Below are 61,784 nucleotides of genomic sequence, written 5' to 3' on the forward strand. Positions count from 1 at the left end.
GTAGCCCGCCGGCTCCTCTGTCCATGGAATTCTCCAGGCAAAATTACTGGAGTGGGTAGCCATTTCCTTTTCCAGGGGATCTTCCCGTCCCAGGGATTGAGCCCAGGTCTCCTACATTGCAGGTGGATTCTTTACCAACTGAGTCACAGGCTTGCTCACCCTCAAAAGACACATCCATCACCTGGAGAAAGGGGAGGAGGCAGGTAGAGAAATGAGGGGCAGGCTTGGGCCTGGAGGAAACCAGACAGCAAGGCTACTTCCCAGCAGCCTTCTTTATCATTCTTGGCCTCACCATGCAGGGTGAAGGTGGCAGGGGTAAGGCAGGAAAGACCCGAGATCAAGTGGGTTCTGGGCTTGTGACAGGCCACTGCCCCATTTTTTCTTTTTCTTTTTTCATTTTTATTTGGCCAGGCTGCAGCTATATGTGGAATCTTAGTTCCCAGACCACAGATTGAATCTGTGGCCCTTGCAGTGGAAGCACAGAGTCCTAAACACTGGATGTCCAGGGAAGCCCCTGCCTCATTTTGTTCGTCTGTCAAATGAGGGAGTTGGTTGATACGGTTAATAAGCTCTTTTCTAGCTGTTCGCATCAAAACATTCACGGGAGTCTGAACCAGTGGGGTGCTCAGGGGTATGAGAAGAGCATGCAGGGGTGGGGGACCTCTTTGGAGATGAGCCCTGGGTTGGGGTTTGGTTCCCTCTTTACCAGCTGGAGATGGAGCAGGAACTGGCGTGTAGGACCAGCTAGGAGCCCCCACTGTGACCAGACCTCTCAGGTGTGTAGCCAGGCATCAGAAATGCCTCCTCCCACAGCTAGATGACCAGAGGCCCTGACAAGTTCTGCTTATTTACAGATACACATCCACACCCCTTCAGTGCACAGGCTTCTGAAAATGTACAGGTAAGTCACATTTTTTGTAAATCAAATTCTATTCAATGCGGTTTGGTTGCTTACTGTTTAAAGCAACCCTGTTGCAAATCCTCTTGTGAAGTAAATAGCTCTCCCTCCATAAATATCAATGTTCGTATTCAGGCTTTCAAAGTGTGGGAGCCCCATCTGTTCGTGTGTGTGTGTGCGTGTGTGTGTGTGTGTGTGTGTGTGTGTCCCCATGTGTGTCTTCGTGTATGTGTGCATCAGCATTCACTCTGGCGCATAAAAGAATCCATGAATACAAATTGTTTCCTTTTCTTCCTGGCTTTGTTGTGATATGTTGCTGGAAAAAGACATACTGTTCTTAGCAAAGGGTAGCCCCCGAGCAGCTCAGATCTCTATCTGAGCATTAGGCCTATCCTCCCTGGTGTCCGACTACGGCTCCCTAGGGGCATATCCCGAGGGAGCCCACCTCCGGGCGAGGCAGAGAGGGAAATTAATCATTTGGGAAAAATGAAAAACTCGCCTCCTCCTGGCAGGGGACAGGAAAGGAGAGGCAGATGTGGGCGAAGGAGGTGACTGGGAATCCTCCTGGAATTTGTTCACTAGATCGCATTCTACAATCAATTATTCATTCGAGGGCATCCAGGGAGCCCACCTACCATTTGCTTCCTGTTCACAGGACCAGGACAGTAGCCCTAATGGTTGTGTATTTCTATGCCCAGAAGAGCGGCCTGCCTTCCCCTGGTAAATTCATGCCCCCTCCCTGGGCATTACCCCTTGTCTCACCACCCCCATGCTGATGAACTCCATGTGGGGAAGGGTCCCCCTCACCACCCCCCAGCCTTCCACACACTAGGCAGGAGCCAGCTGAGGAGATGCTGGAAAGACTCATCGTTTATTTATGGTCCCTGGCCTCATCCCTGAAATAATTAGGGTTGGATATTTTCATATCATGCAGTTAATTGCCATCTGCACTGCTTAACAAGTCAGGGCACTGGGCAGTGATCTGGGGGCCCAGGAGAACGTGGATGGATGGAGTCACGGAGTTGGCTGCCACAGCTTGGGGACAGGGAGGGGAGAGAGGGAGCAGGCTGTGGCTTGTGGGAGGTGCCAGGGCTCAGGTTCCTAGAAAGGGGTTAAGAACCTGCTTCTCCTCTGGGAGAAGGAGAGGGAGATGACACCCTGGCAGAAAGCTAGGTTGTCATCACAACAGCACCCCAGGATGCCCCAAGAACTGTCTTAAGAACATGCAGGTTTCAGGTCAGAAGCCCTGTGTTCCAGCCCTTCAGGTTCCCCGGAAGTGGGGTCTTCACTGGGATCCCTGAGTGTGTGTGATTTGCTGAGAGAGTGCTCTCAGGAGACGCTGTGAGGGAGTAAGGGGAACAGGAGGAGCAGAATCTGGGCCAAGAAGTCACTTCAGGTGAGACTAAGCCAAGGCCTGACCACGGGAGCTCTGGACCTGAATGGCATGCAGAGCTGTCCCACCTTAAGACGAGACGCTGGCTTTCCATCCCTGCCCAGTGTCATCACCAAGGGCAGTTCCCATGGGAGGGGCATGTGGCGGAGGCCTTAACCTCCTGGCCGTTATCTCCCAGGGAAGAGGCTCCTAACGTCTACGGACAATCCTCTGGACAAGGGCACAGTGTGAGTCATTAGCAGCCAACACCGCAGCAGCATGGGGCGGGTGCCTGGCAGGTGGAGATCTGGGTAGGGCACCAGAGACATTGGATCCTTCTTCTACGCTGAGACTTGAACCAGCCACTCTGAGGCCCAGGTCCCTCCCACGTGGAAGAGGAGTAAACAGTCTTCCACCGCTGTCTTGTAGAGCAGAAGGGTAGCTAATTGATACAGCGCGTGGAAGGCATCCTTTAGCTGTGATGTGCTCTATAAATGCCTATTGGTATTACTGCATAACCCCATGTGGTCTAGGGAAGAGGACTCAAGTTTAGCTTTGTGTGTGGCTGGAGTGCACAGAGCAACACTTGGCTAAATTCATAGGCTTCTCTCATCCCCCTCTCCCCTGGCCTGGGCTCCCTCTGTCAAGCAAACCTCCTTTGGGGAAGGTATTATCCTTGGGGATAATTTACAGAGTGGAGAGGGTTAACTTCTGGTTCTCATTCATAGATTCATAGATGCGTGTAAGGACCATTTTCAGACCTTCTTAGACCAGAGCAAGACAGCAGCATGAGGGCTGAGCAGACAGGCTCAAGGTTCCCCCGAGGTGACTGCAGGGTGACCTCTTCCCATCCCCATTCATTTGGAGGCAGACTGACATGGAGGCTAGAGAGGGCTAAGCACTCGGGGGATGACAGCGGCCCTCTGTCACCCAGAGAGAATGATGAGTTCAGGGAAACACTCCCCCCCCCCGCCCTGCTGAACCCCCTTCTTCCCTTTTCCTTGTCCTGGGTCACAGGAAAAAGGGGGCCACCCACCAAAGGAGGCTCCTGTGGGACGAGTGAGACTGCCTCAGTCAGGACGCAGCCCAGAAGAAGAGGCAGTCACTGGGGGAGGCAGGGAAGGGGGGCTGGGGGGACAGCCCGCCATTGTGACAGGTCCTGGGGGGACAGGGAGCTCCTGGGAGTCCAGTCAGGCCTGTGAGGGGTGGGGGAGACTGGTCAGCAGAGCCCTCTGATGAGCCTGGGGCTGAGTGTGGCCTGCAGACAGCAAGCATGAACAGCATCAGGGTCAGAAAGGCTGACCTGCTGTCTGTCAGGCCTTCAGGGGAGAGAGAACAGTAACATTCTGGCGTCCTTCCCAGCCCAGGAGGGGGACTGTGTGCCTCGGCCCCTCCATCACCTCCCGCCCCCGTGCTGGGCCCTGGGCCCTGGGGTGTCCTGTCTTTGTGCCCCTTTGTGGGGTCAGGTGTCTCCCAGCAACAGCCCCACCTGGCCTCCTAGGTGCACCCCATCTCTCAGGGGTGGGGAGGACCGAGAAACCCAGAAAATGCCTGGGCTTGGGGAAAATGCATCTTGGTTGCCATTAGTGGGAATGGGGGATTCTTCTGGGGGAAACAGCCTGACTCTGCCTTAACCAGGGCATAAGCATAGTGTGTGTGTGTGTGTGTGTGTGTGTGCATGCGCGCATGTGTGTGAATGCACGTGTGTGTACTGGGGCCTAGCACACACTGTCCCCCTTCTGGGAATAGATGCCTGCATGGAGCAGACAGGTGCAGACTCGGCAAGGACGAGTGACTTAAGTCTCTGGCTTTGCTGCTGCTCCCCCCGCACAAGGCTGGGCTCTGTGCACTGAGGTGGGGAGGAGAGGTGGGTCCGGCTGAGCCCCTGCCTCAGACTAGCACATGAAATTTTCTCAGAGGAATAATGTGGGGGGGTCAGGCCTAGGGGATGGGAGAAGGGAAGCAGTGCATAATCAGAGTTGCTGGGGAAGGCAGCCTGGAGGAGGTGGGATTTGAAAAAAGCACAGAACTTGAGAGAGAAGGAAAGAGAACAAACAGAGGGCAGCTGTGCCAGCTGAGTGCGGGGGCAGGAAGGAGAGGGGGAGCCCGGCTGGAGGATAATCTGCCCAGAATCGCCGTTAATCATCAGCGCTAACGCTAACCGCACACCTGCTGTGTTCCAGACACCATTCTCAGAGCTTTACATATTAGCTCATTTAATCTTCACAATGATCCTGTGAAGTAGAGAGATTTTTCCCATCTTCGGGAGGAAGAAACTGAGGCTCAGAGAGGCTAAGTAATGGGGACAAGGACACTTGGGGCTTCCCAGATGGCTCAGTGGTAGAGTCCACCTGCCAATGCAGGAGACACGGGTTCAATCCCTGGGTTGGAAAGATCCCCTGGGATGGGAAATGGCAACTCACTCCAATATTCTTGCCTATAAAATCCCATAGACAGAGGAGCCTGGAGGGCTACACAGTCCACTGGGTCACAAAGAGTCGGATACAACCGAGTATGTGCGCACACACAATGACACTCAGCCAGTGAGTGGCAGCATCAGGATTTAAACTCACGCAGCCTCGGTCTGGAGCCTCTCCTCCTAATTAATTAGTTTTTCTATACAATCTGGCACACACTTAGTGCTCACAATGTGCCAGGCACCATCTTGAGCCTTCTAGTCATGTTGTTGTTAAGCCCATCTTACAGATGAGAAAACTAAGAGCCAGAAAGTTTCACATGCAGTCACTTGGGGTCACAGAGATCAGTGGAGTCTGCACTGAGCCCTAGGCCGTCTGAGTCCTTAGTGAACCCACCATCCCTGCACAAGGAGCTGGTGGGGAGGTGGTGTGGGTGAAAGCCTTGGACATGGTGCTCAAGTGTGCAGGCTTGTGCCCCCCACCCCCCACCAGCACACCAGGAGGATGCACACAGCTGGGGCATTTGTCGAGGGGCCGCTTGTTAGGACTGGGTGGGAGATACAGCCTAATAACCTACGCTTACTATGGGCATGGGGAGCCCTTTCTGGAAGCTCCACTCACTTGGTGGGTGGCACAAATTTTCTGGCTGGGCAAGCGAGCCCCTTCTGTCCCCTCACTCACGTCCCACTCACTGGGAGCCTTCCGAGGCTGGAGCAGGGGTCAGAACCTGCCTCCTCCATGGCTCCTGTGGCCTAGTTTCCAGACAGACACCAGGTAGCGGGGCCCGGCAGGCAGGTTAAAAATATCCCTGAGTGACAGTGAGGCCTTCAGTCTGACACTGATGTGGATTAAGCTGGAGGTGCGGCCTCAAGGTCATGGGCATTGCTATGGCATCCACTGATCTGGGAGGGTCTCGTTGAGACCGGAGCCAAGGAGGCAACGGCGGGGAAGCAGAGACCTGAGCGCCCAGCTTTGGCCCTGCTCACACTCTCCTCTGGAGAAGGCAATGGCACCCCACTCCAGTACTCTTGCCTGGAAAATCCCATGGACAGAGGAGCCTGGTTGGCTGCAGTCCATGGGGTCGCTAAGAGTCGGATACGACTGAGCGACTTCACTTTCACTTTTCACTTTCATGCATTGGAGAAGGAAATGGCAACCCACTCCAGTGTTCTTGCCTGGAGAATCCCAGGGACGGGGGAGCCTGGTGGGCTGCCATCTATGGGGTCGCACAGAGTTGGACACGACTGAAGTGACTTAGCATAGCATAGACTCTCCTCCTGTGTGGACCGCATCCTTCACTCCTGTTCTTACCTGCTTTGAGTTTTTTTCTAAGTCTCTCCCACTGCCTACTTCCTCTGCCCTCCCTCCAGCCTGCCCTCAGCAGGTTCTCTTAGCCTAGTCTGGGCCAGGGGCCCTCAAACCACAAAGCCTTGGTTAAGGGATCAGGTTGTCAGGTGAGGGGAAGGGCTATCAGGTAAGGGATGGGTTATCAAGTAAGGGGTTGGTGGGGGGATGGATTGTAGTGGGGGATGAGTTGTTGAGGGGATGTATTGTCAGATGAGAGGTGGGTTATCAGGTGGGGGATGGGTTGGTAGGGAGGTGTATTGTCAGGAGACGGGGATGGGTTATCAGCCAGAGGCAGTTCTGGCTGTCTGCCCACCTTCATCTCCAGCTGCACTCCTTCCCCAGCACCTTTCATCCCCCAACCCTTTTTGAGTGTAGTTGGCCAGTGACTCTGTGTTGACCCAGCAAAGCTGTGCCCAGCTTCCTGGGGGCTTTGCGTGTGTGTATGTCTGTGGCCAAGTCCACTCAGCTCATAAAAACAGTATTTAGAAATCTCAGGTCTCACCACCAGTCAGGACATAAAGGATGAATTTACTGAGAATGAGGCTCAGAGAAGCCACATGATGTGTGCACAGCTAAAGCCCAGGCATTCTGAACTCTGACTCCCAGCCTGGTGCCCTCTGGGACAGCCTGCCTTTGGATTTGGTTCCATATCAAAGGAGCCCCAAGGGACCTAGGTTGGGGTTAAGGGGACCTGGGTGTTGGAGGGGGGGAGTTGATGGGGCTGGTGTCTGTGATAAGCACGTGATGTCTTGGAGAAGAAGCTGCAGGTGTTAGGAAAACCAGCATCAGAGGCCCTCAGAGTGGCCAGGAGGGACTGCCAGCTGGACTCACTGACCCAGCTGATGTGGATGCTGGAGCAAAGAAAGATGGTGGCAATTCCAGCTAGAGCCTTTCAAAAACAACCCAGTACTACCCTCATTCAGAGGCCAAGGGCCCTTCCCTCCTCCAGAGGGTTGAAAGGAATAGGAAAGCAAATCCAGACCACAGCTCACCGTGAGTCTGAGGACTGAGCTGATCAGGCTGTGGAGACAGTCCCAGTACATCCCGGGGAGGAGATAGTGCCCAGTGAGCAGCCCCCTTCAAGAAGGCCGGATGGAGAAGTGCGTGCACTGTCAGGAACGTTTCCTGGGAACTTGCCCAGGCTGTGCTGGCCCCGCAGGGCTCACCTCCACCATCTCGGGGCCTCCAGGGAGCTCAGAAGCAGGTCGGTCCAGAAGGAGGAGGCACTGCAGGGCTTTGGGTGGCTCAGAGGTGAGGGCCCAGGCCCCTGCCTGGCATGCCTGTGCCCAGAGAGGGAAGTGCCTGCGAGACCCACACCTGAGCATGCCACTTCCCTGTGCCCAGCTGCTGCCTCCCCAGGGCCAGGCAGGCGAGGGATTCATGTGGCCGTGAAGGGCTCTGCTCCTCTTCTGGCCTGGCTTGGTAAGTGCTGGCGGGGCTTTTCCTTCCTTCCTTCCAGTTGAAGCTGGTTGCTGCCATGCACTCTGATATCATCGGCTGACATTTAGGCCCCACCTTTCTAAAGGCGGAAAGGACAAGGTAGGCGCCAGCTTGGGCTGTGGGGCAGTGGCCACTGAGGACACGGGCCTTTCCAGCAGCATGTGGGGCATTGGCCACTCTAGGGCTTCCTTAGAGAGAACGGGGAAGAGGCTTTCTTCGCCGGTTGTGGAGACTTAGAGCTGCCCTGGTTTGGTCTGAAGGCAGAAGGGGGACATGCTCCTCCCCGATTCATGCTCTATCCTCAACTCAGCCTGAATTCCACCAGTGCAGCCGCCTTTATCTCATGGGTGGCAAATCAAGAGACTCATAGCCAGGTGCTTGGTTTGGTCAACCAGCATTTCATGATTTTGAATTTGAGTGCTGTGCTCTCTCTTTCTCTCTGGTTCCTATCACTCCCTGTTGTCTTACTTAACTGCTGTAACCGTGTACTTTACCTGCCTGCTACCTTGTGAATAATGCCATCTCCAAACTTCTTGTAAATGCAGGTGGTCCTGGCAAAGGTAGAACCTATTAATTCCTTGTGAGAATTCATTTTTCACAGTCATCTTCCAATAACCAGTTGACTAGGACTCTTGGGGGTCGGCAGTGAGCTGGGGTCATGTTGGAGCCTGGGACACTGGCCTGGACTAGAGCAGGCAGCAGAAGGGACAGGTGGGAGGTTCTTGAGCAAGTCTTCATGGGATGACTTCCAGCCACCATTTTTTAAGCACCCACCACGAGCCAGGGAAGGTGCTGAGTGCTTCAGAGACATCATTTAAGCCAATTGTCCCCACATCACAAATGGGAAAACTGAGATTCAGAAAGGAGGAGTCACAGTGGACGGGAGGCCATTGGGGGTCTTGCTAGCTCTACTCAGCACTGTGTGACATGTATCTTCATGTGGCAGCCTCCCTTTCACTGATGCATCAAAGCTGGGTTCATGGAATGTGTCCCCCTCCCTAGGATACAGGCCAGATACAGTCCAGGGCCCTGGCCAATTCCCAGGCTGATGGGAGAGGCAGATGAACAAGTGGGCGTCTTCTAACTCTCAGAGGTGGGTGCTACAGGACTCCTGTACCACCGCCACCAACAAGACCACCAGCAGCCTTTCGCAGGGGCTAGGGGCATCCGCCTGTCCTGGGGCTTCGCAGGTGTTAACCACCTCAACAGCACGACCAAGCAGGTACTGTCACCATCTCTTTTTTAGATAGTCAACTAACTGGGTCTCAGAGAGCTTCAGTAATTTACCCCATGCCACACAGCACGTACAGGCCAGGTTTCTTCCATGACATCACCTAACAGAGGTAGGAGCAGAAGCACTGGAGACTGGACAGCCACCCAGAGTCCACTGGCTGCTCCCAACAGGCCCACTTGCGCAAGACACTTAACAGAGACCTGGGGCAGGTAAGTGAGCGGCCCAAGGTCACTCAGCGCGCAGAGAGTGGAGCTGGGTTTTCACCCCTGGTGTTCTGTCTCTGAGATTTTGTTCATCCCATTGTCTGCACTGGCTGGGAAGAACTCCTTGGTGATAGGGAGGAGATGATGAGAAATGCCTCCTTAGAAATTCTCCGCTCCCAGGCGGAGGCTGCCGTAATTCAGTTTATGAAGTGCTGGGCCTGCTGACCTTGGTCTGTTGCAGGGGGTTCCACCAGCAGACTCTGCCCCCCATTTGAGGCATGCAGCCTGCCTCTGACTGAGCCGTCTGAGCCTCTCAGTCCCCAGGAGCGATTCTGTCTCATGGGTGAGAGCCTCCTACATCTGTACCTGTCGGGCGACAAATCCAGATGCACACTTCTGTCTGGTTAGAGATGCATCGGGCCCGATGAGGCCTGGGAACCTGCCTGCTGCTCCCGGATCCCTAAAGCTGAAACCACAAAGATAAAAGGAAGTGGGGAGTAATTCATGCCAGGAAGATGTCTGCTGACGCGTTGCGAAGGGTCTAGGGTGGACACGTGAAAGGGTGGGCAGATGACAGCTCCTACCACCTGCGTGAAGGCTGGTGGGTGAATGTCTGCCTGGGGCAAGGCAAGGGGTCCCGTGCCCACCAGTCCCCGGTCCCTATCCAGCACAAGTGTCTTCCACCTCTGGAGCATCCAGCGGGGAGTGTTCTTGTCTTTTATGGGCCTGCTCCAAGCTGGGCGGGGAGGGAACACAGGCAGCCGATGGGCAGAAGTAGCCTGACAGCAGGTCGACAGTGTGATGTGTGCACAGCCAGGCTGCCCTGCTCCGTGCCTGCTGGGCCGGTTCTCTGGGTACCTTTTTTTTTTTTCTTTTTATCAGCAAACACACCCAGTTAAGGGGCACCCCTGCCGCTCCCATCCATCTGCCCTTCTCCAGCTCGACTGGATAGCTCCCAGGCACGTGACCTACAGGTGGGAAGACACCAGGGGTACACCTCACCTGCTTCCCAGCAGGACTCTGCTGGATTCAGCCGCCTCATCCTTGCTGGTTCCTCCAGCTCTGTCTAATCACAGGTGCTTTAGCAGGACCTTCCCATGGCTTCCATGGCAACTGATGATGGGTTGTGTCCATCCTATCTTCGGGGCTGTACCTTGCTGAGTGCTGGAAGCATGTCTGCTGTACCCCTTTGGCTTTCCCCAAATGGAGTGCTGGAATAAACGTGGGGGATTAATTCAGTGAGTGGTCCCTCTGCTTAAGGCTCCTCCCCCTCTACTCCTGCACTTAGCCACCCCTCAGAGCCTCTAGGGGACTTCCCTGGTCATCCGCAGATCTTGTCCTGTTTGAAAATTTCCCCATCTGGGAGTCTTGCTCTTGCAGTGAGAAACCAGGCTTTCCTCCCAGCCCCCATGACAGCTGAGGCACAGGGGTAGACCAGGACTCTACCAAAGGGACTCCCTGGCAGGAGGCTTGGGCTTGAGACAGGTGTGCAGGCGCAGGTGCCAGGCAAGTGTCTGTTTCCTGGTCAGAGCCATGGTGGAGGTGTCTGGCTTCCGGGGGCCAGTGGTGGAGGTCCAGGACCCTGCACCCCAGCACTGGGAGCTGTGAACGTGTGCCTGACCGAACAGCCATGGGGTCTTGGTGGGAGAAGAGCCAACGTGTGGGCATCATTTCTGACGTCAGTCTGGCTCCCACAAAGTCCTGATGTCTTGTTCTGATTAAACTACCCAGAGTTGATTTGCAAACACCCCGACTGACACGGCACTCCCTGGAGTAGGTCTGGAGTCTTGTTGATTGTGTGTGTGTTTTGTGTGTGTGGGTGTGGGTCGGGGGGTGGGTGTCCACATGGGCATGCACAGCAGTCAGTGACATACAACAACTGCCCTTAGGCTTACAAATTACATTTTATTTCCTCATTTATGGCTGCTCTGGGTCTTCGTTGCTGTCCGCAGGCTTTTCTCTAGTTGCAGTGAGCGGGGGCCCCTCTCTAGTTGTGGTGAGCAGGTTTCTCATTGTGGTGGCTTTTCTTGTTGTGGAGCACGGGCTCCAGGGTGCACTGGCTTAGTGGCCCCTCAGCCTGTGGAATCTTCCTGGACCAGGGATCGAACCCGAGTCCCCTGTATTGGCAGGTGGATTTTCAACCACTGGACCACCAGGGAAGTCCTAAGCTTACAAACTAAGAAATGGTGCTGGTGATGGGAAGGGGGCACAGTCTGAGCATCAGGAGGAGGGTGACTGTGACCAAGACTCAGCGGGACTCTGCAGGGCATCCTGGAGGACTGCCCCTCCGGAACCCCCAGAAATGCACAGCAGGAGGGGTGAGCTGGAAGGAGATGCCTCAGCGTCCGCACCCACGGCAGCAGACGGGGCCTCGGGCTGCCCCCTTGAGCAGGACGCAGGCCCCGCAGAAGACTCCTTTCCAGCCCCCAGGTCTGGATCCTCTGGCAGTTGTAGCGGCCCCTGCCACCGGCAGAGCTGCTGCCCCAAGTGCTCAGCCAGGCCTCTGTCCTCATCCGTGAGCCGAGCGGGCATGTGGGGCCCAGGACTTTCAGGGAACTTGGCTGCCGTTGCCCTCAGCGTGCTCAACTCTGTGTGCCCTTGGCGGCTTCTCAACGAAGTGCCGTCATTGCCCATGCTGGGCTTTCATTGCCCATCCTGCTCTGAAATGCAGCCTGGGGAGGCCCCGCCCTGCTTCTCCCCTCCCCACCTGTCTGCCTGGGCCCTCTTACCTGCCTCCCTTGCAGGTTGCTCACATCAGCCCCCTTACTCCCTCCCTTTTCTTCCCTCTCCCTCTCCCCCTTCCCCCACCGCCGCTACTAAGAGTAAGTGGGCCACCTACTTTCTCTCCACCCTGGCCCCCAGCCCCTCCTCCCCTTTCCCGCCAGCCATTCTTTCCCAGGACCCCTGCTGGCCTCACTTCCCACCCGCCTCCCCTGTCTTCTAGCTCAGAAACTCCAGGCAGACAGGCACAGCAGGTGGTATTGGCATCCCCTCTCCCTGCAGGAGATGCGTCACAGTTCTCAGGGGACAAATCAAATTCTCCCACGTGCTGGAAAAGCCAACTGTCAAACGGACAGTTCAAGGGAAGGAGGAGAGGGCAACAGTGGACTTGCGGGGAGTCAACTCCAGGAAACCCACTCTCTCCTCCAGGACAGGGAGCAGGGGTTTCAGTGTGGAGGCCGGAGGATGAGGGCTGACATGGGCTGGGGGGAGAGGTGCCCACTCTTGGCTCAGCATGTGTCCGCTGCCCTCTTTCTCTTCCTGTCTTTCTGTTCTCTGCTCCCATCTCTGTCTCTGAGTCTCTCTTGGTCTCTTGCATCTCTGGCTCTGTGCAGTGTAGAGGGTGAGTTGGAGTAACTCCTCAGCATTAACCACTGCTTCTGTGTGGGAAGACGTTATCTTAATTGAGTCTCAGCTTGTTCACAGCCACTCTGCTGCTATAAATAATGGATGTCCAAATGGACTGTAAACCAGAAGGACTCAACAATGCCGCATGATGTGATCGCCACCAGGCTCTGCCTTCTGCAAGGAGCTCAACCTCCCTCTGTTATGACCATACATTATTAAATGTATGGTCCAAGCCTGCAAACATCCAGAGATTCCCAGCGAGGAGTTGTGTTACTCTGTGGACCAAGGTGAAACTGTGGAGAAGGATTGGAAAATTGCCCCCCATCCGATTGTTCCAAGGTGAGGGCAATGAGTGTCCTGCAGAGAGAGATGGGTGGCTTGGGTCTTCGGACCATCCTGTTTATGACAGCACCCCTGGGACACTGACACGACCCCCGATCTGTCTCCTGTGGGCACGGGCAGATGGTCTTTTTGTCTGTGACTTTAATCCTGGGGTATGAATCCTGTGACCGTCTGCTCACCAGCTCCCTGATGACTGCATCCTTCTCTGTGTAAGAGCAAGCTGCTGTTCAGAGAGTCCAAAGCTATTTGACACACTTGCCGCACTTGTGCTGTTTGCAGAACCTCCCTCTGTTTGTAGAGCCCTCCAACAATTGCAGGATGAGGGCTATTTGCAGACCGATGCTGTTGGCTTACTTCTGCCCCCGGGATTCACAGTCAGTGCCTCCGCTCCCACACAGAGGATCTCCCTCATCCCCAGATCTAAGTTCCCACTGTACGACCCCCTCTCTGAAAGTTCTGCCTGCCCCTGCAGTCTTCAACTCTGACCCATGGACCACTCACGTCAAAGGTATCCCCCACCCATCCTTCCCCTAGGTCACAGCTATGCTCAGAAACTCCTCTGATAATGGTCTTCGAAACAAACCTCAGCCCTTGAGATTTCTAGGGTGGAGGAGTTGAGGGTGCCCTGGGAGAGGCCACTGAGTTGTTCAGCAGTGCCTGGTGGGTGCTTATTCGCAGTGCTCGGGGGCTGGCTTTTAAAGCTCAGGGCAAACACAAGGTATTAATGAATCTCAGTGTCTGCTTTCTTCTAACACATTCTTGTTGGTTTTGTTTTGGATGCCTGTGGGGTGGATGATGGGAAGCAAGCTGTGGTTGTTTAGTGGTTTTTAACTTTAATAGCTTTGGTAATGTAGCTAAAGCCTGTTCAACTTCTGTTGCTATTGGTACCCAAACGCTTCAGGCAAATCAAGCCCTGGTCTTCTGGTTATCTACCAGATGGACCAGACTGGAAGCACACTGGTCACTGGGATATTTGAGGTCCTCGGAGGCTCAGAGGATGGCCCCTCTGTGCCCAGAGTTGGAGAGATCGCTTTGTTCAGTTCTGGCTGAGCTGAGCCTCCTGATGGGGTAACCTTCACTTGGTTCCTCTCAGTGCCCGTGGGCTCACTGGTCTCACACAGACAGATCCTGAGATGCCACCATGCTGATGAATGATGCCACTAGTAACAGTGCCCACACAAGCCTGTGCAGGGGCAGCGTTATCACACACCACCGCGCCGGATGCTCAGTGAAGGAGCGAACCTTGAACTTCAGAGACCTGTGGTGACTTCTCCAAAGGGCAGACCTCAAGTCTGCGGACTCCACACTCAGTGCTGGGGGCTCTGTTTATCCTGCTTCCAAGGAGGACTGCAGCTCCCGCAGGACTCTCCGTGAATGCCCCGAGGTTATTTTTAGACCGTTGATGAGGATGTGTGTGCAGTTCCCCCGGGGCGAGGGTCTATCGCCTTCAGGAGGGGTTCCAGGGGTGCAGGAGTGTTAGGACCACATCTTGTCTCCCACGGCCAGCCCCCTGAACCAGGCCTTCCCTGGGGCTCATTCATTCACTTGGCAAGTATTTATCGAGCACCATGAAGTTCAGGCACTGTTTTTGGCACTAGGGAAACAGGTGAGCAGGGTAGACAAGATCGCTGCCCTCAGGGAGGCTTTGTTCTAGTTGAGGAAGAGACAGGCAAGTGAGTCAAAATAAAAGAGGACTGCTTGGTTGTGAGAAGTGACGTGAGGGAATAAAGAGGATGACGGGACACTGAGAGACAGGTGGGAGGTGGGGAAGGGCCCCCTGTGCAGGTGACATGAGAGAGAACCTCCCTCCTCTGTCAGACTAGGAGCTCCCTGAGGGCAGGCACTGCATCTCCCCTGTCAGACTTGGAGACCCAGTGGGGAAGGAACCATAAGCCCTCCACTGGGTCTAGTATGAGCCATGGAGGGAAGGCATATTCAGCCCCTCTGTTGCCTTGAAATATTGATGAGTCTGAAAAGTCCTTTAATTTGGGGAGGTGGTGGGGGGGGGGGGTCCTTCACTCAGTTTTTTAACAAATACCTTTCCACTCCTGGCCTCTGCAGCCTCAAAACCCTGATCTTTCCTGCCCTTCCCGAAAGGGTTCCATTCCTTTTCAGTCCTGCAGTTTCTTCCCCATGTCACAGTCTAAGAATAAAGACTGTGGGTGAAAACAGGACAGATTTCCATGCCCTCTGCCCTCCCGCCTCCTCTGCCCCTTGGTTCTGCACCCCCTCCGCCCACCCACGAGCACCCGGCTTTAGAAAGCTCCAGCCACCTGGCCCATTTCCCCCTTCACAGCTGAGCATGTAACCAAAATTGGCTGTTGTAATGGCAAACTAAACGGTGCCCTAATACCCAGATCCATCTTCCCGTAAAATAACTCATTATTCAGGCTCCAATTGCAGGGGATGGAATTAAGACAAGAACAGTTAAAGGAGGAACTGAAGAGCCAGGTAGCATTCAGGAAATGCGGGGGAAGGGCCGGCGAGGAAGATGTTGGAGGGGGGCGGCTGGGCCTGCAGGGAGGGCTTTGTGGAAAGGAGCATCAAGTCATTCCCCTCTTCTCCTTGAGAGGAAGGAGGGTGCCACCTTTGCAGTAAAAAAAAAAAAAAAAAAAAGAGGACTACTTTCCGGTGGTCCAGTGGTTAAGACCTTGCACTTCCACTGTCGGGAGCCCGAGTTCAATCCCTGTTCCGGGATGATCCCACAGGCTGCAGAGCAACTATGCCCAGCCGCCACAACTACGGAGCTCACTCACCTACAGCCCACACGCCACAACTAGAGAAAGCCTGCACCCAGCAATCAAGACCCAGTGTGGCCAGACAAACACACAAAAGCAGGGCAAGCCAGCACCAGGCTACAGGGTTCTGACAGCAGTCATTCTGTTGTCAGTGCTGAGGCCAGAATAGGTGACTCTGAGCAGAGTGAGCCCCAGAGACAGGGGCCCGGGCCATGACTCCTAGAATGAGGCTGAGGCTCAGAGAAGGGCCTGGGACCTCTGAAGATCACTCCAGGGAGAACAATGAAAACAGCCTTCAGGCATGTGGGTGGAGGAGAGGGACCCTGGCCCACATGAGTGGTGGGGATGGGACGTGGTCTGGGGGTCCACACTAAGGGTCAGCCTTCCTCCCCACTGTGTCTGTTCTTACGTTGTTGGGGCAGGGGCCAGAGCTCAGGAGGGGCTCCAGAGAAAGAGAGGTGGTGGTGTTGGAGCAACTCTTCCCTCCTGACATGATTCATTCATTCATTAAATGCTCCATGTAGTTCTGCTATGTGTCCACCAGTCTGCCTCAGGAGATGTTCTAGGGAGAAGGACACTGGGCGGAGAGTTGGGAAGCCCAGGGTCAATTGCTAGCTCTGGGACTAACTGGCCATGTGATCATGAAACTCGCCAGGTACCATTCTAAGTACTGTTTTATTAACAGTCACCCTCCGCTGTCGGAGAACCATCCAGGAGCATATGATAATTTGAAAAGTGAGCAAATGTCAACCATGTCAGGGTCTCTCTTGCAGGGGGATCTTAATCGGCAATTCATGGACAATAGTAATAGCCACCCCTTACGCTGGGTCCTTACTGACTAACTCAATCTTCAGTATAACCTTATGAGGCAGATACAAACTAACCTCCTTTTCTAGGTGAAGGAGCTGAGGTACAGAGAGGTTAAACAATTGTCCCAAGTTCGTGCTGTCACTAAGTGGTACAGCCAGGATTCAAACCAGAACAGCCTGTTCTCCCAGCCTATGCTTTACGGTCAGCCTCTGCAGACAGACTCGGAAGCTCGGTATGGGAAAATAGAAACTGCCTTCCTCCAGGCAGTTTCCTCCACCTCCAGGCAGGTGGAGGCAACTCACTTCCTACCAGGCAGCTTCAACCCAAGAAGGATCGATTCTTTCCCCTGCATCTGCTTTGTGTGATAATAAGGGGAAGACGGGTATCTTATAAATAAATGCACCTCACAAGAGAAAAAGAACAGAGCTTCGCCCGAGCAGACCCAGCCCATGGCAGAGTCGGAAAGCATGTCAGTTTTTCTCTGATGTTTCCAAGCGTCTCTAAGTGGTAGTGGAGGGGTAGATGGAGTCTGTGACTGTGGACTAATGATTCATACTCCTTGAAACTCAGTCTTCTCATCTGTAAAGTGAGCAGATTGAATTGTATTCACATACTTTTCATTCTGTGTCCCAGACTCTTTTCTCTTCCACTATCTCCCTCCTGTTCTTCAATCCTATCAGACATCACATCCACTGGTATTGTATCAGAAACTGGTTCAGGCACTGGGCCTGGCAGTTAAGCAGGTCCCATCACACATATCAAATGGCTGCATCTTCATTAATGAGGAATCAATTCAACTATCTATATCTGAAAGATACAAAATAATGGTAGCTAAAATAAGACAGACTCTTACTGCTGTTGCAGAAAAAATTCAAAGATGAACCAAGGACACAAGGTGGATCTTCAGTGTCAGGGACCTGGGGTCCTTCCACTTTGGGTCCCTCTCTGGTGTCTCAGACAGTAAAGAGTACACCTGCAATGCAGGAGACCCGGGTTTGATCTGTGGGTCAGGATGATTCTCTGGAGAAGGGAATAGCTCCCACTCCAGTATTCTTGCCTGGAGAATTCCATGGACAGAGGAGCCTGGTGGGCTGCAGTCCATGGGGTCTCGAAGAGTTGGACACGACTGAGTTGACTAACACTAACTATACTTGGCATGTGACTGCTAACTCATGGTCTAAGATGCCAGCAGGAGCCCCAGCCTTTGCATCCATATTCCAACTAGCAAGTAAGAGAAAAGAAATTAAGAAAACTGTGCCTTCTTTTAAGGAAGGCTTCACAGAAGTCCCACATAACACTTCCACTTAGGTTTCATTGGCCAGAATCTAGTCATATGGACATAGCTGACTACAGGAAGGATGGCAATGTAGTTTTATACATAAGCTGAGTTTCAAGCCCTGTGCTCAGCTAAGGGATTTGTTGCTATGAAAGAGGGAAGAAATGGATATTTTGTAGACACTAAGCTGTCTTTGCCATTTTCTCGACTTTAAATGTGTTGATACCCAGGTTGATTGAAATGATCATCAGGAGGTATATCAAGAAGGTGGGTCCTATAAGCATCAAAGGCCAGGATCTCAGAGTTCTAGACTTATCTAGACTGGGGGAAGTTGAAGATGTGGTCAATGGCATGAGTCCGGAACTTCAAGGGTGTGACATGACAGCCACGCTGCCTGCCCAGGACCTTGTAAGTTCCCGTGCCCTGGGCCTGAGGCAGGTCCAAACCTCAGGGACTAAGTTACCCGGCTGTGGGGTTTGGGAGCCAGTAAACGAGGAGCCAGGCTGCTCCTTACACCAGGCACATGGTCTGGGGGAGAGGGAGAGTGAACAAATGGAAAATGTCAGGTGCTTGGACCAAGGAGAGAAACATCTGGACCCCTCATCAGGAGCAGAAGCTGACTCATGGCCTTGGGTTGGGTCCCCAGAGAAGGCAGAGCTGGGCCTTCTTGAGGAATGGGAGGAGGGGCCTCTTGGAAGCTGGCTAATAGCAAGCCCCCCACTCCCGGCAATGGAAATGGTATTCTAAACAGAATAAAGCTTGGGAGGCAAAACAAAGCTATTCTGCTGAATAAATGTTCTGCATTAAAGCAGCCGGAATAGCGATGAATTAAACATCAGGTCTGAATGAAGGGAAAACGCCGTGATTTATAATTGCTTCAGGCAGGAGGCAGCCTGGGAGGGAGGCTGAGGCTCCACCAGGGACCAGGTTTCCCCACAGAGCTGCGGAAGCACAGAGAGGAGATGTGGGCTGCCTTTGGGGTGGGGAGACTGGGGCGGAGTCTTCTAGAAAAGCGGGCGGCCTGGGGAGATGAAAGGAACACATTCAGCCAGCCAGCAGGCCCAGCTGCGGCTTAGCTCTGTATGACCTTGGCTAAGTCACTTGGCGTCTCTGACCTCCTTGGCCCACTTGTCTGATGGAGAAAATGACGCCTGCCTCATCTCACTTGGTCCTTGGGAGGATGAAGGGAGATAATGGATGATGGCGCGTTCTGCGAATGTAGTGTGGGGTCACTACTTCTTGGTCCCAGCGTCGCTGTGAAGGCAGCGATGACACCAGTGCTGAGCCTTCTGGCTTCCCTTAGGTGGTCAGTATATGGGGCGGCAGAAGGCAGAAAGGGACAGAACAAGACGTATTGGCCAGTGCTGGGAAATGCTGCTCAGGAGGTGCCTGTCAGAACAGCTCTGTGGTGTCAGACCAGCTCCTCTTCCTACAGGCAGTGGCATGTAGTGGTTGAGATCTTAGGGGCCAGGCGTGGCATCCCAGCTCCCCCACATGTTCGTGTGTGTGCTCAGGCAAGTTAGGAAGCTTCTCTGCACCTCCGTTCCTTCCACTGTAAGATCAGTACAGTCATGGCACCTCACTGCAGTGTCCTTGTGAGGATTAAATGAGTTAATACAAGTAAAACACTCGCAGTGCTGCCTGGAACATAGACATGTCCCTGTAATTGCTAGCTCTTATTAAGTTTCTAATACTGAGCACATCAGCTAAACATCTAGAAAAGAAGCCACGGGCTGGCTTCACAGGCTCCGGAAGGCTGCCAAAACTGTGCTACTCATACTGTGCTCTGCACAGGGGTCCTCTGGGGATCTTGTTAAAATGCATATTCTGAATCAGCAGGTCTCTGGTGGGGCCCGGGATTCTGCATTTCTAACCAGCTCCCGGGTGATGCTGGGAGCACACATTGAGTAGCGAGAGGCAAAGGGATGCTCCGTAGTTGAATTCCCATGGCACCCACCTTCCCCAGTCCGGTGTAGGGCTATTTCAGGAGGCTGCTGGGTGAGCAGGTCGGCCCTGCTGCATTCTGCCCCAACCACCCACACTCCCTACACCCCAGCCCTCCACCCCTAGCCGGAAGCTGCCTTCCTGAAAGAAGGAATCATCAACCTGCAAGAGGGATGAGTCTTGATTTTCAACTGACAGGAGTTTATCAGCTCACACACACACACACACACACACACACAAAACCACCCAAAAGTCTCAGGCAATCTGTCTTGCTGGGATATTCCTGATCTATTACAAACGACACAGAAATCCATTCCTAAAAATTCCCAGCAGCTGATGATGGTGCCAAGGCTGCTGGGAGAAAAGTGATGAGTGGGCGGGTGTAGCTGTGGGCAAGTCCCCACTGGATGCCTGGATCCTGGGGGGCCGGCAAGCCTGTCCCTTGTGGGCTGTGTACCCAGGGGCAACTAACCTGCCCTGAGCCTGGCTTCCGCAGCACTAAGTGGGGGTCCCCCACCCCACCCACTCTTTTATAGAGCAGCGTGCATGGGTATAAAAAATTGTCCAGGGTTGACTGTCAAGTGAAGAAAGCAAACTGCAGAAACTTAATTCTGTTAAAAACATACAATAACATACATTTGCAAACTCATGGGAAAGTCTACAAGAAAATAGACCCCAGGTAGTAGTTATTTTGGGGAAGGAGAGAAGAGATTAGGAGGGCCTTTTTTACTGTCAATATTATGGGTTTCTATATTGTTTGATTTATAAAAGAGTGTGCATTACTTTTGTAATCTGAAAACTCCATTTAGGGCTTCCCTGTTGGCTCAGCGGTAGAGTCCACCCACCAATGCAGAAGACACGGGTTGGATCTCTGGGTTGGGAAGATCCCACACACGGTGGAGCAGCTAAGCCTGTGCACCCAACTATTGAGTCTGAGCTCTAGATCCTGGGGACACAACTACCGAGGCCTCGTGCCACAGCTACTGAAACCCGCGCCCTAGAGCCCGTGCTCAGCAGCCAGAGAAGCCACTGCAGTAAGAAGACCCTGCACCGCAGCTAGAGAGCAGCCCCCACTTGCCACAACTAGAGAGAACCTCTCACAGCAGTGAAGATCCAGCGTAACTAGTAAATAAAACGGTTTACAGTTTCTGGTCTTACATTTAAATCTTTAATCCATTTTGAGTTTATTTTTGTGGATGGTGTTGGAAAGTGTTCTAGTTTCATTTTTTCACATGTGGCTGACCAGTTTTAAAACTCTTAGAGGAAAACCTAGAACACTCTCTGACATAAATCATAGCAAGATCCTCTATGACCCACCTCCCATAGTAACGGAAACAAAAGCAAAAATAAACAAATGGGACCTAATTAAACGTAAAAGCTTTTGCACAATGAAGGAAACGCTAAGCAAGGTGGAAAGGCAGCGTTCAGAACGGGAGAAAATAACAGGAAATGAAACGACTGACAAAGAGTGAATCTCCAAAATATACAAGCAGCTCATGTAGCTCAATACCAGAAAAACAAACAACCCAATCAAAAAGTGGGCAAAAGAAATAAACAGACGTTTCTCCAAAGAATACATATAAACGGCTAATAAACACATGACAAGATGCTCAACATCACTCATTATTAGAGAAATGCAAATCAAAACCACAATGAGGTATCATCTCACGCCAGTCAGAATTGCCACCATCAAAAAGTCTACAAACAATAAATGCTGGAGAGAGTATGGAGAAAAGGGAACCCTCTTACACTGTTGGTGGGAACACAAACTGGTACAGCCACTATGGAGAACAGTGTAGAGATTCCTTAAAAAACTGGAAATAGAACTGCCATACAACCCAGCAATCCCACTGCTGAGCATACACACTGAAGAAACCAGAAATGAAAGAGACACATGTACCCCAAGGTTCATTGCAATACTGTTTATAATAGCCAGGACATGGGAGCAACCTGGATGTCCATTGGCAGATGAATGGATAAGAAAGCTGTGGTACACATACACAATGGAGTATTACTTGGCTATAAAAAGGAATGCATTTGAGTCAGTTCTAATGAGGTGGATGAAACTGGAGCCTATTATAAGAGTGAAGTAAGTCAGAAAGAGAAACACCAATACTGTATATTAACGGAAATATATGGAATTTAGAAAGATGGTAACGATGATACTATATGCAAGGCAGCAAAAGAGACACAGATGTAAAGAACAGACTTTTGGACTCTGCGGGAGAAGGCAAGGGTGGGATGATTTGAGAGATTAACATTGAAACATGTATATTACCTTATGTAAAATAGATGACCTGTGCAAGTTCGATGCATGAAGCAGGACACTCAAAGCCGGTGAGCTGGGAAAACCCAGAGGAATGGGGTGGGGAGGGAGGTGGGAGGGGGGTTCAGGATGAGGGGAACATGTGCATCTGTGGCTGATTCATGTTGATGTTTGGCAAAAACCACCACAATATTGTAAAGTAATTATCCTTCAATTAAGATGAATAAATTAACTTAAAAAACAAAACAAAACAGTTTTCAGAACCATTTACCATAAAAACCTCCATTAAAAAAAAAATCTGCTTACAGATGACCAGCTTTATAGGCCAGCGTGGAGAGAGAACCTTTGGCGCTGTCCCTTCTCCTGGCCAGCACAGACCATAGACCCTGGGGTCAGAGAGCCTGGATGAGAGTTTTGCCTTGTCCCTCACTAGCTGTCAAACAAGAGCAGGGTCCTCCATCTCAGGGAGCCCTGGCTTCCTCGTCAGCAAACTGAAAATGATAACAACACCTAAACCAGGAGGTCAGAATCCTGAGGACCTGAGGACAGAATGGTGCCCACCCCCCACAGAAGGGAGGAAGAGGAGAAGCAGGGAGGGTCGGTCTACAAAAGAGTCTGGGTACCCCATTGAGCTCTTGGTATAACAATTGGGGTTTCCTCTGACTGACAAGGAAAGGAGCAGAGCCTGCTGCCCAGACTATGGCATAGCTCTGATCACCCCCCATTCCAGTGAAAACGGTCAGCCTCTGAGCCTCTGCTCATGCTGTTCCCACTGCCTGGGATGCCCTTTCCTCCACCTCCTACTTCCTGCTCACCTTTCAAGACTCGGCTCCTTCAGGAATCTTCCCTGAGCCCCCTGCCACAGTTGGGGAGCAGCGGTCCCTCTCGGGTGTTCTTTCAATGGGCACATTTCTCTAACTCCCTAGGCTCACTGCTCTGCATAGGAATTACTTGTTGCCTTGTTTCCCATTTAGGACTGGGAATTGATTGGACAGGTGTGGGTCTCATTCACTTTTTAATCCCTGGCATCTGGCACAGGGCTGGGCACGCATTTTTGTCTATCCTTCAGATTTTATGCCTTTTGATTTAAGCTCCCTAGATTACCCTGAGATTTCCTAGCTGTGCCAATATGAACCCTCCTGTGCTATAAGGAAGGGGGGAAAAGGAGAGGGTGGGATTTCTAGGGTGGTGGTGATGGCGTGGTGCCCTCTAGTGGCCAGGTGCAGTGGTGGCTGCAGCATTCAGGTGGGAGAAAGATGGTAGGGGTCAGGTGGGATTGAGGAGCCCGATAAGACCAATAACTATCCCTAGATGCAAGTCAGCTGATGGGACTGTGCTATATCAGCCTTTTTGGCCTCCATAGACCCAAGTAGGTGCTGTGATTTGGCTTAAAATCACCAGATAATCAAGAGGAAGCCCATAGACTGCCCCCTTGTGGAGAGAAAGAAAGAGGCGGCCACCTGGCTGTGCCTCAGGGCAGCGCCCAGAGCAGGATGGAGCAAAGATCCTACAGGTGAGGTGCATCTCTGGCCCAGGGACTTCGCATCTCCTGCCCAGATCTTGATGTAGGCTAGTGAAGAACAGAAGTCCTTCAGCTAGGGGGACTGGATCCATTTTCTCTTGCAGGAAAATCATATTTGAAAGCCCCCAGCTCTACCCAGCATCCTTCCAGTCCTGACATCCAGGGATACATAGCCTTCCTTAGTTCTCCATGACCCCTTCTCTAAAGCCTGTCCCAGGGCTACGGTTAGAACGTGTCATCTGCTCCAACAGACGTTAAGACGTTTCCTAGGGATATAACCATACAGGATAAAACTGAGGGGGAACGTGTCAAATATCAAATTACTCACACAATGCTTGTCTTCAGGTCGTGTGAGGAGTTTCCAAACCCACAGAGGTCATCTTGTCCAGCCCCTTGCCCCAGACTCACATAAACCAGAGCAGGCAGACACCGGTCAGGGTCTTCTCCTTTCTTGTCATGTGACACCAGCGGCATCATCAGACCTCTTTCATCTTCCGACACCTCTAGGGCCTCACATTTCCCAGGCGCGCTTTGTGTCCGGCCCTTTATGGGACCAGGGAGGGGCCCACTGAGGTGTCCTGAGAAGAGGGACAGCCAAGGGAGGTGCTGACATCACCAGAGGCCCAATCACCTCCTTCAACTTATCACTCCCTTTAAATGGAGATTCACTGCCTGGAGTCTAACGTGGGTCTTTCTTGCTGCTATAGGAACCCAGATCCCCTCGTTCTGTCCCCCTGAGTTAGAGAGGTGCTCATTAGCCTCTGCCTGCCTCCCCCAGCCCCGTTTAACTCCCACCCACCCCCTCGGCTTTTTCTACAAGTTCTATTTTTTTCCCAACTTTTCATCATTTCTCCTATTGGCTCTGGCTCCCCTCCAAAACCTCCAAATCCTTCTTAAATGTGACAGCTAAAATAAGACTCCAAGAGAAGGCCAAGTGCAGTGGGATGATCGCACCATGTCTTGCATGTGCGGCTTCCTCCCTCCTGGGCCCTGTCCCAGTGGTGGAGGCTGCCCCTCCCTGAGGATATTATCAGGTTCATGGTCCCTATGACCCTGGGTCCCCTTAGGTCTTCTCCTCGCCTCCTTCTGGACCAGAGGGGTTTGTGCTTAACTTCTGAAAGCCTTGCCTTGTATTTCATCTGTCCTAAGTTTGTCTAATCCATCAAGCTTCTCCTGAGCTATATTCTGCCTCCCTTGGATTGAGTGTTTTCCTTCTAGTGCTCCGGTAAATGCCAAGTTCTAGTTCCGGCCTTGCTTTTATTTATTTATTTTTTATTCACTCATCGATTTAGTCAACAGCTACTTTCCCCCTTGGTGTCAGCCACTCTGCTAGCTTAGGGATAATGCCATGGTACTAAAGCAGTTCCTGGCCTCCGTGGAGATCACAGTCTCAGCGAGGACCACAGAAATGCAACCAGGGCTGCCCTGGTGGATACAGAAGCACATAAGAGGGGAGCTGATATGGTGGGAGGGCCTATTATAGCATACGGCAACTATATTAAGGTAATGTCAACTATGCCGTGGTTAAAAAAATCAGAAAACCCTTTAAAATCTCAGTATCTTTTTTTAAATTAATTTTGATTGGAGTACAGTTGCTTTACAATGTTGGGTTAGTTTCGACTGTACAGCAAAAGGAATCAGCCATAGATATACACATATCCCCTCCCTTCGGGACTTCCTTCCCAGTGGGGTCACCACAGAGCTTTATGTAAGTAGAGTTCCCTGTACTATACAGCGTGTTCTCAGTAGTCACAAATCTCAGTATCTTAATGCAATAAAGATTTTCCTCACACACACATTCCACTGTAGGTTGTGTGATCCTCTGGACGGGAATCAAGGCTGCTTCTGTCTTGAGGTGTCGTGTTCAATACGCCCCAGCTTCCGGGTAACTGTGGCAGAGAAACAAGAACACAGAACGTCACACCTGCTTCTAAACGCTTTGGATTGGAGGAGACGCGGAAGGCTCCTGCTCACACGCCATTGGCTGGTTCTGGTCACGTGGGCCCTGCTTGGGCGCAAGGGAGGCTGGGAGATGCAGCCTTGACTGGGGCTCAGAGGAGGAAATGGCTTGGTGAGCGGATGGCCTTGACTCTCCTGCAGGGAGTTATGTGGCCAGAGCCCAGAACGAGAAGCTCGGTGAGTCCTCTATCACCACAGTCAACCCTTTCTCCTCCACCATCTGCCTTCAAGGCAGTTCTTGGTCCTAAAGAAGCGGGCCAGGGCCAGAGGCCTGCTATGTCCGGTCCAGGGAAAGGCCCGCGATGGGGAGGTCCCAGCCTTGTGGCAGTAAACAGAGGCCTGGGTCCAACCCCCAACTAGCCGTGGGGTTTTGGCTCAGTGGCCTCGCAGCAGGTGCAGTCTGGCAATCCCGTTGGGTTGGTCTTGGGCCTGTTAGCCTCAGTCCTTGCCCCGGTTTTCCATCTGCCTTCTCCAGACTCCTTGTCAGCGGGGTTTCATATCCCAGGCTGGGAGCACAGGGTAAGGAAAGACGCTGTGGGGTCTGGGCCCCTCTCTCCCTGCCAGGGGTCAGCTCCGGCCTAGCTCTGGCTCTAGCTGTGGTCTCGCTCTCGTTCCAGCTGTCCTGGTGGCTGCAGCTTCCAGGCTCTGCCAACACACACCCTCTCCTTTCTCCCCCGACTCATCCCTCCAGCCTCAGAGCTGACCATGGCTTCTGGATGCTGCTAATTTCTAAGTTGGGCTTCCTAGGTGGCTCGGTGGTAAAGGATATACCTGCCAATGCAGGAGAAATAAGAGATATAGGTTTGACCCCTGAATTGGGAAGATCCCCTGGAGGAGGGCATGGCAACCCACTCCAGTATTCTCGCCTGGAGAATCCCAGTGGACAGAGGAGCCTGGCAGGCTACAGTGCATGGGGTGGCAAAAGAGTTGGCCACTCTTTTAGTTGTTTAGTTGTTTAGTGGGCAACTAAACAACCACAACACTTTCTAAGCTGCTTTCCTACCCTTTTTGACTCTTGACTCCTCCAGTGTCTATGTGACCAAGCCCCAGCATTACATTCCCTCCACTGGGTACTTGAACTGATTTCTGATTTCCTGTTTAGATCCTGCCTGATATGCCAACTACTTGGCAGAACCCTGGTTAGGGTGGTGGGAGGGGGTGGGCAGGAGTGGGTGTCAAGTGAGGTATTAACAGCAGGAAAAATAGAAATCAGGTACAAATGATGGGCCTGTCCCCTCTTTGTCGCCTCCAACGCAGACTTTCCCAGCCTCACTCCTCCAGACTGGTCCTTAGCCATGGAAGGTGGGGGAGGGGGGTAAACAGGCATTAAAACAAGATCCGGCTGACGCCCTCCTGGGCTGGTGCCCAAGCAAAAGAATAAATAGGCAGAGCCAAGCCCTCTGAATTAAAACAGAATTTTCCAGGCACCCCCCCTCCCCCAAAGCCCTGTGCTGGGAAAGCTCGTGGGGGAGACGTTTGGGCACAGGCAGGGCCTTGCCGCATGGCATAAATCACCCCAAGAAGGTGCCCAGCTTCTCAGCCAATGGGCTGGACTAACTCTGCCATCCATCCTGGCCTGGCTCACGGTGGCCCTGGGCTGGCAGGCAGCAGACAGCCCAAGTTCTCTGTATGCAGAAGAACAGCTCTGAGGCAGGGAAATAAATAAAATCAGAAACCATAAATAAACCCACTGGCCTCACCGGAGGTGAACAAGCAGCCCGCTGGGGAGCTGGGCGCTGGTTCCAAGGAGGTGATTAAATTCCAAGCCAACCCAGCACTGCCCCCCCGGAAAGGCAGGGCAAGGACCTGGGGGCTGTGGGAGAGGTTAAGAACACACAGTACTTCTAAAAAACCGAGGGATTTTAGAGTGAGAATTGGAGCTTTAAAATTGCAGTGGGCCTTCCTGGTGGTTCTCAGCCCCAGCCACACAGTGGGATCACCTGGAGGGCATTTGTAGAGAAAAGAGAGAGCAAAGCCAGGCTCCTCCCCTCTCTCACTGCTGAAGACTGTGACTCAGGCTGGATGGGGCCTGAGCTGCTCAGAGGAAGAGCTCCTGTTAAGGCCCTCCAGTCTATCAGCTTCAGGCTCCACTGAGAACTTGGGGGCTCTGAGAGCGGGGCCAAGGGTTCCTCCACTCCAGTCGAGTCATACAGCTCTTTTCCCCACACATGGAAGAAATCAAGTTAATGTAGAGAATGTTCTGTGTTTAAAAGTTGCCCCCTCCCCATAAACGTTGCCACTCCTTCCGGCACCTGCTGCTGCTTGCCTGCCAGTAGCGAGTGAGAGACCACTATGAACAGGAACTCTCAGAAGCCATAGATCGCATCTACTCTGATGACTTTTTTTTTTTTTTTTTGGAGGGAGTAGGGGCGGTAAGCCATTGTGCTTAAGCTTATGTTTTTGTATTGTGTTTCTAGCAGAAATTTAATTAAAGGTAGCTTTTCTATGCAATGTATGCTCTGGATAACAAAATCAAGTAGCAGTTCCCTCAAATCTTCTTTAGAAGAAAGTGGGTTAGATGTGAATAAATATGACTCCATCTTTTGACCATCCTCAAGGTATCCATAACTTAAGTGGTACAGCCCTCCTAGAGGTCAGGACACATCCCAGAATGAGTCCAGCAGGGGGTGAATGTCAGCCCCACTGCTAATTAGACAAGTGACCTTGAATAAGGTAACTGACATCCCTGTGCCTTAGTTTCCCCACATGGGGAACAGGGCTAATAAAAAGTACCCACTTCATGTGGTGGTTCTGAGGACTAAATAAGTCTGTATTTGAAAGTCTTTCAGCAGCACCTGGCGCTTAGTAATGCTATTAGCTAGATACATTTTAAGACTCAGCGGGGGTGTGGGATAGCAGAGTTAGTATCTTTAGAGAGGATGCTTTAGTCAAAGGGTTGGTCCTTTATCCGTTCTTTCTTTCTTTTTTTTTTTAACTTTTTTGAAAACAGTTTTAGGTTCACAGCAAAACTGAAGGGAAGGTTCAGAGATTTATCATGTACTCCCACGTGTGCAGAGCCTCCCCATTATCAAGATCACCCACCAGAGAGGTGCTTTTGTTGCAGCTGATGAACTTAAACTGACACATCGTTATCACCTAGAGTCCATAGTTGGCCTTGGGGCTCACCCTTTGTGTTGCGCATTCTATGGGTTTGGACAAATGTTTGATACAGTGGCACGCATCCATCACTACAGTAGCATACAGAACATTTTCGCGCCCCGAAAAGCCTCTGTGCTCCACCTATTCATACCTCCCTCCCCTCTACCCCTGCAAACCACTGATCTTTTTATTATCTCTATAGTTTTGCCTTTTCCAGAATGTCTTAAAGTGGGAAACATACAGTAGGTAGCTTTTTCAGATTGCCTTCTTTCACTTAATAATATGCATCTAAGTTTCCTCCACATCTCTTCATGGCTTGATAGCTCATACCTTTTTAGCACTGAATAGTATTTCATTGTCTAGATGTACCAGTTTACTTATCCATTTACCTACTGAAGGGCATCTCGGTTGCTACTGAAGGACATCAATTACGAATAAAGCTGCTATAAACATTCATGTGCAGACTTTTATGTGGACATAAGTTTTCAGTTCCTATGAGTAAATACCAAGGAGCATGATTGCTGGATTGCATGATTGGAGTCTGTTTAGTTTTGTAAGAAACTACCAATCTGCTTTTCAAAGAGACTGTACCACTTTGCATCCCCACCAGCAATGAACAGGAGTTTCTGTTTCTCCACATCCTTGCCTAAATTTGGTGTTGTCAGTGTTCCAGATTTTGACCATTCGAATAGATGTGCAGTAGTAGTTTCTTGTTGTTTTAATTTGCATTTTCCTGGCAGTATGAGGTGGAGCATATTTATTTTTTATTGAAGTATAGTTGACTTACAATGTACCAATCTCTGCTGTATAGCAAAGTAACTCAGTAATACATGTATATATGTTCTTTTTTAATATTCTTTTTCCTTATGGGTTATCACAGGCTATTGAATATCCTATGCTATGAATTAGGACCGTGTTGTTTGTCCATTCTAAATGTAACAGTTTGCATCTTCCAACCCCAGACTCCCAATCCATCCGTCTCCTCCCCAACCTTGGCAGCCAGCCGTCTGTTCTCTATTTCTGTGCATCTGTTTCTGGATCATAGATAGGTTCACTTGTGCTGTATTTTAGATTCCACGTGTAAGTGACATATGGTATTTGTCTTTCTGACTTACTCTACTCGATGTGATCATCTCTAACTGCATCCTTGTTGCCGCAAATGGCATTATTTTGTTCTTTTCGTGGCTGAGTAATATTCCACTGCATGTATGTGCCACGTCTTCCTTATCCATTCATCTGTTGATGGACATTTAGGTTGTTTGCATCTCTTGGCTATTGTGAATAGTGCTGCTATGAACTTAGGGGTGTGTGTATCTTTTTGAATTAGAGTTTTGTCTGAGTATATTCCCAGGAAGGGGATTACTGGATCATATGGTAATTCTATTTTTAGTCTTCTGAGGAACCTCCATACTGTTTTCCATAGTGGCTGCCCCAACTTATATTCCCATCAACAGTGTAGGAGGATGAGGTGGAACCTATTTTTATATACGTATTTGCCATCTGAATATCTTTTTTGATGAGGCATCTGTTAAGGTCTTTGGCCCAATTTTTAGTTGGGTTCTTTGCTTATTTTTGAGTTTTTAGAGTTCTTTGTGCATTTTGGAAACCGTTTTATTTTTTATCAGATGTCTTTTATAATTGTTTTCTCCCAGTCTATGACTTGTATTTTCATTCTCTTGACATAATTTTTTAATCACATAGTAACACACAAACCATTCTCCTTTTAAAACTGCGAACAATGTAGCAGCATATAGAAAGAAAAAGTGACAGTGCCTCTTGGGACCCACCCCTCCTCCACCCACTTCTTCCCCCAGAGAGACCCACTGCCCTCCAAGCAGCTTGAGTACTGCTAAGATTTTTCTGGAGATCCACAGGTAATTAAGACAGATCTTGCTCTCTAGGGAATAACAGTCTGGGAAGAGGTCAGACAGGAAAGAAAAGAAAACAGTAGAGAGTGGTGACTGGAAAAAGGCATCTAAGAGGAAGACGCAGAGGTAGTGTTTCCAGCATTACCTGTAAGGAAGGTGCCAGGTAAGGAGCTAGACCAGTGATTCTCCAAAGGTGGGCCTCCAGCCAGCAGCGTCAGCATCATGTGGAAGCTTGTTAGAAAGGAGAGTCTGAGGCCCACCCAGACCTTCTCTAGACAAATATCATATGATAGCACTTATGTGTGGGATCTAAAAAAAGGGTACAAATGAACTTCTCTCCAGAACAGAAATAGTCTCAGATATAGAGAACAAACATGGCTCAGTTCAGTTCAGTCGCTCAGTCGTGTCCGACTCTGTGACCCCATGAACCGCAGCACGCCAGGCCTCCCTGCCCATCACCAACTCCTGGAGTTCACTCAGACTCACGTCCATCGAGTCAGTGATGCCATACAGCCATCTCATCCTCTGTCATCCCCTTCTCCTCCTGCCCTCAATCTTTCCCAGCATCAGGGTCTTTTCAAATGAGTCAGCCCTTTGCATCAGGTGGCCAGAGTATTTCAGCTTCAGCATAAGTTGAAGTTTGAAGTTGGAGTTTCAGCTTCAACATCAGTCCTTCCAATGAACACCCAGGACTGATCTCTTTTAGGACGGACTGGTTGGATCTTCTTGCAGTCCAATGGACTCTCAAGAGTCTTCTCCAACACCACAGTTCAAAAGCATCAATTCTTCAGTGCTCAGCTTTCTTTATAGTCCAACACTCACATCCATGCATGACCACTGGAAAAACCATAGCCTTGACTAGACAGACTGTTGTTGACAAAGTAATGTCTCTGCTTTTGAATATGCTATCTAGGTTGGTCATAACTTTCCTTCCAAGGAGTAAGTGTCTTTTAATTTCATGGCTGCATTTACCAGGTGGGACAGTCGTGGCGGGGGGTGATAAATTGGGAGATTGGGATTGATATCCACACTACTGTATATAAAATCAATTACTAATAAGGACCTACTGTGTAGCACAGGTAACTACTCAATGCTCTATATGGGAGAAGAGTCTGAAAAAGTGTGGATATATGTTTATGTTTAACTGATTCACTTTGCTGTACACCTGAAACTAAACACAACATTGCAAATCAACTATACTCCAGTAAAAATTTAAAAAAAAAGCAGCAGCAGCTCTGGGGTGGGACCCAGCTATCTTGAGTTTCCCAGCCCTCCAGGGGGCTTGATGTACCTGAAGGTTGAGAGTCACTGCCCTAGACAATCTAACTTGAGCTCTTTCTCTGAGACTCCCTCTTCTCCCCCCTGTAAACCCAGAAGGGCTACAGACAAAATGGGCACAGCCCAGGAAGATGCTGCTGTGACCTTGAGCTCACCACTGGGTCAGTGAGTGGAGGGGCCAAGGGCACAGAGCTGCCCCCTGGGGGGCAGGCAGGGTGGAGAGGAACCACTTTACCCTTTAGCCCTTTGCCCCTGACCCTTTCCTGGGTGAACTGTCATGACACACCGCATAACAGATCCCTCCAGAGGACTCAGCAAAGTGCACACACCATTCCTAATGAATGAGCCCATGTCCTGTGCGAGGCAGGTGGAGATGGGACAGATTAGCCCTAGTAATGGAGTTAAAGTCAAGTTCATTTGTTTGCAGGAAATCAGGAGTCCCTACATACAGAGCAGGGAAGGTGGCAGCCTATTTCCTTGGTTGTGAGTCATGTTGTGTGTGGCCTGGGCTCCATGCCTGCATATGTATATTTTCCTGTAGACATTCTCAGGAGAGAAAGAGGAACACAGATGCCTTGTCTGAGAGCCTGAGACCCTGACTGGGACCTTCCCAGGACCCAGTTCTGGCTGGACCCCCAGCCTTGCGTGGGGCAGGGAGCTCTGTGAGTTTCTCAGTATGACCCAGTGATTTCTTCTTTCAAGATTCACCTACTCCTGGACTCTCACATGTTATCACAAAACCTGAGCCATGACCGGAGAAGCTGAACCAAAGGTTTCCCAAATGAGTGAAGGTATATAATCATGACAGCACATGCAGGCCAGACCCACTCAGAGCACGATCAGGGTTGGGCTGGACTTGCAAGGCCTTGGCCACCAGCCTCAGCCAGGCTCCAGGGAGGAGGGTCTAAGGGCTCGGACCCCCGCAGCTCCTTCCTAGGAGAGTCCAGGTTTCAGGTGAGGGCATGCCGTTGCTCTCTGGGGAAGTTACCCTCTGCCTTTGCCCAAAATCTTTGGATGAACACCTACTTGGGATAAAATCCAAACCACACGGTGCCACCCACAGGCCCAGAAGGACCTCGCCCCACCTGGTGTCTGGTCTGTCCATTGCCAGCCCATCCTAAGCCCCTCGGCTGTTCCCAGACCACCCTGTCTCTGCCTTTGAACTCTGATATACTGTGTGTAAACGTGACCTCCTTCGGGAGCCTTCCCTGAGGGTCAGGAAGACTTTCTTTGTTCTTCCGCGTCCTCGCAGTATCACTGTTCTGCCATTTCTCTTACAGGACTCCACACAGCCTTTGGCAATGACTGGCTGCGAGCCTGACTCCCACGGCAGGCTGTGGGCTCCTGGCAGGAGAGGGGGTGTTTTCCTGCACATCTTTGTCTCCCCTCAGCTCACACACCAGGGCACCCCTGGGAGATGCCGAATGAACAAGGGACCAGAGAGACTCAGCCTCCAGGAAGCCCTGTGGAGCTCGGGAGGCCGTGGATTCCCCAGGGATCCGGCCCCTCCAAGAGCAGCCCCGTTCTTCCCCTCGCAGGGCCCGCAGTCATCACCAGAATGCCTTTTCTTTCTCCCAGATACGAAAGCAGGAAGGAAGCGTATAGAAGCCGCTCGATGACTTTTCTTATTGTCTCTAAGCCAGGCACCCCTGGCAGGGTCAGAGCCTACTCCCTACTCCTCCTACCCGCCAGATGGCTCCCTGAAACAGGCAGGGCTAATTTTACAGCCAGAAGGAGGCTGTGGGGATGGCACACTCCTGCCTCGGGGACTTTCATACCCTGGCATCTTGATGGATCAGCCTCCTTCCCAGAGGGAAAGGCCTCGGAACCCTGAGCCAGGCCGTCTTCGGGCATGGGTGGACGGGCATGTTGGCTGCCTTCTGATGAGGGAGGGAGTCTCTCAGGATGTGGCAGCGCCTCCTTTCTCCCTTAAATACACCCTTGCCCAGTGACAGCCATGCAGCTCAAAGGCCCACCAGGAGCACTTCTCTCTTAGGGGGCTGGGTTTACACCCCAGAATTCAAGTGTCCCTCTGAGGGATAATATAGCTCAGCCATTATTAGCTCTGTATCTTCAGGGGTATTTACTTTAACAGATGATGAGAACTGTCTTAATCCGCCGTGGCTGCCATAACATGCCAGACTGGGTGGCATGAGCATTAGGAATTTGTTTCTCACAGTTCTGAAAGCTAGAAGTTCAAGACCCAGGTGCCAGCCTGGTTGGCTTCTGGTAACAGCCCTCTTCTGGGCTTGCAGACAGCCTCCTCCTCACTATGTGCTCACCAGGCAGAAAGAGCTCTTACCATGTCTCTTTCCTGTGAAGACACTGACCCCATCTCAAGAGCTCCAACCCTTGTGACCTGATTATCTCCAAAGGCCCTATGTACAGATCCCGTCCCATCAGGGCTTCATCAGATGAATTGGTCGGGACACAAATATTCAATCCATAACATTCCAGTCCTGCTCCCCCACCAAATGTGTGTCCTCTCATAAAAAATGCATTCATTCCCTTCCAACAGCCCCCAGAGCCTTAACTAATTCCAGCATCAAGTCTAAAGTTTCACCTAAATATCAGATGTGGGTAAGACTTGGGTAGGGTTCATCCTGAGGCAATGTTCCTCTCCAACTGTGAACCTGTGAATCCACAAGTGATGTGCTTACAAGCAAAGGTTATGCATTTCCATTCCAAAATGGAGGAACAGAAAAGGAAAAAGGAATAACCGATCCCAAGCAAGTCAAAACTTGGCAAGGGAAACACCACTAGATCTTCAGTCTCAAGGTAGTCCTTTTTGGTTCGATGCCCTGCCTTCCAGAACCACTGGGCCAGGAGTCCCTTCTCTGCAGCTCTGCCGAGTTGCGGTCATGGCCCCAAGACTGGGCAGCCCGGGCCCCAAGGTTCCACAGGTTGTCCTGAACCCACAAGGCAGTCCTGGCCTCTAGACTTCAGTTGGGGGCTGTCTGGCCTGTTGAAACTTAGAGGGTGGTTCTCATGGCCTCTGAATTGCCTTTGGGGTCCATCTTCCCTTTTCCTGGAGAATAGTGCATGCTTACAGTCAAACAGCTCTATGACCCAGCCCTGTTGGCTCATCAAAGAAGTCCAGCAGTTTTCCTTCATTTCATCTTGTTTTTTCTGTCTCCTATAGTTCAAATGGGCAGTGTAATTGTATACAGTAGACCCTCTACATATCCAGGTTCCAACCAGCCACAGGTCAAAAGTATTAAAAAAAAAAAGTTCCAAAACAGAACAACAGCAAAAAGCATTCCAGGAAGTTCCAAAAAGCAAAAGTTGAATTGCCACATGCAGGTAATTTTTTACAGAGCATTTACATTGTATTTACAACTGTTTATATAGCTTTTACATTGTATTAGATATTACAAGTAATCTAGAGATGATTTAAAGTGTGTGGGAGGATGTGCATAGGTTATATGCAAATACAGTGTCATTTTATATGAGGAATTTGAACATCCTTGGATTTTGTTAAATGTGAAGTTTCTGGAACTTGCCCCCTCCCTGCCCTCAGTGGATACTGAGGCATGACTGTAATCCCATCTCCATTTCTGGCTTCTGCTGAGATGTCTGATTAAGTCCTAGAGTTATGCCCATGATCTCCTAATCAAATGCTTGTTCAGCCACACCCTTAATCTTCATTTCAGGTCAAGGCATCTCATTTTTGTAATACAGATAGGCTGAAAATTTTCCAGATTGTCCAGTTCTGGCTTCTTTTTGCTTAACAACTGCTTCAGTTCACCTCTTTTCCTTTGTGTTTTACTGTAGGCAGTCAGGAGGAACCAAACCACTCTTTCAGTGCTCTGCTTAGAGATCCGAGTAGCTAAGTGTCCGATTTCATCCCCCAGAGGTTTATCTTCCACAAAACACTGGAGACAAGTCAGCCAAGTTCTTGGCCACATTAAAACGGGTCATGGCTTTCCTCCGGTTTCCATTAACGTTGTTCCTCTTTTCTGTCTGAGGCCTCACCACATCCCCCTTAACATACATATTTCTAGAAGGCATCTTACAACTCTTTACTCTCTATCCATTACCCAGTTCCTAAGTCAGTTCCACAGTTTTAGGTATCTGTGGCAGAGCACCCCGCTTCTTGGTACCAGTATGCGCCTTCCTCAGCTTGGGCTGCCATAACAAAAAGCACAGGCGGAGTGGTTTAGACAGTATTTCACGGGAGGCTGGAAGTCCCAAGGTCAGGGTGCCAGCTTGGTTGGCTCCTGGTGAGGGCTGTCTTCTCAGCTTGCAGGCAGCTGCCTTCTTGCTGTGTCCTCACATGGCACAGAGAGAGCCAAGTGCCTCCTCTTCTTCCTGCTGTGCTACTGTGCTCAGTTGTATCTGACTCTTTTCGACCCTATGGACTGTAGCCCACCAGGCTCCTCTGTCCATGGAATTCTCCAGGCAAGAATACTGGAGTGGGTTGCCATTCCTTACTCCAGGGGATCTTCCGGATCCAGGGATCGAACCCAGGTAGCAGTCTCCTGCATTGCAGAAAGTTTCTTTACTGTGTGAGCCACCAGGGAAGTCCCCCTCCTCTTCTTATGAGGGCACTAATCCTATCATGAGTCCATCTACCCCTGCCCCCACCAGTGACCTCATCTAAACCTAATTCTCTCCTGAAGCCTCAAACACATGAATTTTTGTGGGCAGGGGTGAGTTTGGGAACCACAATTCAGTCCATAGAAAGAATAATGCCCTGCAAGAATAAAGGAGGTAACTTAAGTTTCCTGGCTAGAAAAATAAGGCAAACCTCATATATTCTCATAGGGCCTCATATCCTGCAGGCAGGGATATATATGTGTGGTTGCTCAGGCTGTACACTGCACAGTCCTACTGTTTACCAGTCGCATTAGAGACTTTGAAAACTTAATATGACAATTTTTGCAACAGATGGCAATTATATATCTTATTCTAAGAAAATCAGTATTTTATGATAAATTTCCATGTAATTTATGATAAATTTCCATGTAACAACCTCTTGAGGAAGAGTTCTTTCCACACAAAAGGTACTGTGTAAACTAGTTTTTCTGCAACGTCTCTTTTTTTTTTTTTTTTTTTAATTGGGGGATAATTGCTTTAGAGGGCTTCCTTGGTGGCTCAGATGGTAAAGAACCCACCTGCAGTGTGGGAGACCTGGGTTCAATACCTGGGTTTATCAGTCACATTAGAAACTGTGGCTTTGAAAACTTAATATGAAAATTTTTACAACAGATGGCAATTATATCTTATTCTAAGAAAATCAGTATTTTATGATAAATTTCCATGTAAGGTAGTACAGCCTCTTGAGGAAGGGTTCTTTCCACACAAAAGGTACTGCGTAAACTAGATTAGTCCTTCTGCAGCATCTCTCTTTTTTTAATTGGAGGATAATTACTTTAGAGGGCTTCTCTGGTGGCTCAGATTGTCAAGAATCCACCTGCAGTGTGGGAGACCTGGGTTTGATACCTGTGTTAGAAAGATCCCCTGGAGAAGGTCATGGCTACCCACTCCGGTGTTCTTGCCTGGAGAATCCCTCCTGGACAGAGAAGCCTGGTGGGCTACAGTCCATGAGGTTGCAGAGTTGGACACAACCGAGTGGCTAAGCACACAATTGCTTTACAACATTGTGATGTTTTTTGCCATACATCAGCATCAGCCATAGGTATGCATGTGTCTCCCCTATCCTGAACCCTCCTCCCACCTCGCTCCCCATACTATCTGTCAAGCTAAGTCTGTAAGTGGGTGTTTGGGGTTCATTTTGTTATGAGGAAGTTGACATGGGCAAGATCAAAGTCATCTAGTGGGAAAGTAAGGAATTAGCCAACCTGCAAAGCAAGTCCAAAACAGAGACCTTTCCCCAGTGTCTGGCCCCTGTAAACATGGTCCTGTGTCTGGTTCCAGAACCTTCTATGAAGATGTTTTTGTATTGATGGTCCTCCTCCAGAGCAAGTGTGGAGGACTGATCTCCCCACATCCTGCCTCTTCAGGCACGCCTCCTCAGCTCCTCCAGGGAGCTCCAGCCCCTCCTGGCCACACAAGGGCCACCTGGCTCAGGAGAATGGGGTTCGAGAGCTGGCATCCTCAACCCCAGATCACCCTGATGGTTGAGCCCAGGAAAGTTGGGGGCCCCTCTGGAACTTCTGGGTTTACTTGGTTGGAATTTGGGAACTGGGTAAAGGGAGGGCTGAACCCCAGAATGGTCTCCTGAGTGAGGTCTCACTAAATCACCTGTAGGGAGATAAACTGAGAAATCCAGTAGGAAGCCTAGATGGGGAAACCCCAGGTTCTCTTTTTAATGAATGAATGAATTAAAGAACAGGTGCCATTTGAAGGGCTTGGAACTTCAGTCAAAGCTGATAATGAATAGTTTTTTACATTGAGGTATGGCGTACATACAATAGAGCACACAGATCTGTAGTGTACAGCTTGATGCCTTCTTATTGTGACTGCTGCTGCCGCTGCTAAGTCGCTTCAGTCGTGTCCGACTCTGTGTGACCCCACAGACGGCAGCCCACCAGGCTCCCCCGTCCCTGGGATCCTCCAGGCAAGAACACTGGAGTGGGTTGCCATTTCCTTCTCCAGTGCATGAAAGTGAAAAGTCAAAGTGAAGACTACACCCGTATAACCCATTTTCCAGCACATCCTCAGTCTTCCTGGTGCCCCTTTCCAGTCTCTATCCCACGGGGTAACCACTATTTGATCTCTGTCACCAAAATTGGCTTTGCTTCTTCTTGAGCTTCTGTAAATGCACGCACACAGTATGTTTTTTGTGTGTGTCTAGCTTTTAACAAAATATCTGTTGTGTACAAGTGTTCATTTTCTGTGCCAGGGAGTATTCCACATGTGAACCTGCCACAGATTTTGTATCCATTCTGTTGATTGATATTGTCTTGTTTCTAGTTTGGGACCCCTAACTCAGGGTCACTTGAAAAGAATGGGGGGTTTATTGTCTCAGGTGACCAAATAACCAGAAAGGCTGGCAAAGAAGCTGGCTTCAGGAATACTTGGATACAGCAGCTCTGTCTTTCTCCCTCCCTCTCATCTGCTTCCCAGCTTTTCTTTGCCTAAACTCTAATCTCACTGACCTTTTTTCTTCACATTGTAGGTGGAAGGGGGGCAGTTGTTGAGGAGCTGATCAATAACCAGCCCTGGACTCACCTCCATCTGGAAATTCTGTGACCAGGAAAGGCCTCTCTCTCCTGAGATTTTTGTCTGAAAATCCCCAGGGAGGGTTCTAAGACAATAAATCCCCCATTCTTTTCGGGTGACCCCGAGTTAGGTTTCTGTCACTTGGTCCTGTGACAGTTCTGACAAATACACCACATATGAACCTTAGATTCAGACCAAACGCCCTTGAGGGACTCCCCGAATCTTTTTCAGGCTCATCTACTTGGTGGTTCTCTTTGCACCAAAACATCACAAGTATATTCTTTGAAGCCAAGGACAGTGTGCACTTGTTAAGCACACACTTGGTGTGCCCCAGCCCTGGGGTGAGCTCTGGTGCATGGAGGCAAGTGGATAGCCTGGCCCCTGACCTTGAACTCTGCACTGCCTTACACAATTTCTCATAATTGCTTTCTGAATTATGCTCCTTTCCTTGGTATGATATTGACAAACTGAAGGTTTGATAGATTCTCTCCAGGTCATCTATTTTAAGGCATCACCAGTTAATATAGGAAAGAAACGATGTTCATTTTTTAAGTGATTGAACTCTAGCCACATTTATTTTCAGCAACGTGTCCAGAGACTTGAGTCGCTGCTCTCTCCTGAGCTGGGGGTAGACTCCTTGGCCCCAGGAAGACCAGCCCTGTCTGACTGCTGCCTTCCTAGGTGGTCCTTGACAGCCTAACACTGTGTTACCAGGAGCAACATGTGTGTAGTGAGAAAGTGAGACACCTTGACTCTGAAGCCATGACTGAAGTGGTTGGTGGGAGGAGAGTTCTGTCCATCTGCTCCCGAGTGCCTGTGGGACACCCTGATGGTCCATTACACCAGCTGCCTGACCTGCTCCCTGCAAGGGGGAGGCTGACGCTGGCTGTGACAGGCTGCATCATTTGGCCACAATTCTTCCCTCTCCCTATACTCACACCCTTTGTTGTATGTTCTCAGCTGAGAGAGTGGTACCCATCCCTTGACTCTCAACTTGTCATGTAACTGGCTTTGTCCAGTGAAATATCCGTGGGTGAGACCCCTCTGAGGCTTGCATAAATGCTCTCTTGAAAACACACCTAGGCCAGCCTGGAACAGAGCCACATGGAGTAGAACAGTCAGCCCAGTCCTCCTAGCCAAGACCAGTCTTTGTCAGCCAGTACCCAGCCCAGCTCCAGACATGTGAGTTAAACCCAGCTGAGGCCAGAAGAACCACCCAGCTGAGCCCAGACTGGCTCACAGACTGTTTAAATGTTATGGTTTAAAGCCACTAGATTCAGGAGTAGCAACATATAGATCACACATCTTCTATAATGTGGAGATTGTCAAACCAGATGCATGTTGATTAACCAGATGGATAAAAATGCTGAACCACTGAAAGATCCACTGAGTTAAGATATTTGAAGTGAAAAGAGTATTTTGAGAATTGCTTTTTAGGGCCTATAGTCACTGAAGTAAATAGTAAGCACTTGTTATCAGGTAGAAGAATGTACTTCAAGGAAAGATAAAATTGAATTGTAATTAATTGATATGTCAGGGAGAACTGCCATGTCATTTAGAAAACAATTTTAGTTGTTAGTTGCATGAAATATTTTTCTTGCAATGGGTACCGATCCAGTTTTTTTTTTTTTTTTTTTCATAAAAATGTTTGTCTTTCCTTTGTTGTTTTAACCCTGACTCCTCCATTTCTAGTGGCCTCTTCTCCTCCAGGGGTACACAGTGCCTTAAGCATGTCTTGGGGATCTTGGGTAAGAAAATAAGAAAACTAACTCAGATTAAAATGCGGCAAATTTTTGCACATTGGGGCACTGGAATGAGAGTGGAAGTTGAAGCAGACTTTTCTTCTAAATACTTCTACTCATGGTCGGAGGAATGGCTAAAAAAGATGTGTTATGTATACACAATGGAATACTACTCAGACATTATAAGGAACAAGAGTGGGTCATTTGTAGAGATGTGGATGGACCTAGAGACTGTCATACAGAATAAAGTAAATCAGAAAGAGAAAAACAAATACAGTCTATTAACACACATGCTTGGAATCTAGAAAAATGGTACAGATGAACCTATTTGCCAAACAGAAGTAGAGACAGACATAGAAAACAAATGTATAGACACCAAAGGGGGAACGAGGGGCGTGGGGTGGGTTGGGGGAGAGGGGTTGATGTGTATACATGGCTGTGCACGGAGCAGAGGACCGGTGAAACCTGCTGTATAACGCGGGGAACTCTACTCGATGCTCTGTGGCGACCCAGAAGGGAGGGGATATCTGTGCGCATACAGCTGATGGCTGCGCTGCACAGCACAAAGTAGCCCAACGTTGTGGAGCAACTACACCCCGACTAAAAAGGACTTCTACCCTTAGAGGAAAGGTGGACCTGGGGGACCTGAAAAGAGCCAACTGTGGCCGTGGTAGCATGCCCTTGAAGGTTCGTATTTAATCTAATATAGACACCCCTCAGAGACACTGTGGGTTTGGTTCCCGATCATGGCCGTAAAGCAAGTCACACACATTTTTTTGTTTTTGGCTTTTCAGTGCATAAAAGTTATGCTTACACAATAGTGTAGCCTACTAAGCACACAATAGCAGTATGTCTAAGAAAATAATATGCATACCTTCATTTAAAAATACTTTATTGTTAAAAATAATAAAGCCTTCAGCAAGTCATGATCTTTCTGCTGGTGGAGGCTTGAAATATTGAGAGAATTAACCAGCATGTGGCACACAGACACAAAGTGAGCAAATGTAGTTAGAAAGTGGCACTGATGGACTTCAGGAGGCAGGACCACCACAAGCCTACAATTTGTTTAAAAAACAAAAAACAAACAAAAAAAACGGTATCTGAGAAGCACAAAAAAGTGAAGTGCAATAAGACAGACCTGTAAATTTTTGTGAAATTTGCCTGTGATTCCAGATTGGTGGTACCCTAGGAGCCTTGCAGAAACCATGTCTTTTCTGGAAAGCACACTTTTTTAAAAATTGAAGTATAGTTGTTCTGGGTGTTCATTGGAAGGACTGATGTTGAAGCTGAAACTCCACTACTTGGGCCACCTGATGTGAAGAGCTGACTCATCAGAAAAGACCCTGATGCTGGGAAAGATGGAGGGCAGGAGGAGAAGGGGACGACAGAGGATGAGATGATTGGATGGCATCACCGACTCAGTGGGCATGGGTTTGGGTGGACTCCGGGAGTTAGTGATGGACAGGGAGGCCTGGCGTGCTGTGGTTCATGGGTTCACAAAGAGTCGGACACGACTGAGTGACTGAACTGAACTGATAGTGTTTTGCAGTGTCATGTTAATTTCTGCTGTATAGCAAAGTGATTCAGTTAAATGTATATAAACATCCTTCTTCATACTGTTTTCCATAATGGTTTATCACTGGGTATTGAATATATTACTAGTTCTGTGTGCTATACATGAAGACCTTGTTGTTCACCCATTCTCTAGATAACAGTTTGCATCTGCTAGTCCCAACCTCCCACTCCATCCCTCCCCCAGCCTCCTCTGTTCTCTGTGTCCAGGAGGCTGTTTCTCTTTTGTAGATAGGTTGATTTGGGTCATATTTTAGATTCCAAATATAAGTGATATCATATGGTATTTGTCTTTCTTGTTCTGACTTAGTTCATTTAGTATGATACTCTCTAGTTGCCTCCATGTTGCTGCAAATGGCATTATTTCGTTCTTTTTGTGGCTAATATTCCACCGCATGTATATGCACCGCATCTTCTTTGTCCATTTGTCTGCTGATGTACATTTGGGCTGTATCTTCATCTTGGCTGCTGTGAACGCAGGGATGCACGCATCTTTTTGAATTGTTGTGTCTGGATGTAAGCCCAGGAGTGACATTGTTGGAACTTATGGTAATTCTATGTTTAGTTTTGTGAGGAACCTCCATACTGTTTTCCACAGTGGCTGCACCAGCTTACCAATAGTTAGGAAGGTTCTCTTTTCCTTACCCCCTCTCCAGCTTTTGTTATTTGTAGGCTTTTTAATAATGGCCATTCTGACTGGTGTGGAGAACACACTTTAAATGCAGATGTTAAAGATTCTCAGAGATAAAAATTGCAAAGAACATGAGCTCACAATTTAAAACCACCAAACACACAAGGAAACAAGCCACCATGAGCAAGAGTTATTAGAAGCAACAAATTGAAGGATCAGATCCTCCAAATGGGGACTATTGTAATCGTGATACCAAGTACAAAAGTAGGAAGCTTAATATGTTTGAAGAATGAAAGGATCGAAAGTATGGTGTGAAGCAAAGAACAGCTACCAAAATTGACCAATTTGCAAAAGAACTGAATACAACTTCCATAAATGAAATGTAAAACTCAAAAGAAGGGGCGCACGGCAGAGTGAGGCATTGCGGCCGTGAGAATTGGTGATCTAGAAAGTAGGTGGGAATTGACCCCACTGCCTAGGAGACTTAGTCTTTGTCATGAAGAGGATGGATCTCAGTTCCTGGGGGAAGGGTGGTGTCTGGGCCCAGCCTGGCGGTGCCCTGTTCCCTGAAGTGAGATGGGCAGATGGAAGAGCATCAGCCTTCACTTTCTCTATTAGGGAGGACAGGAATCATGGAGACAGAAAAATGGGGGGATGTCTGCTCTGGTAGACCGAACACAGTACCTCAGAGCCACAAAATGCTTCAGGAGACAGTCACAGCAGGTGTTCTGGTTGTCTATTGCTATGTAGCAAACCACCCGGAAATTTAGGGACTTGAAATGGCAATACCATTGATTTTGCTCAGGACTCAACTATTTGGGCAGGGCTGGGTGGGGAAGTTGGCCTTTACTTCCCGTAGCATCTACTAAGTTACTCAAGTGGGGGGTAATAGTTAGCTTTCAGAGTGCCCCCGCCCCGACCCCCAGCTGGCTGGTTGGTGCTGACTGACAGCTAGGAGACATGGGTCTCTCCGACAGTTGTGTGGCTTTGCTCACACCTTGGTGGCCAAGGCCCCACAGAGAAGACAGATATGCGTGATGTTTTTGTTATCAGGCTTCTGAAGCCATACGGTGTCACTTCAGCTACACTATTCACTGAGGCTGTCACAAAGGTCTGCCCTTGTTCAAGGAGTGGGGGGAGCGGGGAGGTTCTCCAAGAGCATGTGCAACGAGAGGTGCTGTTGCACCTCTTCGGGAAATGCAGTGTGCCAGAGGTGAGGCCAGTCCAGGGTCAGGTGATGGTTGGAGACCTAGGCAGGTGACCCAGCCTGCTGCCATCGTTGGACTGGGATCTGGTGGCAGAATTACAGCCCTGAAGCAGGTCGTAGACACAAGCAGGGCCAAACCTGGGAGATTATTAGCAGATGGCATAATATAGTGGTTAAGAGTACCAATTCTAGAGCCTGTGTCTGAGCCCTGGCTTCACCAACTAAGAGTTTATAATCTTGGGCAAGGAACCCAACCCCTCTTTGCCTCAGTTTCCCCATCAGTTTCTGGGAGAATGACACTACTTAGCTGACAGATGTGTTGTGAGACTTCAGGGAGTTTATACAGTTAAAGAGCTTAGAACAGTGCCTGGTGCCCAGGAAGTGCTATCCAAGGATAAGCTAATACTGTTGATGGGCTGCTTCCCAGAAAAGCACTAAGAACAAAAGAGGGAACCAAACCGCCAAATGGTGTGTACTGGAGCTCCGAAGTGAGGCGAACCTCCAGTAATTACAGGACCACCAGTAATGAGAAGGACGCTGCTGGCGGGAGGAGGGGCCTGTGGTGGATCCCTGGTGCCGTGAGGGAGGTGTCCTGGAGCAGGGAGAATGGTCTCTCAGCCCTGGCCTGGAGGTCTTGCTGGGCTCAGAGGTAATGCCAAGTTCAAACACTATAAAATTCTCTGCAATGTTGTTCAAGCAGTAAAAATAGTCAGGAGTCCTGAGGCTACTTAGAAATAGAACAACTGTTTTCTCTTTAATGAGCCGCCATACGCGGTGTTTAATTAAAACTGCAGGAGCATGCAGGAACGTGGACCCAAGGATGGTGGAGGGCTGTGGCTGTAGGCTTTTGTCTGTCAGGGCTGGTGAGGGGGGCACCCTCAAGGGCTGGGCGCAGCCACACCCCTACCCCCAGCTGCTTCCATGCAGCCCCGTGGCTGCCTTCAGGTTCCTCATGGGCCCTCATGATTATTTTCACCCTCATCATCCCAGGGAAGAGTCATGTTCTACTGCTTCAAATATCTGTGAGGCAAATAGAGCAGATTCCATCTCTGAGCCTCGGTTTCCACACCTAGAAAGTGGTGAGGATAAATGAGTCCTCCTCACGAGCCTGTCACTAGATCAAGCAAGGTACATGCAGAAATGCTGGACATGTGTCCACTCCTACCCTGTGGGCATCCCTGGTCAGAGCAATTGAGATGGATCTTGATGCTTCCAAGGTTACGGGTGTCGAATCCCAAGCCATGTCCTGGTGAGGTGCTCCTTGATTAGGGGATTCCGAAGTCAAATAAGTTTGGAAAGCTGTGTCGTCCATATGCTCCTTCTCACTTGCAGGGTTGTAGCGCCTGTGGGTATTGTATAGGTTCTGAGAAGTCCTGGTATAAGCAATCCTGCCATGTGTCATGTTGTCTAAAATTTCTCACCATGGAAACTCTGCTTCATACAAATTTTTCTTGTTTTGCCCATTAGCATCACGGAGCACAGTCTCTAGGAAACACCGGGGTGGCAGAAATCACATGTGGAAAATCCTTAATTTCTCTGAACTCATTGCTCATCTGAAAAATGAAGGTAATTAACACCCACCTTGCAGGTTTCTATGAAGATTAGAGGCAGCGTGCACAAAACTCCCAGCCCAGGACCAGGCACACAATGGATGAACAGTGAGTTGAAGCCACTCTGGCTTGGGCAGGGCCGCAGGCACAGGGAATGATGCTGAGGGATGCAGATACTAAAGGTGGGAACTGAGGCAGGGGCTTGACCATGAAGGGCCAGACCAGCACAGGCTGGCTGGAAGCTGAGCCTAGGGGCCCAACATGGGAATTGTTCCTAGCAGGGGGTGCACAGCTGGGTTTGCAGGAGAGGGCTATGCAAGCTTGCCTGGGGCTCAGGGGACTACTGGTGGGTTAGTGAATCATTGGTTAATGGCTTCATTCCCCACATTTTTATTGAGCACCTATTGCATATATACCAGGTACTCTTAGCCGGAGAGGATATGTCAGTTAACAAAGCAAAGTTCCTGCCCTCCTGGAGCTCACGCTGTCAACCAGTGAGCCGACCAATAATATTTTAGGTGATGATAGCTGCTACAAAAAATAAAGCAATGTGGAGGGGCAGAAAGATGGATGGGTCTTATTTTAAGGTGGTCAGAGAAAGCCTCTGTGAGGAGGTGATGTGGGAAGAGGGTGGAAAGAAGCAAGTGATTTCAAACTCACTGACTCAGCATCGCCACTGTGGTCATCAGTAACATCATCATGCCGAGTTCCCCGCCCATATCCTTATTTGCCTTGGTTGGTTGCAGTTCAGTTCAGTCGCCCAGTCGTGTCTGACTCTTTGCAACCCCATGGATTGCAGCACTCCAGGCTTCTCTGTCCATCATCAACTCCTGGAGCTTGCTCAAAGTCATGTCCATTGAGTCGGTGATACCATCCAACCATTTCATCCTCTGTCGTCCCCTTCTCCTCCTGCCTTCAGTCTTTCCCAGCATCAGGGTCTTTTCCAATGAGTCAGTTTTTTCACATCAAGTGGCCAAAGTATTGGAGCTTCAGCTTCAGCATGAGTCCTTCAAATGAATATTCAGGACTGATCACTTTTAGGATGGACTGGTTTGATCTCCTTCCAGTCCAAGGGACTCTCAAGAGTCTTCTCCAACGCCACAGTTCAAAAGCATCTCAGTGCCTCTCACGTTGTGCAGTGCCTCCTCAGGGTGCAGTTCCAATAATGTCCACAAGGTGGAGTAGTGACACTAACCCGGTCCAGGGACTGTGAATTCGTAGATGAATCCAGAAGGTGTGTGCTCAGTTGCTCAGTCGTGTCTGATTCTTTGCCACCCCATGAGTAGTCTGCCAAACTCCTCTGTTCATGGGATTTTTCCAGCAACAGTACTGGAGTGTGTTGCCATTTCCTCCTCCAGGGGATATTCCTGACCCAGGGATTGAATCCACGTATCCTGCATCTCCTGTATTAGCAGGCAGAGCCCCCCACCAAAGGACCCAGTCAAGGTTGAGAGTAGTCTCAGCTACAGGGCTCTCTGCAGCCACAGGAAGCCCACATAATTGGGTTGTAAACTTGCCCGAAGGGCTTCCCAGGTGGCGCAGAGGTAAAGAATCCACCTGCCAATGGAGGAGACATAGGTTCAATCCCTGCGTTGGGAATATCTTCTGGAGGAGGAAATAACCCACTCCGGGATTCTTGCCTGGGAAATCCCGTGGACAGAGGATCCTGGCAGGCGACAGTCCATGCGGTCACAGAGTCGAGCACAGCTGAGCACACACACTGTGCACTGTGCTGGACGGGCCTCACGCTGTGGTGGGGCCTCTGGCTGGCTGCCACCTAGTGGCTACAGGCTTTGGGGAGGGAAGGGAAAGCCCTCAGGAACTCGGAGGGCAGCTGAGAGGCCCCCATCACGGGCTCCAGGGAGTCCCGGGGCTGGGGTTGGCACGGCCACCAGGAGAGCAGTTCCAGCTGGGACTTTTTCTCTTTGTGGTGAGTTGCAGCGGTGGGGGATTTAAGGCTCCATCTGCCTCTTGCTGTGAGGAAGGCAGGGGAGGACGCAGGAAGTTGGCTCTGAAAGCTGAGCCCTGCGTTCAGCACAGCCAGTCTGGAGAGAGGGTAACAACCTATCTATGTGTGGTTTGTGCCCATTGAGCTGCTGTTACTAAATCCATCTTCACTTTGGGAGAGGGCAGCTGTGAGCTAGCTGGCTGCCGGCCCCAGTTTATGGGGAGAAGGGGAGTTGCTCAGATCCCAACCCTGCTCATCATCCCCTGGGCAGTAGCTGCCGGACCATCCCGGGGGGGCAAAACTGCCACGACCCTCTGTTTGGAGTCTTCTCTCAGTGCCTACTGAAAGGGGCAAGCTGGCACGCTCCTCTGGGTGGTCCTCTGCCAGGACCTGCCCCTTCTTCCCAGACTCATTCCAGCGAGGCAGAATTGCAGGATTTCCAGCGTCCCTAGCACTTTGCTCCCAATAGCATGAGAACAGATGTGCATGGTTCTGTCCAAGGACTCCCAGGTAGGGAGAGCGGCATCTTCTCCGTGAGGTTCTTTGCTTTTCTCTGGGAGAAGAAAATCCATTTCCCATGACTCTGGGATTTCACTAACCTGTATATGTGCAGCTGAGGGCTCTGGGTGTAGCTCCACCTGTGCCCTGACTCTCTCCATCTGCAAATGGGGCAAATAATACTTACCTGGTAGAGTCATCTGATCAACACAGGATAATACGTCTAACAGCAGCTGGCACCCCATCAGAGTTCAATAAACTGTGTGTTTTATGTCTAAATAGCCTAAAACATGGAGAAGGAAATGGCAACGCAGTCCAGTATTCTTGCCTGGAGAATCCCATGGACAGAGAAGCGTGACGGGCCACAGAGCATAGGGTTGCAAAGAGTTGGACACGACTGAAGCAACGGAGCGCACACACAGCCTGGAACAGTTTTTTATGACTATTAAGGGCCAACCATGCATTCTTAATCTGTGATCTTATTTATTCCACAGAAAAATCCTATTTGGTGCATTCCTCCTTTTTTTCTTATTAACTTTTTTTTCTGCAAGAAATATTTGCATTCTCATTGTAGCAGAGTCAAGCACTGCTTCAATATCTGAAGTAGAGTACAAATATCTTCCCTGAGCACCTGCTTCATGGACCCCCTACCCCTCAACCCCAGTCACCCCACACACAACATTCATTAGAGGTAACTTCTGCGCAAGCTTAGTGCTTACCTTTCCAGACTTTGCACACTCGTGTGTTTATAGGATAGTCCATGGAGATGCAAAATTCAGATCCTTGTCGGTGTTAGGTGAGCATTCCTGTTAGAATCAGCTTCTGGAGAAGGCGCAGACCAGCTGTTTCTCCCAGGCGGTGCTCAGGTCCCTATCAACATTCCTCAGAGTGCCCAGAGCACATGAGCTTTGGTAAAGCAGACCTTCAGCGGGGGTTGGCAGCACTCTGTGAATAATTACCATTGAGGTCTAGAAAGTCACAGCGGTGAATGTGTGGGGTCCACTTGCTACTAAATGCCCTTGGCCTCTGTTTCAGGCTCTTATCAGGGGATATAGCTGCTGATTCCCAGGACGTGACTCGTCAGGCCATTTTCTGCCAAACTGAGGAGCCAAGGACAGAGGCCATGCCTGGCTGCGCTGGGGTGGGTCAGACATTGGGTCTGGGTTTTTGCTGTCTTCCTTGCTGCACACAGGCTTTCTGTAGTTGCGCAGTGCGGGCTTCTCACGCAGCGGCTCCTCTTGCTCTAGGCATGCGGGCTTAGTCGCTGGTGGTATGTGGAATCCTTCCAGACCAGGGATTGAACCCACATTGCCTGCATTGGCAGGCAGATTCTCAACTGTTGGACCACCAGAGAAGTCTTGGTCTGGGTTTTGAGGTCTGTTTGGGCAGGGAGGACAGTGTTCTGTGGGCACTAGGGAGCCTTAAGGCCGGAATTGGGCCCCCACCTTCCCCAGCTGTCTCAGGGCTGGAAGCACAGCGCTTCCTGGGCAGGCCTGCAGGGCTCTCCTCACGGGCTCCCCATCCACTCCTCATGAGACCAGCTGTAAGGGGAGTACAGTACCCCGCTAGTACCAGTAGTACCCCGCTTCACAGACAAACTTCTAGAGAAGCAAAGGGTTAAGAACACACACAGACTGGGAACCAGTCAGCACTGGAACAGGGTTGCTGGATTGAAACTCCAGTGTCAACAGGAGGTTTCACTTGCTTATTCCTTCATTTTTTGTGCACAGGGAATATGTGAGTACATTCTGATTATACATAAGATAAAAATGAAGCTCTTTCAAACCCCTGGTAGCCCCCTCCCCATTGGTAACCACCATTTTTTTTCAAGTGTGTCCTTCCAGACCTTTTTTCCACACACACACACATGCACACATGCACACAGCTGCTACTTTAAAAATAGAAAGAGATTACGGTATACAAATATTTCTATGACCTTTTCTTCTTCAGTGTGTTTCTTTCCAGATTCACGTATTTAGACCTATTTCCTCTTTTTAAATGGCTGTACCATGTTCTGCAGTGTGGCTATATTGTAATTTTACTTCAGCTCTATTAATATTCCGTTTAGTCTCTGTAAAATGTAGATAATAGTACCTGCCACACAGGATTATTGTGAGATTAGATGAGATAATACATGCAAATAGCTTAGAATCAATCCTGGCACATATGTGCATATACATTCACGCATTATCTCTCCTGATCTTTACCAGCATTGCCATCACTGTTCTCGACAGGCTACCATTATTTCCGGTCTCTTGTTATGAAGAACGCTACAGTGCAGATTTTGTGTGTGAGTTGCCTATGGAGTATTTTTCTGGAATGCTGGCTGAGGAGTCAAGGGTGGCGGGAGAGAGGGTGGGGAATCTCTCCCCTAGTTCAGCCCCATGTCCCTGGCATTTGCTTTCTCTGGGACCACAGCTCCCACAGGGCAGCCCCTCTGCATGCTCTACCTCTTGTGGAACTTAAATCCCTTTAGCCTTGAGTGGTGACAGCCTCTGGGGGCCTCCCCATCCCTTGCTTATTCCCTTAACCCTGTTCACCCCCCATAAGCTGATCCTTTATGTGAAAAGTGAAAGCGTTAGTTGCTCAGTCATGTCCGACTCCTCGTGACCTTAAGGACTATAGCCTGCCAGGCTCCTCTGTCCATGGGATTCTCCAGGCACGAATACTGCAGTGGGTTGCCATGCCCTCCGCCAGGGGATCTTCCTGACCCAGAGATCGAAGCCCCATCTCTGACATCTCCTGCATTGGTAAGCAGGTTCTTTACCTCTTGTACCACCTGGCCTTAGCGTCATTTGAACCCTCTGGGGGTGAACTCTGTGTCTTGTCTGGGCTCTGACACACCAGCCTTTTGCTTGTTATAAATCACCTATTCATCTTCCTTGACCGTTTTCATAGCATTGCCTTTATGATTATTTATAAAAACTCTTCAAATAGTATAAACATTAGAATTTCATTAAATATGGTATGTTTTATCGTAGCTCATCTTTAAAAAATTTAATGTAATACATGCTTGTAGTAAAATATTCCTCAATAAAGAAGAGTATAAAATGTTAAAACGAGAGTCAGATGTCCCCAGAATGAGAGGCCTTCCAGTGAGCTCTGTAAACACGCAGAGCGTGGATGCTGACACAGAAAGGAAGGTGTGAGGGTGACCCCTACATCCCAGCCGTCTCTAGGAGGTCATTCTGCGGCTAGCACCGTTCTGGTTCCAGCCCGGGGTAAACACCGCCCCTGCAGCCATTCTCCACATTGGGGCCTGGGGCAGCCCACAGCACAGCCCTTCTCCAGACAGGCCTCCAGCGAATCACCTCGACTGTGACCTGCCGTCCTCATCTGGCCCCACGTTTGTCAGCTGCAAGGGAAGGAGTCTCTTCCTCCCCGCTGCCCTCCGAGTCCTGGTGAGTTTGGGCGGTGGCCCTTCTGCTCTGGATTCCCCTGATCTGTCTCAATCTCACCCTTGCTCTCCACTGAGACCTCGGGTCCCTCCTGCCTGCAGGTGTTGGATACTCTCCCTTTGGACTGTCTTTGCTGCCGTTTCAGTGGGAAGGGGTAACAGATACGCTTGTCCTGTGCAGAAAGCCTGCGATGACTTGAATCACAGGAAACAATTGTATCTCCCGGGGACATGGCTTGATGGGCAGCCCGTGTCTCCTCCAGCCTTGATCGACCCCTAGCCCTTCCTACTAGCCCTCCCCTGACACATGGGCCCACACCCACCCTGCCTGCCCTCCGTCTCTCCTGTACCCGCAGGTTAGATTCTCTGCCTCCTGCCAAAAAGTTAAGCTTGGAGGTCAGCACCAGACTGTACACCACGTCACCTCCCTCCGAGGGCCCTGGCCAATACCCGGCTGGCATTCTGACTTCCCCACCTCGAGCACCCAGTTTGAGGTCCTTCCCAGGCCCTCTCATCCTCTCTGCTGGAGCCCAGTGTCCACCCCTCTCCCCCTGAGACCCCCTCCTGCCCCAGTTTCCTGACTCTGCAGACTGCAGCCCACCACCTGATTTTAATAAATGAAGCTTTATCTTTTGTCTGTGGCTGCTTTCAAGACCCAAAGACAGAGTTAAGTCTTTGTGACAGAGATCACAGGACTCCCCATTTAATCGACAGTATTTTGTGTGGCCCTTCGCAGACCAAGTATGCCCACCCCTGCGCATACTGCTGCCAGAAAGGGAGGTCGTTGGTGACCTCCTGCCCTGGACCTTGCAACGTGGTCAGTGGCTCCTTCAGGAGGAAGCATAGGTGACTCTTGTCCCCTCGCCCTGGTGGTTGCAGTGACCTGCAGCCTTGCACAGGTTCCTCGGTTACCTGGCCTCGGGGCAGGGAGCGCACCCCATGGCTGGAGGGAAGCACACGACCTGGGTCACCAGGCTGACGGAGGAAGGCGAGAACCCCTCCACCAGCACGCTTCGGGAGGTGAGAAGTTTCACCTGGAGGGGGCGCTGGTGAGCAAGGAAAGCAACGCAGGTCTTTTATGGAAGGGCACTTGCCAGCTGTGCCCTGGTTCCTGGGGCACAGGGTGGATGTGGAGCGAGCAAGGCAAGGGGCGGTGGAGGTTTCTGGAAGCTGCGGCTCCGGCAATTCAGGGAACCTGGAGCTCCTGAAATGAGCTCCAGGAATGCCACTCCCGCGAGGGTCAGAGCATCACAAGACTGGCCTGAACCTAATCCCTGCCACCTTCAGCCACCCACAGGGCTCCCCCAAGCTGCCGCCTTCACCGCTGCCCTGCTCTGGCCCCCACATAACCAGGAGGCAATTCTTTGGAAATTTCTAGTTCTACCACCTGCTGCTGCTATTTGAAGGTCACCTTTGCCTGCCATGTGGCTAAATCCCATCGGTTAGTCACCTGACCCCATCTTGCTGGGCCATCCTGCATCCTCTGACATGTTCTTAAGTTCTCTTAGATCTTTTAAACTGTCTCTTCTCTTGGTTTCCATGACCTCACACTTGTGCTCTGCTTCCTCCTCCTTTTTGCCCTCCTTTGCTGGAGCTTCCATCTTGGCCCTCCCCTAGACGCTGCGTGCAGGTCTGGGACCCACTGGGACCCATCTTCTTTGGTCCCAGGTGTAGAACCCCTGCCCTGGCTTCTCCACTGGGCTCCAGACCCCTTTACAGAGCCAGCTACTTGACATCACTGCTCAGATCCTCATCTCCACCTTAGCATGTCCCAAAGCAGAAGTCCTGATTTCCCCACCGGAGACCTGGTCCTCTCCTGTTCTTCCAGTCTCCACATGGCAGTACCTGCCACACATCACTCAAACCCCCTGAGTTCAGTTCAGTCACTCAGTTGTGTCCAACTCTTTGTGACCCCATAGACTGCAGCCTGTCAGGCTTTCCTGTCCATCACCAACTCCCAGAGCTTGCTCAAACTCATGTCCATCGAGTCAGTGATGCCATCCAGCCATCTCATCCTCTGTCGTCCCCTTCTCCTCCTGCATTCAGTTTTCCCAGCATCAGGGTCTTTTCTAATGAATCAGTTTTTTGTGTCAGGTGGCCAAAGTATTGGTGTTTCAGCTTCAGCATCAGTCCTTCCAATGAATATTCAGGATTAATTTCCTTTAGGATTGACTGGTTTTTATCTCAGTTCCAGACTTTCCCCTCTCCCCTCACCTGCACATGAATAATGCATTCTGTTGGTTCCAATTCAAGACATTACCCGTAACTATCCTTGCACCTACATCTCCACGGCCCCTGCATCTCTACAAGCCGCTCATTGCTGGTGCCTAGGCTTGCGATAGCCTCCTAACTAGCTGCCCTACTCTCTTATGCACCCAGGGCTGTTTTTTATTTTATATGTGAATCGTGTCAATCCTCCTCCTGCTAAAATATCAAAGGTTACTCATCCCACTTACGATAGTGCTGCTGCTTATCGTGGTTCATGAACTTTGTGGCCACACGCATCTCTGCCTGCATTGTCTGTGCCTCTGTGCTCCAGCTACACCGGCCTGTGGTCCTGCTATAGGACATCACGCTTGTCCCCTCCACGCCTACGATGCTCTCCTGGCTCATCCCTTGGCTGGATCCTTCTAGTCATCCCTGTCTATGTCAAAAGGCATCTTCTCAGTAAGGTCTTCCATGTTCATCAATTCCAGGTGACCACTCCACTCACCCATTGCCAGTTTGCTACCGTATCGCACTTGTCGTTTTCCAGGCAATCTCCCCTCCCTAAAATGACATCATCCATTAATGTGTCAGGAGGTTAAGAACTGAGGTTCTGGAGCCCAACTACCTGGGTGCAAATCTCAGCTCTGCCATTTCTAGCTGTGTGACCTCAGAAAACCTAGATGGTGTGCCTGTGCCTCAGTTTCCACATCTGTGAAATGGGGTGATCTAAACTCTGCCCACAGGCTGAATCCAGTGCATCACCTGTTTTTTATTCACCCACAAGTTAAGAAGGGTTTTACATTTCTAAATGGTTGGAAAAGTCAAAAGGATATTCTGTGACTTGTGAAGATTACATGAAATTTAAAATTTTAGTGACTATAAGTTTTATTGGAACACAGCTACCCCCTACCACTGCTTCCTTATTACCATAGCAGAATGCAGACATTGTGAGACTGCAGGGTCCATAAAGCCTAAACTATTCAAGCCTGAAGTATCTACTATTGGTTCTTAACAGCAAATATTTGCTGACCTTTTGGATAAATACCATCTAGGCTTGATATAAATGATTTATTACATGTTGTGCTTCATATCTATATATAGATTAGCTGTAGATGTTGGGTAGATATGGAGATAGGTGGGTAGATGGATGGACGGACGGATGGATGGAGAGAGAGAGAGGTGCATCTTAACAACATGAAGGTGTCCACTGTTGTTTAGTACCGGCCTGCCCCGTGCCAGCCTGCGCGGTGGCGCTTTCTGCCACGGTGGAAACGCTCTGTATCCGCGCCGTGTGGTGCAGCCGCTGCCAGTCACGTGTGCCTATGGCGCATTTGATACGTGGCTCGGGTGACTAAGGAACTGAATTTTCAATTATAGTTCATTATAATTAATCTCAATTTTAATTTAAAATGCCACCTGAGGCTAGTGGCTACCAGATTGGACAGCCCGGCGGTAAAGCAAAGCCCACGAGAAAATGCGAGCCTGACATATGGCAAGGCCTCCATAAACACGGGCTGCCTGCCCCCTCTCTTCCCCCAGCCTCTGCCCTCCGTCTCCTCTCTCTCCTCCCCTGGCCCTGCGCTTCTCCTTCGCTCTTGGTCCGACTTTCTCCCTTAGGGCACGTCCTGTCTCTCCCCAAAGCATCCCCCCATCGCTACCCTGCAGGCCCCTCCTGCAGGGCAGGGCCTGCTAGCGTCCACGCCTCGCCCTCAGCTGACTTCGTTGTGGCTGTAAATGAGCTCTGATAATTTTCCATCTGGTCTGGGGCCTTAGCAGAAGAGAGGGAGCCAGGCCAGGTGGATCCTGGCTGGAGGCGGGGAGGGTAACTGGGCCCCTCAATGCGGCAGCCAGGGATGCGCCATCATTTCTGAGGCTGGTGCTGCGCTCACAGGCACCCGTGCCAGGAGCCGGCGCCAGGCCCGAGCGGGGCTGCCAATCACAGAGGAGCCAGGGGCCCGGATGCAGGTGCTGGGCCGACAGCAGATGGGTGTAATGGAGGCAGGGATGGGGGTGGGGGGGGGGGGTCTGCCGGGCAGCGTCCCCAGAGCGTTCTGTTCCTAGTCAAGGGCCTTGTTAGCAGCAAGAAAGGGCATCGGGGAAGCCTTGTTCAAGAGTGAATTTCCTGTTCAGTGACAGCCCATGCTAGACCCTGTCCTCATACAGAGCCCATCGGCCATAGGGCACACGGGCCCCCTCCAGGGAGGCTGGAACAAGCAGGAGGGGCGTGGGTCCCAGCAGGAAAGTGCCAGGTTAGGGAGGGGACATGAGCCCCGGGCTCAGGGAACATCGCAATCATTTTTCATTAAGGCGTGAAAAAGCAAGGGCGAACCGCCCAAGTGGTTTTGCGAACAAGCCAGTTCACGGCTCAGGAAGCCTGCCCTCCACACCCGTCTAGGCCTCTCAGAACTAGCTGTGTGCTGCTGGACAAGTCACTTGCCTTCATCTGGGAAACAAAGGGGTTGACTAGATGGACGTTTCCTACCCGAATGCAGGGAGAGTCATGAGCAGCAGTGGTTCTTGGTTGTCACAGTGACAAGGAGGTGGCATGGGCTGGGGTTGTCCGCCTTCTGCAAAGAGATTATTCCACCCAAGAAAAGTCATTCCACCAGAATGCTGGTAGCGCCCACTGGGACGGCCCCTCAGCTGGGACATCCGCCTGCCTGTGGGACCCTCTGCTGGCGCTCCACCCGCTCGCCCTGGCATTGACTATTTTAGCCTCTCCCAGGTTAACTCTCAGCTGGCAGCACCTGCATTTCTTCTCCAGAGCACTTTCCCTGGCAGCTGGGTTCTGTTCTGCCTGCTCACGTGGCAGCTAGAACACTGGGAGTTAATGGGCCCTGGGATCAGCCCTGGCCAGTAACTGAGGGTTAGGGTTTTAGGTGTATATATCACGGGCGGGTAACTGAACTGCATTCCACTCAGTCTCCCAGAGGACGCCTGTGGAATCAGCCTTCGTCGCCCACAGTGGGACCTAGGATGGTAACATGGGCTTCTTCCCTTCCTTGTCTTATCTCCCAGGTCCCTTATTCTTACTTGAATTCTTGTCTTGGGATTGGCTTGGGGGTGTCCAGTCAAAGACTTTCCTGCTAAGCTATCCAGGTAGACAGGAAGATGAGTGCCCCTGCCCACCTGAAGTTTGGAGGGAGTCTGAATAACTGCTTGGGACTTGAACTTAACTGGGAGGAGGTGGCTGGGTCAAGAGTGCAGATGGGAGGTGCCCCACGCTGCCCAGGGTCCCGGTGTCCTGAGCAGACACAGGGACAAATTGGGAACCCAGATCCCATTTCTCTCCTCAGCATCCGCCTTTAGGTACATCGCTGGGTGAAATCACCTACTGGCCAGGAAAGGAGAGCAGACACATCAAAACACATCCTTCTCATCATGGCTAGTGCTCAGCCACTGAAGGAGTAAGATGATGGTCACTTCATCTCTCCCAGGGGCTTCTTTTTTCAAAGGAAGATAAAAGTGGAGGAAGGAAAAAAACAGGAGCAACCCATGGTGATTTTCCATCTCTTTTCTGACTAGCCTCAATGAAAAAAAATCCAACATGTGGCCTAAATGGTCCCAAAGACCAGAGCCACTCAGGTCTAGCCATGAGTTACAAATAACAAAGGACGTGGGTAGTGAAATGGAATGGGCCAGCTGCCCCACAAAGAAAAGGAAAAGGGGCCATGTCTGGGTGGCAGAAAGAACTGGTTGACTGCCCCAGCCCTCAATCCAACCCCCTCCCTTTCCACCCAAGAGTACTAAGTGACAACCCTTCTATCCAATCAATGTGTACTGGGGGGACCATGGGGACAGCTCTTGCTGACCTAATAGAGATGCTGCCCCTCTCCTTTCCACCATACTTCCACTTTCCTCCTGCTGGAAATGCAAATGTGATGGCTGGAACTGCAGCAATCATCCTGGGCTCATAAAGGAAAGACTAAGAAAACCTCATGCGAAGAGTTGACTCATTGGAAAAGACTCTGATGCTGGGAGGGAATGGGGGCAGGAGGAGAAGGGGATGACAGAGGATGAGATGGCTGGATGGCATCACCAACTCGATGGACATGAGCTTGAGTGAACTCCGGGAGTTGGTGATGGACAGGGAAGTCTGGCATGCTGCGATTCATGGGGTCGCAAAGAGTCAGACATGACTGAGTGACTGAACTGAACTGAAGAAAATCTCAGACTTTGGTGCTGACATCCTTGAACTTGTAGCCTATTCTTATGGGAGGAAAAATGAACTTCTTTCTTTTTTGGACACTGAAGTTGGGTTTTCTGATCACTGCTGCCCAACACATTCCTGACCGAGGCAGTTGGTCATGCTGTCTGACCCTTGTGTGGCTTCATCATGTATCAAGTCCATGTGCCCTGCCTCTCATTCCAGCTCTTTATCTCGGCTGCTGCTGTGGGAACCAGCTTCTCACAGCATCCTCCAACAGCACCCTGTCTGCTCAGTCCCGCCCCTCTCCCCACCTCGGCAGTGGACACCTAGAGCCTGCCCAGCCATGCAGATGTACAAACAACCTTGAAAAGTGAAAAGTATCAGTACTGCTGCGGCATGACACGCCATCGCTCAGTGATGGTCAGGAACCAAAGGGTAAGCGGTGCCTTCCACCCACCCCCACCCCGACCCTGAGTAGACATTTTAGGAGCACATAGAGGCCCCCAGTTTGATGGTAGAGTATTCAAATCAGCTTATTCACCTTCCTATTTTGTTCTTCCCAGACCTCTACTTCTGTTCTTTCCGTTACCCCTAGACCCTGTTTCAGACTTTGCTTTGGGGGCTGGGGGAACCCAGGCCTAAGACATTTTAGATCGCTGCATCGGTCAGCATGCTCACCCTCTCTGGACCTCAGTTTTCTCCTCTTCACAGTGGGTAGACTGGGGGCCTCATGCTCTCTGGGGTCCCTCCCTCTGTGCATCCCTGTGCCCTGTCCTTGTCCCGCCACATCACCATGTCAGCCCCAACTGAAGGTGCCCCAGGCGTAGGGCCCACGACTGCCTCAGTCTGTCTCTGGGGGACCCAGGCCGGCATCACATGGACAGCGAGTGGAGGAGGGAAGAGAACAGCAAGAAGAAAGTGTTAATTATAAAACGAAGCAAGCCAGAAAGAAAGAAGGAACAAACCCTCAGGCTGGAAGCTCAGTCATGTGAAGGGAGAGAGGATGGAGGTTGCCAGGCGGGTGCTGAGCCCATTAAATGGGAATGAGCTGGGGTGGTGAGCACCAGCCAGGGGCAGGGGTCAGACACACAGCCGGTGCTAATTAGCTGCAAGTGGCTTTGGTCACAGGTCACTGAGAGCAGAAAAACAGTCCTGCCAGGGCATTGCTGAGTCAGCTGGGGACCAGGGGAGAGCAGGCAGAAGACCGCTGATGGGCTGGCAGACGGGCTGGAGGCACGGGGGCTGGGATCCGTGGCTGGCACTGAGCTGTCTGATGCTTTCAAAACCCCCTGACTTCCCAGGTCCACTCCTGTGGGAAGCTCTGAGGCAGCGCAAGAAGCCCCCACAGCCCCGGGTGCCGGCCTGCACCATGCACCATGTTCCACAGCAAAGGGCATGTAGTCCATGACCTCACAGAGGTCAGCGTGGAAGGCCCTTCTAGACGAGGCCACACAGGCTGAGGGAGTGCTTCCAGAAAGGTTTCCGGGAAGACATGTCATCTTTGTTCAGATCTAGAAGTCATCTAGAAAAGCAAAATGGGGAAGGGGCAAAGCATGCCCAACAGAGGTACTGGCAGGTGCAAAGTCCAGGAGGCAAGAGAGAGCAGAGCAGTTTCAAGAGCTCCCAGCCCTTCTGAGATAGTTGGGGAGTTTGAGATCAACATATACACAGTGCTACATTTACAATGGATAACCAACAAGGACCTACTGTATAGCACAGGGAACTCTGCTCAATGTTATGTGGCATCCTGGATGGGAAGGGAGTAGCCTGTATGTTTCAAGCTATGGGCAACATTTTTCACTTGTAGCAAGAGCACTAGAGTACAGAGGTTAAAGTAAAGAAACAGATCCAATATGGAGTAGGTTTTGTCCCTATTATATCAGGAGTACCTACTTGGCGCTCAGGTGCCTGCAACCAGCAAGCACCAGCTACCCTTGGTCAAGAGGGGATAGCGGTGACTGAGAATTTTCCTCCCTCTCACTGCCTGGTTTCTAGCCCTGAGATATCTGTCCCAGGCCTCCTGAGATGAACCAGGGAGTCAAGCACCAGATGCTCACCTCCGGGGCCAGGACAGCAGTGCAAACTTGGCTTTGCTCTTTCCCTTCCATTTCCCCTTCTCCAGTCGCAGGGACCACTTCCCAGGAAAGGGAAGGTCTGAGAGCCTTAGTTCCCACGCAGGTCAACCGAGACGTGGGCTCTGCAGGGAGGCCTCACTCTCTCTGTCCCACTTTCCCTCACACACCAGCCACTGCCCAAGGGGCCCTTGACCTGAATTCCGAGACCACATCCTGGGTCTGTACTTTGCGCTGTTAGTCCTCGGGCATAGCCTCAGCCTCCCCTCCCCTGTCTGTAAGCTGACAGAAGGCACGCCTCGAGCCTCCCTCAGGGCACCGCCCTCACCAGGGATGCCCTTGGTGCAGGACATGCAGCCCTGCTTACCCCACAGGGCGATGTGAGGTGCTGGGTGCACCTAGCCTGCCCTTGGCGCAAGGTAGGAGCTTCATGGAGCTCACTTCTCTCCCTTCTGCCATAAGTCTGAGGATCTTCTGAGGGCAGGGCTGTGTCTCCCCGCAGACGGGGGCTCCTGAGGGCAGGGCCGGGAGCATGCCCCTGCCTTCCTCCAGCTCAGTAGCTGTCTCCCCCCCTTCACCGCCCCCAGCCCTGGTGATGCTCTAGTCTTTCTGCTCCAGAAGATGTCTGTTCTCTCCCAGGCAAGCCTGCCACCTCTGGATCTGCTGCTCATCCTCTCTCTCTCTCTGTCCTTCTGCCTGTGTGTGTGAGGAGGAACACACTGCATTATGCTAACTCCTAGCTTATCCTTTGGTGATTAGAAGGAACATCGTGCTGCAGGCAGAGCCATCCTAATTACAAGGTGGAAAGCACAGCTTTTTACCAAGAGACAGCTCTGTGCCACCAGGGAGCCTCTGTGCCTTTCCCGAGCACAGCCGGGGGTGTACAGCACGGGCGCAGGCTCCAGGGCATTGGGCAGGGGCGCTCCCCCGAGGAGCCACCTGGTCCCCTCTCTGTTTTGCCCACCTTCTACCTTGTGATGGGGGAGAGAGTGACCTTTGCAAGGAGGAAATGAAATCCCTCCACAGGCCAGATTCATTAACAGGCATCCATGAGCCCAAACCAACTCTCTTCCCTGTAAACACAGAGGCCACGGCAGGAAGAGCATGCCAGGCGGGGGTCTGGGGCTAGGGGAGATGGTCACAGAGCTCAAGCAGGGCAGTCAAGGCCTCCTCATCTCAGACTCATTCCTGCTGGTCTGTTCCGTCCCTACCCCCAGTCCCAGCCAAGGACCCTGCCTTCCCATCACAAGGGCAGCAACAGCCCCTGGTGCCTCAGTGCCTACGGCTTCCCAAGTCACTCTCACACTTTTCATATTCGTTGTCTCCCTGCCCCCCCTTCCTGTCCTCCCTTCCATCAACCACTGAGCACCAGCTTTGGGACCATGCTCAGCCCTGGGGATGCACTGTGAGGAGGGAGACACGGCCCCACCCTCACCAAGTTTGATTGTAACTAAAGAGACAGTAAAGCAAATGACAATAGAAAATATTAGCAAATAGGGTTGAGATAGGTATTTGAGAGAAAAATTCAGGGAGATTTACCTAATCAGGGGTTAAAATCCTATACAGTAAAGCCTGAGGTTACTATGTATCACCAGCTGTCGCAATTCCGCTCATTGACTCCTTCATTCATTCACTCCTTACCAAAAATCACAGTTTGCCAAGCTTGTGGCCTTGGTGAAGAGGAAGTCAAAGTCACCCCTCTTCCCTCGAGGAGCCCACTTTCCAGATGGCAAGAGCTGAAACAGCCCAGTGTAGTTATGATAACACCCAGCGCCAGGCTTCATGTTGTGTTTTAAGTACTTGGTAGGCTATTCCTGATGGCAATTCTGGGGGTCGTTTTTATCTCCAATCTGCAAATGAAGAAGCTGTTGTGTCTATGAAGCCACAGACTTTTGAAACTCAGTGATGCCCTGAGTACTTGGAAGTTGTATATATGTAAATTCCAGCAAGATCAAGAGACTCTGACCCTTCCCTGGGCTGGGAGTCGCTGTGAACAGGCTCCTTCCTCACCCACAAGCCAGTAACGGTGTCACCTGGGTGGTGCCTGGCAACTCGTGCCTGAGCAGATAAGGAAGGCCGGTCTTGTCTGCAGGACCACACAGCCACCCAAGCCCAGAAGCATTTCCAGGCTCAGCAGAGGCCCACTTCTGTCCTTGATAGCGACAGTTTCCCAAGGCCTGCAGGGGAGAAATCATTTTAAATGTAATGATTTCTTTTTACATATGTCTATTGACTTTTCTCCACGTTCCACTAGCGTGCTCCAGTACTCAGCCCAGTTACACCAACTCACAGCAAACGGGGATGTATATATTTATCACCA

At 50.7% G+C, this 61,784-nt stretch overlaps 1 protein-coding gene across 50 annotated transcripts; it reads left to right on the plus strand.

The window, feature by feature from the left end:
* The first annotated feature begins 25,099 nt into the window (after nt 1-25,099).
* Nucleotides 25,100-51,667, plus strand: LOC129645921 (uncharacterized). 50 transcript variants are annotated; one of them, XR_008711568.1, is made up of 7 exons: nt 25,139-25,293; nt 45,109-45,207; nt 48,673-48,778; nt 49,848-49,927; nt 50,188-50,387; nt 50,853-51,038; nt 51,391-51,667. XR_008711568.1 is itself a non-coding variant. In XM_055571472.1 (6 exons), exons 1-6 carry the CDS (start codon nt 25,237-25,239, stop codon nt 51,191-51,193), a joined length of 567 nt encoding a protein of 188 aa, XP_055427447.1. In that variant the 5' UTR covers nt 25,100-25,236; the 3' UTR covers nt 51,194-51,384. The 50 variants fall into 50 exon arrangements, 19 of the variants coding, with proteins under 19 accessions (XP_055427447.1, XP_055427439.1, XP_055427444.1 ...); XR_008711567.1 differs by having other exon boundaries at nt 49,872-49,927; XR_008711557.1 differs by having other exon boundaries at nt 25,140-25,293; nt 50,255-50,387.
* The last annotated feature ends 10,117 nt before the right edge of the window (nt 51,668-61,784 follow it).

This window comes from Bubalus kerabau, chromosome 3 (assembly GCF_029407905.1).
Source record: "Bubalus kerabau isolate K-KA32 ecotype Philippines breed swamp buffalo chromosome 3, PCC_UOA_SB_1v2, whole genome shotgun sequence".
Classification (NCBI taxonomy): domain Eukaryota; kingdom Metazoa; phylum Chordata; class Mammalia; order Artiodactyla; family Bovidae; genus Bubalus; species Bubalus kerabau.

What these genes read in the sequence shown, in the direction of transcription:
- LOC129645921 (XM_055571461.1), top strand. Translation starts at nt 25,237, where the DNA reads ATGGCCTTGACTCTCCTGCAGGGAGTTATGTGGCCAGAGCCCAGAACG. An exon ending in CTACAGTGCAGATTTTGTGT is followed by an intron (nt 49,928 to 50,270) that starts GTGAGTTGCCTA and finishes ATAGCCTGCCAG; the next exon opens with GCTCCTCTGTCCATGGGATT. An exon ending in CTCTGACATCTCCTGCATTG is followed by an intron (nt 50,388 to 50,852) that starts GTAAGCAGGTTC and finishes TTCTGGTTCCAG; the next exon opens with CCCGGGGTAAACACCGCCCC.